General features: G+C 44.5%; 4 protein-coding genes across 8 annotated transcripts; 1 reads left to right on the forward strand and 3 right to left on the reverse strand.

Annotated features, from left to right (window-relative positions):
* Window positions 1-3,455: 3,455 nt before the first annotated feature.
* On the reverse strand, window positions 3,456-12,115 carry stk16 (serine/threonine kinase 16). Of its 2 annotated transcripts, none has more exons than XM_045698463.1 (7): window positions 10,773-10,795; window positions 10,350-10,476; window positions 9,887-10,106; window positions 9,541-9,674; window positions 9,213-9,429; window positions 8,830-8,951; window positions 3,456-4,985 (listed from the first exon to the last, which is right to left on the reverse strand). In XM_045698463.1, the coding sequence occupies exons 1-7, from the start codon at window positions 10,792-10,794 to the stop codon at window positions 4,847-4,849; spliced, it is 981 nt and encodes a 326-aa protein (XP_045554419.1). In that variant the 5' UTR covers window position 10,795; the 3' UTR covers window positions 3,456-4,846.
* Window positions 12,116-12,985: 870 nt separating this feature from the next.
* On the reverse strand, window positions 12,986-20,436 carry LOC106575781 (tubulin alpha chain). The gene is made up of 4 exons (XM_014152463.2): window positions 20,259-20,436; window positions 14,978-15,200; window positions 14,683-14,831; window positions 12,986-14,499 (listed from the first exon to the last, which is right to left on the reverse strand). Exons 1-4 carry the CDS (start codon window positions 20,259-20,261, stop codon window positions 13,525-13,527), a joined length of 1,350 nt encoding a protein of 449 aa, XP_014007938.1. The 5' UTR covers window positions 20,262-20,436; the 3' UTR covers window positions 12,986-13,524.
* An 8,836-nt stretch (window positions 20,437-29,272) lies between these two features.
* LOC106575783 (nuclear receptor subfamily 4 group A member 2) lies at window positions 29,273-33,264 on the reverse strand. Its single transcript, XM_014152466.2, has 8 exons — window positions 33,114-33,264; window positions 32,888-32,972; window positions 31,770-32,662; window positions 31,195-31,324; window positions 30,895-31,046; window positions 30,557-30,759; window positions 30,236-30,414; window positions 29,273-30,137 (listed from the first exon to the last, which is right to left on the reverse strand). The coding sequence occupies exons 3-8, from the start codon at window positions 32,655-32,657 to the stop codon at window positions 29,881-29,883; spliced, it is 1,809 nt and encodes a 602-aa protein (XP_014007941.2). The 5' UTR covers window positions 32,658-32,662; window positions 32,888-32,972; window positions 33,114-33,264; the 3' UTR covers window positions 29,273-29,880.
* A 559-nt stretch (window positions 33,265-33,823) lies between these two features.
* Window positions 33,824-60,266, forward strand: LOC106575774 (glycerol-3-phosphate dehydrogenase, mitochondrial). 4 transcript variants are annotated; one of them, XM_045699252.1, is made up of 18 exons: window positions 33,824-33,912; window positions 35,744-35,856; window positions 39,660-39,668; window positions 40,530-40,701; window positions 41,089-41,213; window positions 41,498-41,595; window positions 46,217-46,380; window positions 48,810-48,974; window positions 49,060-49,204; window positions 50,198-50,391; window positions 51,139-51,273; window positions 51,720-51,895; window positions 52,973-53,104; window positions 53,297-53,455; window positions 55,283-55,395; window positions 57,852-57,930; window positions 58,766-58,864; window positions 59,984-60,266. In XM_045699252.1, exons 2-18 carry the CDS (start codon window positions 35,755-35,757, stop codon window positions 60,107-60,109), a joined length of 2,193 nt encoding a protein of 730 aa, XP_045555208.1. In that variant the 5' UTR covers window positions 33,824-33,912; window positions 35,744-35,754; the 3' UTR covers window positions 60,110-60,266. The 4 variants fall into 4 exon arrangements, with proteins under 4 accessions (XP_045555208.1, XP_045555210.1, XP_045555211.1 ...); XM_045699253.1 differs by lacking the exon at window positions 33,824-33,912 and adding an exon at window positions 34,377-34,635; XM_045699254.1 differs by lacking the exon at window positions 39,660-39,668.
* The last annotated feature ends 682 nt before the right edge of the window (window positions 60,267-60,948 follow it).

Consider the following 60,948-nt stretch of genomic DNA (forward strand, 5'->3'; position numbering starts at 1 on the left):
GGCCGGGAAAGAGAAGAGGGAGAGCATTCGCCCTGGCGCGGCGCCAGTAATTAAGCCGATACCTTTCCTGATTACGCCAATCCCCCTTAATGAACTCATTATGCATTTTAACCTAAACACTTCCCGGAATTAATGAGCATGCAAAAAGCCGGCTCTTAAAAAATCTCCCCTAGCTGCAATAAGTGGAAGTCATAACTCACACACTCAATGGGCTGGACATAATGTCCATATGTTTTCGTTTCCTACTCTCCTCTCTCGGGGCAACAGAGCCAATATAAACGTCTTTGAGAGTAGGACCCTGTCCAATGTCCAGAAACAATCTGGTCCAATCTTTCATAGGGCCATTATGGGATCAGGCTTTTTCTCCAGCCAAAGAAGTAACACACCTGATTCAACTAATAAAGTCTAGATTGAAGACTATGATTAGTTGACTAGTTATATCAGGTGTGTTACTGCTTTGGCTGGAGAAAAAGTCTGCTGCACCCACTTTAAATATAAAATCGGACATCCTGGCCATATTGCCTACACACATAATGTACTGTTGAGGTTAGAGAGACTGTTTATCTGACACACATGGACACACACACCAGAACCTCCCACACACACACACACACAGCTGTGTTGTGCTCTGTGACAAGGTGCCATGCTATGTTGTGTCTGGCTGGTTTGGCTCTGTGAGATCAGAGGTGTATCAGCCAGCTAGATGTACTCAGGGTGTTCTAAAGCTAGCCAGCTTCACATCCCATCTCACACACCAGAGTACCCCCCCACTACACACACACTCACCAGAGTAGCCCCCACACAGTCAACTAGGCTAGGCAGGTAGTGATGAAGTGATGATGATTTAGAGAGACCTGGGAACAGTGCAGGGTGGGAGCAGTTCAGAACTGACCCATAATTCCCAGCTCATTAAATAATTCACTAATTGATTCATCACCAAATCAATAAAGCATCCAGATGGTTTATGGTGTGAGCGCCGCTCTGAGTACTGGGGGGGGGGGACTAATTACGGTATTGGGAATAGACCTTCACAATGAAACACAAAAACACACCTAGACAAGACTTACACACACACACATCCATGGCCTTTATGGACTCACAAAGGAAAAGAAGAGGAAGATGGGTGTTGAAATGGAACCAGCATTGTGTTGACCTTGTTCTGGTATTGCATGACATCATCAGGCAGATGATGGTGAATTAAAGGTAGTGGACCAATGGGGGGGGTCCCTCTCCTCCTCAACCTGCTAGGCCAATGGGGGTCCCTTTCCTCTGCTCCTCAACCCGTAAACACAGTCTGCCTGTAATGAATACTGTCCCAGGGGAGTCTGGACTATGGGTGGGCCGACCTCCTGTATGGGGGTGTATTTGGTTGGGGAAAACGTTAATTAAAGTGTAATGAATTCCTCTAGTGTTAGTGTGTGTTTTCTTGTGTCAGTCGTTTCTGCTGTGGGTTATGTCTGTGAGGTTTATGACCGTCTGAGATTGATTAGGATGAGGAGTGAGGTACGACGTCACTTTGACCCTAGTGATCCACAGGGCTGTAAATCCAGGCGCAGTAAACAGTTTCTGATAATTGTTTCATACCTTCTAGTCCGCACACACAGCCCATCCAAGACTGTGGCTGTGCGTACACACACTTAAAGCAACGTATAGGGCTGTGTACACAGCTACAAGCTAAAGGTTATCTGGCCTGCACTCTGCACATTATCCATGCCTCTGTCATTGAGCTTCCAGCGCCACCTTCTGGTTCTCTCTGGCATCACGCTCATCCTCCTTTCTTCACTGCTAACAATCCCATAAGTAAAGTTAAAACATGTAATTGTAATATAGAACTTTAATTTCCAATGAAAACCGCTGGCCCTGCCCTTTTAATCAACAGCAAGGGTAGGTATTGGCAAATGTAATGTTATCATGGAATGTGGATACATTGGAGCAAAAAGAGAAAGAACCAATCAGAATCAGTACCATTTTATTCCCTGGTGTTTATCAGAGTAGAGGTTTTGCATATGTTCACATACTGAGTGAGACTTTCTCAGATCTACAGGTCTGGCGAAACTAAGACAACATTTTGAGACCCGACTCCGTCTGCTTTGACCAACGTGTAGGACACGGCTCCCTCTGCTTTGACCAACGTGTAGGACACGGCTCCCTCTGCTTTGACCAACGTGTAGGACACGGCTCCCTCTGCTTTGACCAACGTGTAGGACACGGCTCCCTCTGCTTTGACCAACGTGTAGGACACGGCTCCCTCTGCTTTGACCAACGTGTAGGACACGGCTCCCTCTGCTTTGACCAACGTGTAGGACACGGCTCCCTCTGCTTTGACCAACGTGTAGGACACGGCTCCCTCTGCTTTGACCAACGTGTAGGACACGGCTCCCTCTGCTTTGACCAACGTGTAGGACACGGCTCCCTCTGCTTTGACCAACGTGTAGGACACGGCTCCCTCTGCTTTGACCAACGTGTGGGACACGGCTCCCTCTGCTTTGACCAACGTGTAGGACACGGCTCCCTCTGCTTTGACCAACGTGTAGGACACGGCTCCCTCTGCTTTGACCAACGTGTAGGACACGGCTCCCTCTGCTTTGACCAACGTGTGGGACACGGCTCCCTCTGCTTTGACCAACGTGTAGGACACGGCTCCCTCTGCTTTGACCAACGTGTGGGACACGGCTCCCTCTGCTTTGACCAACGTGTAGGACACGGCTCCCTCTGCTTTGACCAACGTGTAGGACACGGCTCCCTCTGCTTTGACCAACGTGTAGGACACGGCTCCCTCTGCTTTGACCAACGTGTAGGACACGGCTCCCTCTGCTTTGACCAACGTGTAGGACACGGCTCCCTCTGCTTTGACCAACGTGTAGGACACGGCTCCCTCTGCTTTGACCAACGTGTAGGACACGGCTCCCTCTGCTTTGACCAACGTGTAGGACACGGCTCCCTCTGCTTTGACCAACGTGTGGGACACGGCTCCCTCTGCTTTGACCAACGTGTAGGACACGGCTCCCTCTGCTTTGACCAACGTGTAGGACACGGCTCCCTCTGCTTTGACCAACGTGTAGGACACGGCTCCCTCTGCTTTGACCAACGTGTAGGACACGGCTCCCTCTGCTTTGACCAACGTGTAGGACACGGCTCCCTCTGCTTTGACCAACGTGTAGGACACGGCTCCCTCTGCTTTGACCAACGTGTAGGACACGGCTCCCTCTGCTTTGACCAACGTGTAGGACACGGCTCCCTCTGCTTTGACCAACGTGTAGGACACGGCTCCCCCTGCTTTGACCAACGTGTAGGACACGGCTCCCTCTGCTTTGACCAACGTGTAGGACACGGCTCCCCCGTGTGGAATAAAAGCCACATGACAACTCTAAAAGTATGTGAAAAGGACCTCGTATGCATAACAAATTAAAATGTACCACAAATGTAAAAAAAATCTGTCTTATGAGAAACAAGCAAAGCCTTCGGTGTTGTATTAACAGTATTATGCAATTCCCTATTATTTTATCACAATATCTCAAATTCCTGGACGGGCTGAATTAGGCTACAAACAGTCCGAAATGGCCAACAACAACCATTTATAGTTCCAGTACATTCTACATTGTTCCATTGAAATCATCAATAATGCCTGCATTCCAACTTCATTGGCTTACTTAAAACATTCATATAGTATATACATAGACAAATAAATCATTGCTCCTTAAATAGATGCACACACAAAAATAATAGTTTAAAAAGAAACCATTAAAAAGTTCCTATCAAGCAACTGTAGTGAGAGTTAACTGAGCAAAACCTGCTGAGAGAGTTAAAACCAGATGAACTTATCTTCCTATTGACACTCAAAACAGAATCAGGTGAGGTATTGCCAAATACATACAGGCCTAAATGAACGTGTCACAAATGCAAAATAGAGAATTGTTACAGTATAGCATTATGTGATGATGACAAATAAATAAAGTTCTGATGGACTTGAGAGAAGTTCAGATGTGATAAGGATGAATCAAGCAGACCTGGGTTCAAAATACTATTTCAGGTATTTCAATTGCTTTTCAATACATTTCAAAACAATCAGATAACCGTTATTTGAAAAAACAAGTAGATGAATATTGGAATGTATTTGGAAATACACTTGGAAAGTATGTGAAAACACTCAAATACACTCCCATGCATTTAACCCAGGTATTTTAAAATAGTATTTGAAAATACTTTCAAATACAATTTGGTCGACTATTTGGTTTTTACAAATAACCATTCAAATACTCAAATAAATAAATAACATTTGGGCTGTGTATTTGAAAATACTCAAATATACAGAAAAAGTATTTAAATAACAAATACTCATGTATTGAACCCAGGTCTGGAATCAAGTTATTATTAAAATCCCTTTGAAGCTGATATAAGATATGGCCGAGTACATTTCCATGGAAACCGTCTGTCTGGAATTTACCATAGGTCCTTTTCCTGGTCCGGTGCCCCCTTCAACCATAGTGTCTGATGATAGTTTAACCCATGGGGTTTCCTATTCACTAGCAGTCATAAAATGGCTCCACGCAAATCTCAATGTCCCCAAGGGGAGCTGGATGTGGAGTTGACCGACACTGTGTAGGAGCATATTGTTGTACATGCATATAGAGGACAGTGAGGACTTGTGACGTAAGTCTATGTGGTTTCAACTGCAGAAATAGCGGGTGTGTGTGTATGGGGTAGGATCCCCTGAGCTTCTAAGACTAGAGGAAAACGACGAGGTCAGGGTCGCCATTACAACAGTCCAGAGGTCATAAAGTTCATCACCTACAGATGTTGTAACCAGAGAGGAACCAGGCTTGCCATGGTTCCCCGATCAGAAGCATCATACCATATTGGTCTGTGTGTTGGGGCTGGAACATGTCATGTCCTGTATCTGGTCCAGGATCCAGTTGACGTCGGGTCTTTCCTGGGGGTTGGACACCATGATGGAGCTCAGCAGGTTCTGCAGGCCTTCAGAGTAACTGGAGGGAAACAACAAAAAACACCCATAAGACACTGAGAAACTACCAGAGTAACTGGAGAACAAATATATACTGAGAAACTACCAGAATAACTGGAGAACAAATATATGCTGAGAAACTACCAGAATAACTGGAGAACAAATATATACTGAGAAACTACCAGAATAACTGGAGAACAAATATATACTGAGAAACTACCAGAATAACTGGAGAACAAATATATACTGAGAAACTACCAGAATAACTGGAGAACAAATATATACTGAGAAACTACCAGAATAACTGGAGAACAAATATATACTGAGAAACTACCAGAATAACTGGAGAACAAATATATACTGAGAAACTACCAGAATAACTAGAGAACAAATATATAACGGGCCAGTCCATAGCATTAATGCCTTCCTCTTGCAGGAACTGCTGACACACTCCAGCCACATGAGGTCTAGCATTGTCTTGCATTAGGAGGAACCCAGGGCCAACCGCACCAGCATATGGTCTCACAAGGGGTCTGAGGATCTCATCTCGGTACCTAATGGCAGTCAGGCTACCTCTGGCGAGCACATGGAGGGCTGTGCGGCCCCCCAAAGAAATGCCACCCCACACCATGACTGACCCACCGCCAAACCGGTCATGCTGGAGGATGTTGCAGGCAGCAGAACGTTCTCCACGGCGTCTCCAGACTCTGTCACATGTGCTCAGTGTGAACCTGCTTTCATCTATGAAGAGCACAGGGCGCCAGTGGCGAATTTGCCAATCTTGGTGTTCTCTGGCAAATGCCAAACGTCCTGCACGGTGTTGGGCTGTAAGCACAACCCCCACCTGTGGACGTCGGGCCCTCATACCACCCTCATGGAGTCTGTTTCTGACAGTTTGAGCAGACACATGCACATTTGTGGCCTGCTGGAGGTCATTTTGCAGGGCTCTGGCAGTGCTCCTCCTGCTCCTCCTTGCACAAAGGCGGAGGTAGCGGTTCTGCTGCTGGGTTGTTGCCCTCCTACGGCCTCCTCCACGTCTCCTGATGTACTGGCCTGTCTCCTGGTAGCGCCTCCATGCTCTGGACTCTACGCTGACAGACACAGCAAACCTTCTTGCCACAGCTCGCATTGATGTGCCATCCTGGATGAGCTGCACTACCTGAGCCACTTGTGTGGGTTGTAGACTCCGTCTCATGCTACCACTAGAGTGAAAGCACCGCCAGCATTCAAAAGTGACCAAAACATCAGCCAGGAAGCATAGGAACTGAGAAGTGGTCTGTGGTCACCACCTGCAGAACCACTCCTTTATTGGGGGTGTCTTGCTAATTGCCTATAATTTCCACCTGTTGTCTATTCCATTTGCACAACAGCATGTGAAATTTATTGTCAATCAGTGTTGCTTCCTAAGTGGACAGTTTGATTACACAGAAGTGTGATTGACTTGGAGTTACATTGTGTTGTTTAAGTGTTCCCTTTATTTTTTTGAGCAGTGTATATTATGAAACAGAATAACTGGAGAACACATATATACTGAGAAACTACCAGAGTAACTGCAGAAGAAATATATACAGTTGAAGTCGGACGTTTACATACACCTTAGCCAAATACATTTAAACTCAGTTTTTCACAATTCCTGACATTTAATCCTAGTAAAAATTCCCTGTCTTAGGCCAGTTAGGATCACCACTTTATTTTAAGAATGTGAAATGTCAGAATAATAGTAGAGAGAATTATTTCTTTCAGCTTTTATTTCTTTCATCACATTCCCAGTGGGTCAGAAGTTTACATACACTCAATTAGTATTTGGTAGCATTGCCTTTAAATTGTTTAACTTGGGCCAAACATTTCGGGTGGCCTTCCCCAAGCTTCCCACAATAAGTTGGGTGAATTTTGGCCCATTCCTCCTGACAGAGCTGCTGTAACTGAGTCAGGTTTGTAGGCCTCCTTGCTCGCACACACCTTTTCAGTTCTGCCCACAAATTTTCTATAGGATTGAGGTCAGGGCTTTGTGATGGCCACTCCAATACCTTGACTTTGTTGTTCTTCAGTCAGGAAGTAAAAGCTTGGTCGCAAATGGGTCTTCCAAATGGACAATGACCCCAAGCATACTTCCAAAGTTGTGGCAAAATAGCTTATGTCTTGAGATGTTGCTTCAATATATCCACATAATTTTCCTTCCTCAGGATGCCATCTATTTTGTGAAGTGTACCAGTCCTTCCTGCAGGAAAGCACCCCCGGCAACATGATGCTGCCACCCCCGTGCTTCAAGGTTGGGATGGTGTTCTTCGGATTGCAAGCCTCCCCCTTTTTCCTCCAAACATAACAATGGTCATTATGGCCAAACAGTTATATTTTTGTTTCATCAGACCAGAGGACATTTCTCCAAAAAGTATGATCTTTGTCCACATGTGCAGTTGCAAACCGTAGTCTGGGTTTTTTATGGGGGTTTTGGAGCAGTAGCTTCTTCCTTGCTGAGCGGCCTTTCAGGTTTTGTCGATATAGGACTTGTTTTACTGTGGATATATATATATATATATATATATATATATATATATATATATACACACTTTTGTACCTGTTTCCTCCAGCATCTTCACAAGGTCCTTTGCTGTTGTTCTGGGATTGATTTGCACTTTTCGCACCAAAGTACGTTAATCTCTAGGAGACAGAATGCGTCTCCTTCCTGAGCGGTATGACAGCTGCGTGGTCCAATGGTGTTTATACTTGTGTACTATTGTTTGTACAGATGAACGTGGTACCTTCAGGCATTTGGAAATTGCTCCCAAGGATGAACCAGACTTGTAGAGGTCAGCAATTTCTTTTCTGAGGTCTTGGCTGATTTCTTTTGATTTTCCTATGATGTCAAGCAAAGAGGCACTGAGTTTGAAGGAAGGCCTTGAAATACATCCAAAGGTACACCTCCAATTGACTCAAATGATGAGCCTATCAGAAGCTTCTAAAGCCATGACATCCTTTTCTGGAATTTTCCAAGCTGTTTAAAGGCACAGTCAACTTAGTGTATGTAAACTTCTGACCCACTGGAATTGCGATACAGTGAATTATAAGTGAAATAATCTGTCTGTAAACAATTTTTTGAAAATTACTTGTGTCATGCATAAAGTAGATGTCCTAACCGACTTGCCAAAACTATAGTTTGTTAATAAGAAATTTGTGGAGTGGTTGAAAAACAAGTTTTAATGACTCCAACCTAAGTGTAAGTAAACTTCCGACTTCAACTGTATACTGAGAAACTACCAGAATAACTGGAGAAAAAATAAACTACCAGAATAACAAATATATATACTAAGAACTCCTGCAGATCTAAAAGGATTGGATAGATTTAAGCATTTTTCATCTTGCCTTTTCAAAGGTTGTATGGAATTTATATAATTTACAGTATGTATTTAATACATACCGGTACTGTAAATTATATAAATTCCATACAACCTTTGAAAAGGCAAGATGAAAAATGCTTAAATCTATCCAATCCTTTTAGATCTGCAGGAGTGCCTAGGTGGTAGGCGCCTATTTGGAATAAAAAAATTCTAGTTTGCTAGCCTTGAAAGGTGAGAGGGTGATAGATTGAAGAGTAACTAGGGGTTGACTAGCCAGGGGACTGACTGACCTGTAGGGCTGAGGGATGGTGACTGGGGGTTAGGGTTAACTAGCCAGGGGACTGACTGACCTGTAGGGCTGAGGGATGGTGACTGGGGGTTAGGGTTAACTAGCCAGGGGGGCTGACTGACCTGTAGGGCTGAGGGATGGTGACTGGGGGTTAGGGTTAACTAGCCAGGGGGGCTGACTGACCTGTAGGGCTGAGGGATGGTAACTGGGTTAGGGTTAGCTTGCCATGGGGACTGACTGACCTGCAGGGCTGAGGGATAGTAACTGGGTTCTGGACAGCAAGGGCCACACTGTCTCCCTTCTGGAACACCATGTCATAGGGCCCCTCCAGGAACATCATGCTGTACAGTACACAGCCCAGAGACTAGAGAGAAAGAGAGAGAGAATACTGTCTCTACAAGGTCAACAAACACGAGGCATGATGGAGACAGAGAGATAGCAATCTAACTGGAGCCCAACATGTTGACTACATGGCTGGAGTCAAAACAGCATCGCACAGTCCAATGGTAAAGACAATCTCTGTTATGACAAATTGGTCTATGTTATATCGCTTGTACAATACTGACAGTTTCCACCGACCAAACTAAAGTGAGAAGGGGGGGGGTAGTACTCTAGTGTGCGTTACCCAGATGTCTGTACGGTCATCGATGACGCAGTGGCTCTCCACATTAAAAAGCTCAGGGGCGCGGTACGATATAGTACACCTCTGAGCTGCCCAGTCCTGTACTGTCATGGCCTCCCTGGTCCCCTTGACCTCCATCCTGGAGCGGTTCATAGAACCCAGGTCCATCAGCAGCGGCCTGTCATCCTCCTCTAGGAGTACATTGGTAGGCTTCAGATCTCTGATTGAGAGGAGAACAGGAGAGATAACGAGAGGGATAGAGATAGAGAGCCTCATTCTAATTTGAACCACTAACCATAATCGTGTGTGTAATAGCAGTAGCAGCCTGTACCTGTGTGCGTAGCCTCTGTCATGCATGGCCTTCAGTCCAGAACAGATGCCCTGTAGGACCTTCAGGATGCGTCTCTCTGGCATGAAGCTGCCCTTGTCCCTCAGCTTCTCTAGCACTGACCACAGACTGCCCTTCTGTAGGAGCACCCACACCCAGGCGTGAATACAAAGACGCATACATACACACTTTTTCATTTCCACGCTGTAAAACAGTATATCGGCAGATGTATCGGTAACTTTTGCCTCTCCCCCCAAAAAAACAGTATCGGACCCCAAAAAAAATGGCCGGGCTCTAATACACACATACAGGCGTGATTACATAGACATGCGCACACACGTACACGTACCTGAACGTAGGGCAGCAGTATCCAGGCCTCACTCTTGCCCCCCCTCTCTATGAAGGTGTGCCCTGCCAGGCCCAGGATGTTGGGGTGGCTGAAGAGACGGTGCATCTCCACCTCCGTCTGAGCCTCTTGGCGACCCTCCCGGTCATGGCACAGGATCCTCTTCAGGGCGTAGAAACGCCCGTCCTGCACCCCCTCCACCAGGTCCACATAGCTGAACCCTCTGGGATGAGGGGAGGAGGGAGGGAAGGTAAAAGAGAGAGAGAGAAAGAGAGAAAATAGGGAACGACAGAGGGGGTAGATAACGAAAGCAGGAGAAAGTGAAGAGGCAGACAAAACCAGAGTCCTGATCAGTAAGATGTAACGTTACAGAAGACTGAAATACAAATACATGTGTGGGAGGGACAGGGATGATCGTCTGCCATGTAGAATAGGTAATAGTGTTCACTGATGCGGACGGTTTTACCCTTCATCTAGTTTCTGGATGAAGTAGTATCTTTTGTTGTCGATGGTGATGGAGCCGCGGGAACAGATACACAGGGTCTGACCCATCCTCTCTGGGGCATAACTCACCACACCAACACCCAGATGGACTGAGAGAGAGACACACAACCCATATTTATTTATTTTCCATTTTGTACTTGAACTATTTCTACATTGCTACAACACTGTATACAGACATATGTCATTCAAAATGCCTTTATTTTGGAACTTGTGCTTTGGCAATGTAAACATGTTTCCCATGCCAATAAAGCCCCTTGAATTGGGAGAGAGAGATGGAGTGCATACGAGGTAAAAGACAAGGTTTAGGGGAATTGAAAGTGAGAGGTCAAGTGGAAAGCCATGGGAGAGAGGGCAGGTATGGGATATATTTCTGTAAAAAACATACTGAAACATGAAATCCAGTCCATTCCACTATGTTCCACGGATTGATGCAGTGCCAATTTCACTTGTCATAAATTATTCACTGTCACCTGTGCAATTGATAATAATTTGGTGGGTGTTTATATTTGTCCTATTTGCGCATGTGTGAATTGAAAATGTGTTTTTTGCATATCACAACTCTTCCTGAGAGAACCTTGGAGAGTGGGGTTATGGCCAGGGTCTGACATTATCAACGGTGACCCTGGCGAAAGTAGGACTAAGTGCCTTGCTCAAGGACACATCGGCAGATTTGTTGACCTTGTCGGCTCGGGGATTCAAACTAACAACCTTTCGGTTACTGGCCTAACTATTCGAACGAGCAACCTTTCGGTTACTTTCCTAGCCGCGCTACAGTGACTCTTGGTTGTGATCTGCCCAAGTAATGCGTTTTGGTTCTTTACAGCAGTAGCAACACCACAAGCAAATGTACTTTCACTAAACCTTTCCAAAAGTGTACGATTTTGTTTGGTAACGTGGCACACCGGTATGAGAATACAAGCTAACGACAAGAGGGCAGCATGCAGATCAATCCTGATCAGCCAATATTATCTGATAGAGATATTGATAAACATGTGATGAAAATACATGGGGATATTTACGTTTGTTAGCGGTGGATATATAAACATTACCTTCTGTTATCTTCCTGTTTTTTGTTTTCTGCTGGCTACTTCCGTGTACATAAAACGCGTAATGATGACGCAGGCCTGTGATCTAATGCTGCGTTCTAAACTGGGAACTACAAGGTCAAACTGGAAAAATACAAGGTGAAATCATGACGTCAGTGATTTTCAGGTTGCGCTCTAGATTTAGAGGTCCGAGTTCCTGAGTTGGAAGACCGTTCAAATCGATTTTTCCCAGTCGGAGCTCGTTTTTTTCCGAGTTCCAAATTGTTTTGAACACACTGAAGTCGGAGATATCCGAGTTACCAGTTGTTTCGAACGCGACACCAATCGAAGTGTCTATTATATCGACAAGATAGTCAAGTGAACACTAACAATGGAAATACATGTCCTCAAAGATGGAAGGCAGGCGGGAGGAGGCGAAATAATATGTAGTACATGGGCATATACGCGTGTGAACAGACCATAGCGATAGAGTAGTTGTCTTTGTATCCGTGCCATTATAGCGTCTGTGACCGCATGGGAAGCGCCATTTTAAAGTACTAAATTATCTTTGATTGTGCCTAACTCAGGAATCTCTACCCAGTTGACTACGTTAAAATGATGGAAGCCCTCAATGGCAATTCCCATGCTCCATCTATGACAGGCACAGGTCCGATAAAAGTATTCTCATGCCCACAAGTAAGCGTTTCCCCTTGGATGTAAGATAAAACGACTCAATATGGCCACCTGCAGGCCTTGTCTAGTGCTACGTGTACTCTACACCTGTTGTTTATGAAGCATGTGAAATATTAAGTATTTTTCCCCCACAAAGTTGCCGAAATGCCACGTGCGTCCACACATCAGTGCATTCGTCACAACCTAACGAAATGTATATTCTATCAAATAAGCCTCACGTAGCAAATTAATTAAATGTGTTGACTTAACTGCACACTCATTGACCTCCATACAGAAAGTCCTCACTTTGTGGGCTTATTTCCGGGGACAGATTTTGGGCCGAGTAACACTTCTCGATTCAGCTCTTCCTCTGGCCAAATCAAGTATTTGATTAAACCAGAGCACTACCCAGTGGACTCAATTTTGCTAAGGTGGGTCTCAAATCGAAATGAATTTACCATCCATGTATCCACTTGTCACCTTTAGGCTATTCTGTAACAATCTAAATGAACTAGTTTGACATTATGGGGAAATTCCTTCCACATTAGTCCAAACACCAGGTTACCCTTGAGATTCTCCTCACCTTCTCAAAACATATTGAGAAAGTCAGAAGGGAAAGACCCCTGCCTTTCTCATCCAATGGGGTTTGAGGAGACAGTCCACATGGGTATGCAATTAAGACACTGCATTACCTCGACCAAATCCTATTTTTCAAGGCACCCTGCGGCTACATTTATATCCCAGGAATTCTCTGCTACTTACCAGGCCATTTGTGGCCGATTGCACAGACTGTTTTATGTTGGCCGTTTAATAGTAATTTAGTCAAAGTATAATGAAACCTCGGGTCAGGACTGGAGGCAGTTGTGATTGATCATAACCATTGAAAGAGGTGAAAACAGGATTAACTGAGATAAAACAACTTTATTTACAAAGGAGGGGATACAGCCACAACAGTATCCTGATGTGATAACTCTTAAAATAACACATGGCAAAGAAAATAGAATCTGTAGGGATAAAACCAATAAATTATTTTGGGGTAACTTAACATGCAATGCAGAATAATCCTCCAAGATAGAGTTACTGAATTACATTCATTAAGACCCAACACCATGGGGTTTAGTTGGCTAGTTTGTTTTCTGATTGGCAGTAACTTTAGTGTTTAGGATAGATCTGAAAGCACAGAAGTACCATGAACTTAAAGGAAACTTTAATGGAGACAGCTTAATCTTCAAGGTTCTGTATGGTTCCATAGTCAACCTTCTAGGAAAAGATTCAGACATGGATGGATGTGGGGTCTTTGGTGAAGAAAACATGATTGATGATATTCGACAAGGGAAGGAGCAGGCCGTTTCCCACTTCATGGTCAAGTAAAGGCAGTTCTATCTCTCAGTGATACATAAGCCGACCGAGGACCCATCCCTCCTTTGAACTCCTCTTCTCCTAATACTCCTCTCCCTCCTCGTCCTCCTCAAATGAGTCGATTCCTACCTCTTCATAGTCCTTCTCCAGGGCAGCCATGTCTTCCCTGGCCTCAGAGAACTCTCCCTCCTCCATGCCCTCACCCACATACCAGTGCACGAATGCCCGCTTGGCATACATCAGGTCAAACTTGTGGTCGAGACGCGCCCAGGCCTCAGCGATGGCTGTGGTGTTGCTCAACATGCACACAGCTCTCTGGACCTTGGCCAGGTCACCCCCTGGCACCACAGTGGGTGGCTGGTAGTTGATGCCCACTTTGAAACCTGTAGGGCACCAGTCCACAAACTGGATGCTTCGCTTTGTCTTGATGTTGCCGATGGCCACGTTGACATCCTTGGGCACCACGTCTCCGCGGTACAGCAGGCAGCACGCCATGTACTTACCGTGGCGAGGGTCGCACTTCACCATCTGGTTGGCGGGCTCGAAGCAGGAGTTGGTGATCTCAGCCACAGAGAGCTGCTCGTGGTAGGCCTTCTCGGCTGAGATGACAGGGGCATAGGTGGCCAGGGGGAAGTGGATGCGGGGGTAAGGCACCAGGTTGGTCTGGAACTCTGTCAGGTCCACATTAAGGGCACCATCGAAGCGGAGAGAGGCGGTGATGGAGGAGACAATCTGGCTGATGAGCCTGTTGAGGTTGGTGTAAGACGGGCGCTCAATGTCCAGGTTTCTACGGCAGATGTCGTAGATGGCCTCATTGTCCACCATGAAGGCACAGTCGGAGTGCTCTAGGGTAGTGTGGGTGGTCAGGATGGAGTTGTAGGGCTCCACCACAGCTGTGGACACCTGGGGAGCAGGGTATATGGCAAACTCCAGCTTGGACTTCTTCCCAAAGTCGACTGAGAGACGTTCCATGAGCAGGGAGGTGAAACCAGAGCCGGTACCACCTCCGAAGCTGTGGAAGACCAGGAACCCTTGGAGCCCCGTGCACTGGTCAGCCTGTCAAGACAGAAAACTCATCAACATGTTTTCTAGAAGGAAAGTCCAAGCTCTGATCAGACCCATTTAGGCTAGATTTATGCAAGTCAAGGCTAAAACCCTTTCTCATAAAACATTCATGAAAAATCCATGAGTTATCCTAATATCACCATTGAATCTATCAAATCTGACAGTTTCTCTCACCAGTTTACGGATCCTGTCCAGTACTTGGTCGATGATCTCCTTGCCGATAGTGTAGTGGCCACGGGCATAGTTATTGGCTGCGTCCTCCTTCCCTGAGATCAGCTGCTCAGGGTGAAACAGCTGGCGGTAGGTACCTGTCCTCACCTCATCTGAGAGAAAGGGGAACAGACTAGGGTTAGTCTGGTATTGATGCTTGTTTTGAACTGTACCACCATATTGATGAAGACCTCTTCCTACACATTCCCAGTGTCAATCAGTCAGTGCATTTTCTCTGCCAGATCCCTCCAATACTCACCAATGACAGTGGGCTCCAGGTCTACAAAGATGGCGCGGGGCACGTATTTCCCGATGCCCGTGGCGCTGAAGAACGTGGTGAAGGAGTCGTCAGTGCTACCGACCGCCTTGTTGTTAGGCATGGTCCCGTCCGGCTGGATCCCGTGCTCCAGGCAGTACAGCTCCCAACAGGTGTTGCCCATCTGGACTCCAGCCTGACCCACATGCACAGAGATGCACTCACGCTGGAGAGACCAGGAAATGTAGGGTTAGTCAAACAATTAATTGATGGTTTCTTTGAACAGGTACAAAACATATTGACTACACAAGGATCTGATGCATTGACAGCAGTCTGCACTGGATGGAGTAACACTTGTTTTTCAATGTCACCAATGATAAATGGAGCACCCCTCCAAACCACTCAGTGCATAGCAGTCTGAGGTCGATTAAGGATTTGGGCATCCATTTTAACACTTATTTTACTGCTGTTTCTCACCACCAAGTGGCAGCACTCTAACACCAGTGGTTCCCAACCAGGGGTACTAGGTTACCTAGGGGCACTTAGCCTATACACAGGGGGTACTTGAGAAGACTCATGAGACCATAGGCTTTTACTGGTAAAACGCACATGAGGGGGTACTTCAGGCAGGGCAAAATTCAGTTTGTACAGTAACAGAAGGTTGGGAACCACTGCTCTACACTAACAGAGGAAACAAACCTAACCTGCCCATGACTGAGTGACAAAGGACAGGTGGGCCTGAAAACAGTGGGCGGCATGATCTAGCTAGTTAAAAACAAGCCACCGGAGTTATGAGCCAAAGTTATGAGTCGTGTATATTTGCATGGTGACCCAATTTGTTTGCAGTGTGTTGAAATGGGACTATGCATGGCTTAGCCAACTCTGCAGTGAGTCGATCATCTGACCTACTTTAATACTGAACTGTATGCAGCTACCGTCTCAGAAGCCTAGCCACGTCTCAGCGTGCGACTACCGGTATTGACATAGCCATTAACCTAGCCTGAACCATGTTAACTGATCTACACTGTGTACAAAACATTAAGAACACCTGCTCTTTCCATGACAGACTGACCAGATGAAAGCTATGATCCCTTATGACACTGGTATGGTAGTAGATGCCAGGCACACCGGGTTGTGTCAAGCACTTCAACGTATGTGTATAAAGAATGATCCACCACCCAAAGGACATCCAGCCAACTTCACAACTATGGGAAGCATTGGAGTCAACATGGACCAGTATCAGTGTGGAATGCTTGATACCTGACAAATTGAGGTGTTCTGAGGGCAGAAGGTGGAACAATTATAAAAGTTGTTCCTAATGTTTTGTACACCCACTACTTTACATTTACACAGAAGTCTGGACAACCCTTCGGATTAGTGGATTCGGCTATTTTTGCCACACCAGTTGCTGACAGGTTTATAAAATCAGCACAGCCATACAATCTCCATAGACAAACATTGGTCTTACTGAAGAGCTCAGCGACTTTAGTCTGGGGCCGTTTTTCACAGTTTGGGTTACGCCCCTTAGTTTCAGTGAAGGGACAACTAACTCTACAGCACACAATGACATTCTAGATGATTCTATGTTTCCAACTTTGTGGCAACAGTTTAGGGAAGGCCCTTTACTGTTTCAGCATGACAATGCCCCCGTGCACAAAGCAAGGTCCATACAGAAATGGTTTGTCAAGATCCGTGTGGAAGAACATGACTGGCCTGCACAGAGCCCTGACCTCAACCCCATCGAACACCTTCGGGATGAATTGGAACTTCGACTGCAAGCCAAGCCTAATCGCCCAACATCAGTGCCCGACCTCACTAATGCTCGTGGCTGAATGGAAGCAAGTCCCCACAGCAATGTGCCAACATCTAGTGGAAAGCCTTAGAGTGGAGGCTGTTGAGTAGCAAAGGGTGGACAAACTCCATATTAATGCCCATGATTTTGGAATGAGATGTTCAAAGAGCAGGTGTCCACATACTTTTGGTCATGTAGTGTACACATTTTATAAAGGCGGCACTTGATATCTACAGTCACTAAGAACCAAACAGAAGGTTGTGTGGGTGTGCGAGAAATGAGTCAATTTTGCAATGCAGTACTGGCAGACGGCAGCATAGTTGAGGCTAGACTGCAGTGACACCATCCAGTCGATTAGACTCTTATAGCATTAACAAAAGAAACATCCATGCTGAATGCGTTAACACAAGGTGCATCCCACTAGTCCATTACAGCCTACTCTCCTTATATTCTTCCTGTCATTTAGGCTCCACAACCCTGAGGAGGATGCCACTAGATTATTGATACACCCCCTCATTGGAATGTCAACTTGGACCGAGGTCATTAGAGATTATACAATTCTGTGAATTTGTTTAACATTACAGCGTTGCAATGAAGCAAAGTCTGATTAGACCTCACTAGACTCAAGGCCCGAACTGGGAGGTTTGGTAAGTGTCTACCCTTAGCACGTCATGGAGCTGGCGAGTAGCGACAATGCGAAAAAGAAGCGTCAAGGCCAAAAGGCCCTCCACACCCTACTGAAGTATTTCCAGCGAACAGGACGAGGGGAAAGCGTCACCAAGGATGAGTGAAGCTGATAATAACAAGCTTATCATTTCTGAATAGCAGTGCACCAGAGGCAGATCTGGCTACGTACACTCACACCACCAGTCTGTCCAAACTGGCTTACTATACAGAGAGATGGGAAATGGGGAGCGAGACAGTCAAGAGAAATGAGAAAGTCAAGGAAGATATGTTTACGAGACAGTGACATGCCAAGAGGACGAGTCTGGGAATGTTGTGCGGGTGTATGTGTTGGCAGTACTTATGAATCAGAGCGATTTGAGAAGGCCCAGCTAGAAACAAGACCACCTGCCACAGTAACAGGAGAACAGACACCAGCCAACTAGGCTTTGCCCTCTGGTAGAATAATATACCCCTTAAGCTAGGTTTAACTTTTAGTAGTATCAGGGGCAATTATTTCAAAATGGAAGAATCCGCATAATGGGAATAGGACTTCCTTTTTTGAACTGTAACTCAGTAAAATATTTGAAATTATTTTTTCCAGTATAGTAAGAGGATGTGAAGGAAACATTAGAAAACCTCACTTCACTCCAGATCTGAATCTACTACAGGGAGGTCCTCGTGACATCAAGGTCTTACACCTGCATGTTGCTACACCCCTCCACACATATTGTACTACTGTTATGACTCCACTCATGTAGAGACTGGGGCCACTACTGTCACAGCCATTTCTCCAGCCTCCTCTTTTGACAGAACAAGCTGGGTAGGGTGGATGGTGGGGGAGGGGCGGTGACACAGGGATGTGAGTGTGTGCCTAGTTTAGGCATGACAGCTAGGTCAGCACTGCAGCCAGCTATTTAAAGGGAGGTGTCAATCATGACCCCCATCCCCCTGCTCTGTGTGTAGCCCCTCCAGACCCCGGTCTACTCCACTGACCCCTTTCTCTGTGGGAACAACCACATGGTGTCCTGAACCTCTAGTTCAGTCAGAGTTGATGTTCAGGCAGTCCCTGGTTCATACCAGATTCAAGAAACTAACCTCCATCATGTTGCATTTGTCAGGGGTTGCCCTGATTTGCTAAGCCACACACACACACTTGAAACCCTGTTGGTAAGCCTAGTGTAGGCCTATGTGTAACTGTGATACCTAGTTGATTCAGTGACCGTTTGCTCATGACGCAATAGGCCATTAATGTTAATGTTACCAAATAGGGCAGTCAGGTACAGTGCTAGGTTATGGTATTCATTTCCTGTATTTTGAAATCATGGTATGGCGATAGACTGTAGAGTACAGTTTAGATTAACAAATTGTTTGTGCAACTGTAAGTCCGCTGAGACACTTGGCACCAACATGGCTGATGGACTAACCGCTTGTGGCTTGTTCAGTAGCTAGGAAGCAACCCCCCTCCAGCTTCCTGTTCTGTCCCTTATGGGGCTTTGTTTCAAAGTGCAAAGAGGGCCTTGTGTTATGCGGGAAGACATATGGCTTGGAATTCACATCCCCCCCCAAAAAACTCCCTCTCCTTTCATAACATTCAAATTAGATGACAGGTGTCAAAAGAAACTCCCCCATGCCATGGTAATCTTTAGTCATGAGCAAAATTAAGAACAGGCGAGTGCACTGTTTGAAGACTCCGCAATATGAGCCGAGTAGTACATGAGCTGGAATGGATCATAGAGGCTCTTTCACCCACATGTAGTAGTATAGACCTTAACCTCATGATCAGACAGTCTGCCATGTGCTAGTCTGAAATGCTGAGCCTTTGGGCTCTGCGTCACTCCTAACCTCAGATTTCCCTTTCAGGTCAGATTACTGAAGGTTCCCCTATCACGAGTAAGCATGTATGCATAGTCAAAAGATTTCTGAGAGGTCTAAGTCTAATTTCTTGACATATTTTATGATTAAATCATATGGGCAGGATGTAAGGTAATAAAATGTGAGCCATGTCCTAAAAACATCCATGTGGCAACTTGTGGTGGGAAAATGTTACTTTGGGACAACTATTACAATTAATCCTTTATTTTTATTTTAAACTCATTGTAGGTGTAATCTGCCATACTCCAGTAGATGGTAGATCTGTGGTTCATTAGTAGTCGTTACCATTTGTTCGGACAGAAACGCACTACATAGACAGAACGTTCCCAGTTTTGCGCAGTAGACTAGAGCAACAGGAACAGTAGCTGACTAGGCTACAGTCACCCATCAGAATACACACGGACCTGTGGGAGCCACATCAGCATTTAAAGCCAGCAGAGCAAATAAACACACCCATAACCACACTGGCCCCACGGCCACTGTATATGGAAACGGGTAACTCCTTTAACCATTCAAAATGGCAGGAAGCTGCTTCAAGCGCCAAATGACAAAACTTGATCATAAATGCAGATACCTGTGAACTGATTGATTATTATGAAATAGGACAATTAAAGCTCAGGTGACTCAACTTAATTAAATGCATTCTAGTAATAGTTTTGTCTACTGCGCCAGTCGTGTTTGAATTGAAAAGCCAAACGGCGCGCTAAATTGAACGCGCAGCAAAATGGATACTCCTATCATGACGCACCATGTTATCAGAACAAAATATTTTATAAAAACAGGTGGGCCGTAGCGTAGGCTGTACCTAGAAGTATTATACACAGTAATGTTATGCTATACAGGATGGACTACAAAAACATTAGAAATGTAGCCTAATTCATACAACGCTCAACCTTTACATTATTACAACCAATGCGTCGAAGGCAATGTTGAAAAAATAAATATAGGTCTTACCATTTTGATTTTGTTTGTCTTCGTTTCCGTAGAAAAATAAAAGTGTTCGTATTATAACCTCTCACAGTGAACCTATAATGGGGTCTCCGTGAGTATGTTTTAACTGCGTGTGTTACTGCAATCTGTTTTATAAACTGCGAAGGGCGGGGGTGGAGTTTTGGACACTCCCTCTTCTCTCATAGGTCAAGTTCGTTTTACATGGCCCGGTGCCCCGGTTAGGCGGATTTGGGTATTTTAGAGCATTCTAAGTAGGCGTAGTTGGATATTTTAGACCATTCCATTGGCCCTTAACTGATATCCCCAGTCACCGGGCCATGCAAAACGAACTCTCCATACACAGATTAGACCTCAGGCTCGGTAGGAAAGTACAGGACAGAAAAGGGTAGCTGTACCAAAGATGATATATTATATTGACAAGATAGCCGAGTGAGTGCTCTAACAATGTAATTACATTTCCCCAATGATTGAAGGCAGACGAGACCATTCTAGCCAATGAGAGAGCGCGTGACCAACAGGCACAACTAAATTGTTGCCGGAATGCCACGCGCATCCACTTAAATCAGTACAATCAGTACAGCCTAAACATTACGAAACTTCTATTCGACCAAATAATCCTCACGTAATTCAACACTCGTTTATAGACCCCCCCCCATACAAAAAGGGCTTATATCACGTGGACAGATTTTCGCCAGAGTAAATCTTCTCGCTTCACCTCTTCCTCTCTGTCTTTGTGCAATGAACTGCCTTCGGGTTTTGTTGCTCCTTGTTCGCCACTAGATGTCAGACTTGTCTAGTGTTCTGCTTGTTGGTCCTTACCATGACGAAGACGCTCTTCTGTCTGCAACAAAATAGGTCAACGTTGTCCCTGGGATCCCACTGATCTGAGGTCAGGTATGTATTTTCCTCCCTAATTTCTCCATTAGGAATTGAGGAGAATAAAATGATCCTAGTTCTGTATCTAAGGGATCATTTTTGGAGCTGTCTTTCCGTGCATGAACAAGGTGGCAGTTGTGATTCCAGTAACATCTGTTTCTGTGGTTAATAAATGAAAGTTGAGAGGATACACTTTTAATACTTTAACTTTGATGCAGTTGAACTCAGTTTTATCTCTCCTATCAAAGTGGTTAGCTGTGCTATAGGCCCTGGCCCCTGAGGCATTAGAGGACCCTTCTCTCTGGCTTTTGGCTATGAATGAAAAAGTTATAATCCTCAAACAAGGCCTGAATTTCTCCAGATAGGCTCTTCATCCTGAATCCCCCCCCCTGTATTTTGAGATAGACGGAACGATAGATCAAAATCTTTTTCATGTGCATCGTTTTTCCCTCCTACGGTGGACACTATGGGGCTAAGGATTTCTTTCCCCTTATCTTATGTACTGGAGTTAGACCGTAACCCACTGGCCATGTGATTAAACTCTAACCCACTGGCCATGGGTTTAAACTCTAACCCACTGGCCATGGGTTTAAACTCTAACCCACTGGCCATGGGTTTAAACTCTAACCCACTGGCCATGGGTTTAAACTCTAACCCACTGGCCATGGGTTTAAACTCTAACCCACTGGCCATGGGTTTAAACTCTAACCCACTGGCCATGGGTTTAAACTCTAACCCACTGGCCTTGTGTTTAAACTCTAACCCACTGGCCTTGTGTTTAAACTCTAACCCACTGGCCATATGTTTAAACTCTAACCCACTGGCCTTGTGATTAAACTCTAACCCACTGGCCATATGTTTAAACTCTAACCACTGGCTTTGTGTTTAAACCCTAACCCACTGGCTATGGGTTGAAACGAGTTTCTATCTATTTTCTTTCTTTAATATAGCATTTGTCTATATAGTATTGTGTATATGCTGGTATGGTGGTTTTGTAGCATCTATAGCAAGAAAACGTTTCTTTACAGCCTAGCCACATAATGAGCATTGATTACTGATCAACATGAATGTGAACGTAAACGGATGTCTACAACATGAATGTGAATGTAAACTGATGTCTAGAACATGAATGTGAACGTAAACTGATGTCTAGAACATGAATGTGAGCCTAACTGGTGTCTACAACATGAATGTGAACGTAAACTGATGTCTACAACATGAATGTGAGCCTAACTGATGTCTTGAATGTGAATGTAAACTGATGTCTACAACATGAATGTGAACGTAAACTGATGTCTACAACATGAATGTGAATGTAAACTGATGTCTAGAACATGAATGTGAACGTAAACTGATGTCTACAACATGAATGTGAACGTAAACTGATGTCTACAACATGAATGTGAATGTAAACTGATGTCTACAACATGAATGTGAACGTAAACTGGTGTCTAGAACATGAATGTGAGCCTAACTGATGTCTAGAACATGAATGTGAACGTAAACTGATGTCTACAACATGAATGTGAACATAAACTGATGTCTACAACATGAATGTGAACGTGAACTGGTGTCTACAACATGAATGTGAACGTAAACTGATGTCTAGACCATGAATGTGAACGTAAACTGATGTCTAGGCCATGAATGTGAGTGTTAACTGATGTCTAGAACATGAATGTGAACGTAAACTGATGTCTAGAACATGAATGTGAACGTAAACTGATGTCTACAATATGAATGTGAGTCTAACTGATGTCTAGAACATGAATGTGAACCTAAACTGATGTCTAGAACATGAATGTGAATGTAAACTGATGTCTAGAACATGAATGTGAACGTAAACTGATGTCTAGAACATGAATGTGAATGTAAACTGATGTCTATCTACAACATGAATGTGAATGTAAACTGATGTCTAGAACATGAATGTGAATGTAAACTGATGTCTACAACATGAATGTGAATGTAAACTGATGTCTAGAACATGAATGTGAACGTAAACTGATGTCTAGAACATGAATGTGAATGTAAACTGATGTCTATCTACAACATGAATGTGAACGTAAACTGATGTCTAGAACATGAATGTGAACATGAACTGATGTCTAGAACATGAATGTGAGTGTTAACTGATGTCTAGAACATGAATGTGAACGTAAACTGATGTCTAGACCATGAATGTGAGTGTTAATTGATGTCTAGAACATGAATGTGAACGTAAACTGGTGTTTAGACCATGAATGTGAGTGTAAACTGATGTCTAGAACATGAATGTGAATGTAAACTGATGTCTACAACATGAATGTGAGCCTAACTGATGTCTAGAACATGAATGTGAACCTAAACTGATGTCTACAACATGAATGTGAACGTAAACTGGTGTCTAGAACATGAATGTGAGTGTAAACTGATATCCCATATGGGGGCTATTGTGTGCCATGTCAATCACTGACAGTGTTCTTTTACTAAAGGGCCTGTCTCCTGTTATTTCACATTGACATCTCAGAGAGGTTTCTTCTGCATCTCAGTGTACTCTTTCTGTATATATTCTCTCAAAGCAGAAATAGCATCCAAATATTTTTAAGCATCAGCAACCACTTTCAAGCCACCACCTCTATCTAACCAGGAAGAGCGGATGAGAAAACAAGATCCCCAGTGTAAGGTTCATATGTCAAAGGTCAATGTATAGGCCCAAAGGCTTCAAGAGAAGAAGAAGATGGGGCATATATTTGTTCTATGATAGAGGGCACCCAGTTCCAAGTTCATCCTTTCATACATGCTGAATCATCTACCTGCAGATACAGAAACAGACCAACCAGGTAAAGCTCTTTGTTTCCCAGTCTCCATCTCATGCTGTGACTACACTCTTAGAAAAACCCTTTGAAGATACCTTTTTGGTTCCAGGTAGAACCCTTTTGGTTCCAACTAGAATCATATTGGGTTCCATGTAGAACCCTTTCCCCAGAGGATTATACATGGAACCCAAAAGAGTTCTGTCTGGAACCAAAAAGAGTTCTACCTGGAAACAAAAAGGGTTCTCCTATTGGGACAGCCGAAGAACCCATTTCAAACTCTTTTTTCTTAGAGTGTACATATTGCTTATGGGCAGATTCCTCCCAAGAAGTGTTGTGTGTTCTTGTAACAGGCAAAGCGTTAGAAGTAGTGCTGTTCTCACTGCAGACATGTTTGTTGTTGTGGATTTCTGAACCAGTCACTCCTGAGTCATGTTGTCAACAATTCTATTTGTCATGGTTTCCGGTTAAATCTGAAGAACAACACCCATAGGTTGAATACCACCTGGGGTCCCCACTTCTCCTACCTTACCAGGGTCTCCCTGTGAGGAGGACAAATTAACCTTTTACTGCAGTGGGCCAAATCAGGGTCAGGACCACACAAAGTGATTCTTGGTAGTCTTAAACAAATCTACTTTGAAGCAAGTATACACCTCACAAACATGGTTATGTGTGACACCCTGATCTGTTTCACCTGTCCTTGTGCTTGTCTCCACCCCCTCCAGGTGTCGCCCATCTTCCCCATTATCCCCTGTGTATTTATACCTGTGTTTTCTGTGTGTCTGTTTGCAGTTCGTCTTGTTTGTACATTAGAAAACAATACTAAAATGACTTAAGGCTCCAATAGCAGCGAAATAAACAATTACAGACCCACCTCAGCCAGTCAGACAACAGTCTTCATACAGGTTCTTGTAATATATTAATATGAAGACAACGTCACTTCCAAGACAACATGGTTTGTCTCAGCTTCTGGTTTTCCCTGGTCTCTCTTTTTCTTGTCCTCCTGATTTTGACCTTTGCCTGTCCTGACCTATGCCTGACTCTGAGTCTGCCTGCTGTCCTGTTCCTTTGCTCTACCTCTGGATTACCAACCTCTGCTTGAGCCTGCCTGCCGTCCTGTACCTTGACCTCTGCTCTGGATTATTGACCCCTGCCTGCCTTGACCTGTCGTTTGCCTGCTCCTGTGGTTACAATAAACATCTGCACTTGGGTCTTACCTTGATTCCTGATAGTTATGGGCTTAAAAAAAAAGAAGTCACCTGTACTATGTCAGATATAGAGTTGAAATATACTACATTGTCAGTTTGCATCCCAATTTTACACTTTTTATCCATCACAGAAGACTGAAATATAACAACCGTTTACATAGAAACACTGGATTTTCTGCAGTAAAAAGAAAGTACTAATTATGAAAATATTTATAACATTCCACCCATGAGGCCACTAGAGGGAAATTTGATTGCAGGAAAGGGCTACAGGAAGTGCTGTTTTCACTGAAGACCTTTTTTTGTGGATTTCTGAACCAGTCATTCCTGAGTCATGTTGGCAACAATGATATTTGTCATTGTTTTTATGGTTAAATCTAATGAACAGCATCCATGGGTTGAATACCATAGTGATCTTACTGCTTCACAGTCATGTCCAGGTCTGCTGGTCTGGACATTGGAGAGATAGAAAACCTATTAGCAGTGATGTCTGTGTGGTTAACTGACCAGAATACATTAGCCAGTTAAACACCCCAGTGCTTGTACCTGCCTCAGGCAATGCCTAGTAGGATCCTACTGCTAAACCACTAACCATAGGGAGACACTGGGGGAGGGGGGATCTGTCCTGCACTGTGCAATAATACACTCTGAGAGAGACAATGTAGGTCACTATCAGAAATCTAAATGTTTTGTTCATAATGAATTAACAGGGTCTAAGTAGATTTGCTGTGCTACTAAAGTATTTCCACTGCAGCACAGGGGCAATGTGATTTCTGATTTCTCTGCAGTGCAGGTTGGAGGAGCTATCAGAGTGAGCTCCCTAATGGAGCCAGGTCAGAATCCTGCCCTGTGCATACAGATTGAGATATGGAAGGTTGTGTCCCCTGCAGTCTGGCCAACCTCTGGTCAAATAGAATCACTCCTCCCTGTGGACCCGCCCTCCTATTAGACAAACCGAGAAACTCTGGGTCTGTGTTTGACCTCACACACACCAGCTCACTCTCTGTAATGGAGTTTTTTTTTGTGTGTGTGTGTGTGTGTGTGTGTGTGCATGCGCATAACTACAAAGATACAAAATGAGAATCAGATTAAACATCGAGGCTATTGGATGGCTGGTTGGCTGCTCCATTTACTGTGTGATGCATATTAATCTAATGTGGAAAAACCTGTCTCTTTGATCAGGTACCCTGCTATATAGAAATGTGGGTAATGATTAATTAGAATTTGTTTAATTGCTACACAGTCCCAGGATATCGGCTGAAGTACGCAAACATGTAATGAATGTTATTATTACAATCTGTATCTCGTAATGAAACGGATCATCAAGGGTTTGAAAACAATAATTATTTTGGGAAAGAAGTGGTGTATTTACACCAGACAGTCAAGCAGGATGGGCTTGTGTATTCATCCTATACTCCCTGGTTCCCCCAAGTGCTGTTGTCCAATCCAGTGATTATATTTCAAGTGTCCTATATAAGTGTCCTGACTTCATATTAGCTCGGGTAACCCAAACGTTCACGTGTATCAAGTATTACAAGGTAGGATTTGACCCATCAAGGGTAATTTTAATCCTTTCCAATTATCTTCAATTGTCTGGATAACCATTAACACTAGAGTAATTATAAACGATGCCTTCTCCTTGCTTACCAATCATAATCAAATCCTTTCATGGCTGTTTGGTTGAAAATTCATCTTCAGAAAAAGTCATATTGTGGTAATAAGAGAGGTAAGGATGTCTGTGTTTGTAAAGTATCTGAAGATGCCTCCTGATTCTCAACTAAAATGATTCAGTGGCAAGGTCGGACTGGATATAGGGCAATTCTGGTCAATTCCAGATGGACTGGTTCATCTTTAGCCCAGTGGGCCTGTATAAATATTTTTTTTGCACAAAATGACCATTATTTGGCGAGTAATGGGGGCCTCAAGTGACAAAATGGGCCGGTGTTAGAAATGTCCAGAATGATTTTTGGTCCCAGTGCATTCACTTGGTTGTCTTCACAGTTCTAGGATTTCTATAATGATTTATACGCATTGAGATTGGGGATTGTCCTCAGGGTGAGGTAATGCTTTTTAATTGTTTGGAAACTCTAGGGATGCACAGTTGCTTGCTAAGCCAATTTAAATCCCAGTGGGCAATTCCACAGAAAATACACTGTAATGCTTGTAGGGGTTTAGTAACCTAAACATTGAGAACATTGAGAAGCAAGACTCATTCTAATGTCTTGACTTACCTTGATCAAGCTCCTCATATTCATCACTCCAAACTTTTGCCTTGTTTCATGTCTCAGAACATCGACTTGGATAGAGGCTTGGGTTGTTTGTGTTCAGCTCCCTATCTGCTATAGATGAAATCCTGGTATTTTCACACATGCAGGGCCACTACGGTGGCCTGGGTGCAGGGGAGTCTGGGCTGGCCGTGATAAGGGCTTAGGGGCTTTGAAAGCAGCTTTACACTGAGATCAAGGTGGGCCACACAGACCACAACAGAAGTGTTCAGACCCCTAGAAATCCCTAGAGAGTTTTACTCCTAAAATAAGCTATCGTCCTTACCAGAATGGCATGGCACTTGAAGGGTCACACAAGCCTAGAAAATAGCTGTCATGAAAAAGTTGTGGTTAATAACTGATTATTGTACAATGGATTACGTCAAATCAATTTGGAATGGAACGGTCTGTTTGGAATCTTCCTCCTTCAACATCAAGACTTTTGCTTTCCCCAAACACCCTCCCCCCCACACACACCTACACACACGCATTTACCATTCATGATGTTGTAGGCCTGGCTGAAAGGTGTTTGATGCTAACAAGTGCCCATCCTTCTGGGATGGCCCCTGCCTGCCACTCTTCATCCACTCCATTATCATAAATGTGACATTTCACAGATAATATTGATTACTTTATCTTAGCATTTCAGCCTGCATGACAGAGAGCAGCGTTTCTATTGATCTCCAGCCTATTAAACCCTCTTGTGAGTATAATAGTTGTTATAAGACCTTTTACTGCCTATAGAATCAATGGTTCACATTTCCAGACAGGACAGAAGAGATGTCATATTTGAAAATCTGCAATTTTCATCTACATGCCCTCCACCAATGTGTAATAGGCATTTTCTATCATTCCCTGGAAGAGAGACTGTACATATAGGGAGCTGAAATCATACCTATATAATGCTATTTAGTTCTTCTGTGAAATGTTTAGTTCAGGACACAATGTGTTTACTTACATGCCAACACTGAAAAACATTGGCTTGCATGTTTCTTTAATGCCAATCCTATCCTGAGGGTTTGGTTTGGAAATGTCATGTAGACTATTATATAGCAGGTCAAATCACACACTCCAGCAATTTGTTCCTACGGTCCATAACGTGAGTCTTATTTCATCTTTCTTAGTTCAGTTGGTAGCGCAGGGTAGTAGGTTCGATTCCGGGGACCACGGTCCATAACGTGAGTCTTATTTCATCTTTCTTAGTTCAGTTGGTAACGCCAGGGTAGTGGGTTCGATTCCCGGGACCACCCATATATGTCAAATGTACGTCGCTTTGGATAAAAGCGTCTGCTAAATGGCATATATTATAAAACCGCTAAACGACAACGGTTTGACAACATTGTTATTTGATTGACATTCTGGTTCATGATAAATCCATGTGTGATAACAGAGCACGTAGTCAATATTCAACTCAACCTCTACTGAGAATGACCTTTCCTCGTCTTGTTGTTGCCGGAGAATCACACTTAGTAGAAAAATAGGCTATAACATTCACTTCACTGGAGAGGAAACTGTGTAGGAGAAAAGTTATTTCTATGAGAACTTACAGTATGATGGGAATAGGTAACATTTTACATTAGGTCTGGTTATACAATATGGTTTCATTTTATTGTCGTTATTTGGAACTTATCGTCTGACCATCTGATGACAAATATTTGATTCACATCTGTTACACTAGTCCTTAATCAATCAATGATTGTCAGACAAATCTGTGGACAATAAAAATAGGACTATATTTAGTAGCCGACTATTTAATATTAACAACATATTTCCCCATTACCATGTTTCATGATTTATGACGATATTTCAGCAACTAAAATAAAGTCAGAAATCCTTATAAATTGCCATCATAAATAATTGTTCATTTAAAAGTGTAATAAACGGCATGAATTTTATTTTGAATGGAAAAACCTGACATTGTAAGCCCCTGACCAATCAAAATGACGAACACATTTACAAACGTTAGATTATTTAGCAGTATACGTTATTAATTCAAATGCAATATAACCACAGTCCAGGTGTGACAAGACAATAAATAGCCTACATAAAACATCTCCCATAAATGATTTGATAAAAAATAAATCTGTATACGTTCCAGGCATATATGTTCCATATACATTATCCAGTGTCTACATACAACAACATAGTTATCGAAAATGGTTAGTTATCAAATTAAAATACTCACAATTCAAAGCAAGACCAAATAGTTCAAGACATCCATGTTCTTCAGAAATCGACGATATTGTAATATTGTCTAACTCTTCATTCTGTTTAAATTAAAAACATCTTAAATGTTGTGTTGTCTCTTTTTTTATCTGGCAATGCAGACATGTAGGCCTATAAACGTGATCAAGCGCTCTTATGAAGAGAGGTACAAAAACAATGGAAATAAATATGAGAGAAAATGCATAATGCGTGATATAAGGAACAAAAAAATTGCCATATTAACCTCGCCTATCTGACATGATGAAAGGATATATGGCACCTAAAAGGGCAACGTATCGAGGAAAAGCTTGTCTATTATTGCAGGTGGAGGGACCAAGTCTTCCAGTTTCAAGTAGAATATCCTCTGCAGACCTTGTGTACATAGCGTGCGAAGTTCAGGCAGCTTTCCCAAGAGTTTTGACAAGTGATTTGGTCGACTGACACTTCCATCGTTAAAAGTCACTTTGTCTTTCAAACAGTTCACCATCTTGTTCTGAAGTTCCTCTACTTTCCTGGGCTCCTTCAGCCCATGTCTCTCTGAAACAATGACAGGGTGCAATTCGTTTCAAAACGTAACCCAATGGCATTATAGGCGCATAGATTCAGGATTTAGGGATAGGGTTTCATTAGCTTACCTGTTACTGTGGCAAGGGCGCATATGCAGGAGAATGTTGCAACGTCTATATTCATACTTTGAAGGTTTGCAGAGAACTCCACTATGGTGTCAATCCAGTCTCCAAAGCCGCGCCTACACTGAAGCCTGTGCAAAACCAATCCGTTGCAGAAGATGAGCTTCCCTTCCTCAGGGTTGGACCTGTAATATGATAGCATCGCATGATTAGGATTCGGATACCGACTTGGCAATAAGATCAAATGGATACTATCGCGCGTCATTGTTGTGAGTAAAATTACTATTTATATATGTGCGCTTTTTGCTATGCTATTGTATAAGATACCTGTAAGCCAAACGCAGAACGAAGAGTTCCAGGAAGGCTGATTCGAAGAGGAGATCTTGGTCCGGTCTCGGCAGATCGGTAAAACCTGGGATCTTTTGCGCCCAGTCGCGGATAATCTCCATGGAGACGGTCAGGACGTCGTAGAACTGCTGCACATGTTGCGTGTCATCTCCGGTGATTTGGCTGTCAGCATTATTCTGGAACTAGAAGGTGATGTTGAGTTGAACTCATAAACCCAATGCTCAACAGTATATTTTTAAAACGTATTTTATGACTTATTTTATTAATGAACTGGTGCGCAAAGTGATGGGGATTGCATGATCGAGGCTCGTACTTACTCGGGAGCAGTCCAGTCGAGACAATGAGGGGTTGGAGTCCACATGGGCCCTCACTAGAGCGCTAAGGATGCTGACAGGTGACAAAGGGTCTTGAATTTTATGTTTGGAGGGTAACCGGCCCCGTCGACCCTTTAAACTGGCAGTCCTGACGACTGAATAATGAAAAATATAATTTAAGTTGTTTAGTATAAATAATTACTATTATGCTTTGAAAAACACATTCTGCTTACAAATAATGTGTAAATACATTTCAAGGAAATGCGTAAAGTTGTGCGTTTTAAGAAGTAGAACAAACCTTACCTTCTTTGACCATTCCCGTGACAAGGCACTTTTGGAAACGGCAGTATTGGCACCTGTTTCTCCGGCGTTTGTCAACTGCACAGTTCTTCCCAGCTAAACACACATATTTGGCATTTTTCTGGACAGTGCGCTGTGAAGAAACACAGAGGAGAACACCTTAGTTGCCATTCGATGCATTTCCACCTGAAGCTTTGATACATTGATCAAAGATAGCAATTAAAAAGCTTTTGCTACGCATATTGACAATGGGAAATGAACAGCCAGGGCGTTGCAGTCTTCCACCTACTCTCCCAGCTGCATAATGCATCACAACAGCGGACGAGGCAGACAGTGGGTAAATATAATTCCGTGGCTACTCATAATATTACGTTTCCTGGGGACCCTCTACCCTCTCCAAGTCCTCTATTGGCATGGCAAGGAGATGAAGGTTCTTGATTTTGAAGGGATTGTATCAGGAGCCAATAAACAACACAATTAATCAGTAGCCTAAATATTAAAATACATTTAAATGGAATGTTAGTTGACCGTTAGTTCTAAATGTAGAACAATCCCCACAGATATTTAATGTAACATACCTTGAAGAATCCCTTACAGCCCTCGCAGGTGCGCACGCCGTAGTGCTGACAGGCGGCATTGTCCCCACACACGGCACATAAAGCATCGGTGTTGGTGGGAGATCCTTTGCTAGGAGGCGACGGTGCTTGGTTATCCATAAAGTGATGTCCGTGACCGAGCTGGAACGAATAGGGGGAACCCACCTTGTGATGTTTCCTTAAGGAGCTGGAACCAAAGATGCCCTGGCTCTCCAAGCCATGATACCTGCCTGAGGTATCCGGGTTCACGGACACCTGGAGGGACCCGTCAAATCTCATCTGGCACGTCGACAAAGGACTACCGGTTTGGGAATGCTTGAGAGAAAACAAGGATAATCTGGATATGGCATTTTTCCGCTGCTCCATCCTGTGCGCCACCGCCAAGTAGTCCTGGTGAAAACTGTACAGAGATCCAGAATCATCCCACGCATGGCTGGGTGGACTCTGGAATGTCTGTGTGTGTGGAGAGGGGGGCTTGTAGTAAACGGACCCGGAGGGAGTGACCATCTCATCGGACTGATGCGGCTGGTGGTGGTGACTCTGCTGGTGGTACATGGGGATGTCCTCAACTTTGATGGATGACTGCTCCCCCGGATGGGGCATTTGGAATAGACAAGGGGGTTTGACGTCATAGTTCGAATTGTTACAGTAGCTGTCCACGAAAACACCCACATTTGGAAGATTGGTGATAGTGGCTGATGTGATTTCTGTGTTGGTCAGGTCCATGCTAAACTTGACAAACTCGGGCGTTAGGAAGTCGCAGTTATGGCTGTGGTGCTCTCCAGCGGCGTGGAAGCTGCTTGCGCTCTGTTGCGAAGCGGGACTAGCTCCTTGAGGTGACGATCCGCACTGAGCCTGGACGCACGGCATAGCTGCTATAATGGGAGAGGGAGACATATACTTATATAAATCGATCTCCTTGTCAAGCCATAATCCCATCCAATGCAGATGCATTGCACGTAAATTAGAATGTTTGCGTAAAAGCGCACGAGACGTATATGATTATCCTATTCTGTCACCACTCTCTAGAACAAGTGCCAACAGTAAAAGCATTGCATCTATAATAGGCGCAACGTCTCCAACATTATTTGTGGTCTTACCTTCAGTTGTATGACTATTTTCAAAGACACAATGTCCGAATCACTTCCTGGAGTTATGATATTATCCACTCGATTTTGCTCCCTGCTAAAGAAATCGAAAAAAATCTGTCACAAAAATTACAAACCTGTAAAGATATGAATTTATAAGCAGGTCATTACTTTCTGATCACATTAATGTTATACTGTTGAAAACAAAATATGAATTTTAAGACAATTAAACCAATACCTTAAACTGTCACCCGGTGCACCAGAATACATCAGTTTAGAGGATTACATCTTCTCTGCTGTATCCATATCCAAGTGCAAATGCAGTATTGTGAAGAGAACGGGGCAGATGGCCATGCACCTCCCCAACTGGCTACTAGACTGGCCGCGGTTGACACTGACAATGTGCCTTTGTTTATGTGGCTCGGAGTCGGAATACCGCTGCCCACGTGCCAAAGACACTGGACGTCATCGAGCATTACGCGCACCAATCCCTTCCAAGGGTGGATGTTTTATATACAACTGTAAACGCACGATAGCGTACAGAATCTAATAGAATAAAATGTTTAAAAAAAATGTTGACATCATCATAAATGAATGATTAAAAAACATCACATAATAATACACATGAACGCATATGGGTTGGCGAAATGCCTGATGAAAACATTGCAAAAAAACAAATAACAATCTCACCTCAATTCACAACTAATTTAATGATATGCATAGTTGCATTTACAGCAGCCTACGCCAAATATAGAGGTATGTACGAAGATACTAAACAACAATCATGTAAAATCATAGTGGCACCATAGTGACCCCGCACTATTGAGGATGGGGATTCCTGAGGAAACGTTGTGCAATTTTGCCCTTCACCTACCTCATTATTATAGCAACGCCCTCGCCAACCTGATTGTATAATTGTGTAATCCCATTGGTCTACCCATATATCAGTCAACTAATCTTTGCTTCCTGGTTCTTCTGGCTGTCAGAGTTGTATCACCGTTCTCCCGGCGTTATCATCAATTGAACATAGAAAATCAGTAAGTGAACGATTTAGAATAAATGTTTGTGCCCTTTCTTTATTGTTATATTTATAATATGAAAAGTTGATCGACTGGCAGCGAGCCAGATAATATAATGGCGAACGTCAATGCGGCATTGTACGCATTGCTAAAACCCTCTCTCCAGTGCACCTTCAACGTTTTCTGTTCTGTTTCTGTTACGATGATGATACGGCATTCAGTTTTATTTTACACCGTTCTATAGAACAGAAACACTGTGAAATAGAGTTATAATTTCTTTCTGTTGCATTTGCATTGGATAACCAGTATCACCGAAATGGGGATGGATTGACTTTTTAAAATTATTTTTATGTAACGTATAAGAATTGGAACAAATGTTAAGTTAGTTTGTCCTCTAAATTCACGTTGTCGTGTTTGTGTAAACAATCGGAACCTTCATATGAGTTGCTGTCACTGCTCTTGTATGTGTATTTGTTGTCATTAACTACAAGTATCAAGCTAAGATGTTGTCTTCGAGTGATTTACTGTATGTAATGTGGATGGTGGCGTCTGTATCTCGCGTGATCATGTCTCTTCTTCATGTGGTTCCCTGCATAATTTCTTCCATTTTCTGTCATTCAGTTGAGTAAACGGCTGCTGCCATGTGGGATTTGGCCCTGGTGTGTTGTTGGAGATGTGTCACCAGGAAGTAATGCCATTCTGAAACCAATCATTTACTTGTCTCTCTGCGTGGGCTGGGCTGTAAGACCCCTCTTCATTCATTTCCCCTATACTGAATCATTTCCCCTATACTGAGTATTAATAATAATAACACAAATAATACAAAAATATGTTTTATTTTCACGAACACTGGATAGGTGCTGTGAAATGTGTTGTTTTACGGGTCAGCCCTAGTAGTATAGAGCGCCTTGCTTAACCTTTCGGTTACTGGGGTAACTCTAACCAGTAATGTAGGCTACCTGCCGCATTCTAACACATTCACTGGATCAACACGATGATGTCATGCTCATGTACTTCTTTTCTTATTATCATATATTTGATTTTATGATCCATCTGATGAACGCATAATACACAGGTAATAAACACAGAACGCAGCTTTGTCTCATCCAAAAGGATTTCCCTACCTACATTCATGACAGATAAGAAAATTACAGACATTTTTTTTTATTCTCCTCATCCTATGAGGGAAATCATTACCTCTGGCCTAGTGAAACAAGAGCTGCTGGTGTGCATGCATAAACCACGATGATGTTTGCTCAGTTGCTGATTAGAATATATTGAAAAATATGTGTCTTTTAAGCAGATTGTCAGAATGAGGGAGAGAAAGTGTCCGTTATGTCACGGCACCTGAGTGGGTGAACCAGGTGTCGTCTTAACTCCCAAGTGGCGCAGTGGTCTAAGGCCCTGCATCTCACTACAGACCCTGGTTTGATTCCAGGCTGTGTCACAACCGGCCGTGATTGGGAGTCCCATAAGGCGGCGCACAATTGGCCCAGCGTCGTCCGGGTTAGGGTTTGGCTGGAGTAGGCTGTCATTGTATTAACTGACTTGCCTAGTTAAATAAAGGTACAAAATAATAATGAACTGTCAGACAAGTAAGAATGTTAAAGAAAAGTCAGCTGTCATCCAGGTGTCTCACACAGACACTCCCAGGGCTCCCACACTCTCCTCCACTACTTCTGCCTGTGAATCCCATGCCCCCCTACCCCCACATTGTCCATCAGCACCTGGCCCTAGCCGATTGGCTCTTTACCCTCCTGTCACGCCCTCTCCACATGATCACTTGTCATGTCATTGCAATATAACCCAGTGTGTCTAACTCAGTCCACTGCTGTGTGTTGTGCTGCAGGAACAGCATCAATGGCGTTCCGGAAGGCCTTGAAAGGGACAGCTATCATCGGGACCGGGGCGGCCGCTGCTCTTCTGGGCCTATCACAACTGTCGGAATACAGAAAGACACAGGTAGGCCTGGGACATTTGAGACATTGAGATGATGTAGTTGGTTGCAGTTCACACAATCTGCTTGTGTTGTTGTTTTGTAAACTTGTTTTTCTGATACTTGTATGGATGTTGAGTTTGTATGCTGCATTGAGGACAATAACATTTTCTAATCTCATCTTTATGTTGCCAAGGTTGTGGTAGTCTGTTTCTAAAGTCAGGACCTGTAAATTACACCTCAGAGTCCCTATGCAGCAGGTTATAGATAGTAATGAGAGTGGGAGAGCGTCTGCCAATGGCAGGGCAGGCTCCTGGGTGGCTACTAGGTAGAGGTCGACCAATTATGATTTTTCAAAGCCGATACCGATTATTGGAGGACCAAAAAAGCCATAACGATTAATCGGCCAATTTTAAAAAATGTATTTATTTGTAATAATGACAATTACAACAATACTGAATGAACACTTATTTTAACTTAATATAATACATCAATAAAATCAATTTAGCCTCAAATAAATAATGAAACATGTTCAATTTGGTTTAAATAATGCAAAAACAAAGTGTTGGAGAAGAAAGTAAAAGTGCAATATGTGCCATGTAAAAAAGCTAACATTTAAATTCCTTGCTCAGAACATGAGAACATATGAAAGCTGGTGGTTCCTTTTAACATGAGTCTTCAATATTCCCAGGTAACAAGTTTTAGGTTGTAGTTATTATAGGAATTATAGGACTATTTCTCTCTATACGATTTGTATTTCATATACCTTTGACTATTGGATGTTCTTATAGGCACTTTAGTATTGCCAGTGTAACAGTATAGCTTCCGTCCCTCTCCTCGCTCCTACCTGGGCTCGAACCAGGAACACATCGACAACAGCCACCCTGGAAGCAGCGTTACCCATGCAGAGCAAGGGGAACAACTACTCCAAGTCTCAGAGCGAGTGACGTTTGAAACGCTATTAGCGCGCACCCCGCTAACTAGCTAGCCATTTCACATCGGTTACACCAGCCTAATCTCGGGAGTTGATAGGCTTGAAGTCATAAACAGCACAATGCTTGAAGCATTGCAAAGAGCTGCTGGCAAACGCACAAAAGTACTGTTTGAATGAATGCTTACGAGCCTGCTGGTGCCTACCATCACTCAGTCAGACTGCTCTATCAAATCATAGACTTAATTATAACATAGTAACACACAGAAATACGAGCCTTAGGTCATTAGTATGGTCGAATCCGGAAACTATCATTTCGAAAACAAAACGTTTATTCTTTCAGTGAAATACAGAACCATTCCGTATTTTATCTAACGGGTGGCATCCCTAAGTCTAAATATTGCTGTTACATTGTACAACCTTCAATGTTATGTCATAATTATGTACAACTCTGGCAAATTAATTACGGCCTTTGTTAGGAGTAAATGGACTTCACACAGTTCGCAATGAGCCAGGCGGCCCAAACTGCTGCATATACCCTGACTGCTTGCACGGAACGCAAGAGAAGTGACACAATTCCCCTAGTTCTAAGAAATTCATGTTAGCAGGCAATATTAACTAAATATGCAGGTTTAAAAATGTGTATTGATTTTAAAGAAAGGCATTGATGTTTATGGTTAGGTACATTGGTGCAACAACAGTGCTTTTTTCGCAAATGCGCTTGTTAAATCATCACCCGCTTGTCGAAGTAGGCTGTGATTCAATGAGAAATTAACAGGCACCGCATCGATTATATGCAACGAAGGACACGCTAGATAAACTAGTAATATCATCAACCATGTGTAGTTAACTAGTGATTATGTTAAGATTGATTGTTTTTTTATAAGATAAGTTTAATGCTAGCTAGCAACTTACCTTGGCTTCTTGCTGCCCTCGCATAACAGGTAGTCAGCCTGCCATGCAGGCTCCTCGTGGAGTGCAATGTAAGGCAGGTGGTTAGAGCGTTGGACTAGTAACCGGAAGGTTGCAAAAGCGAATCCCCGAGCTGACAAGGTAAAAATCTGTCGTTCTGCCCCTGAACAAGGCAGTTAACCCACCATTCCTAGGCCGTCATTGAAAATAAGAATGTGTTCTTAACTGACTTGCCTAGTTAAATATGTCCAAAAATACCGATTACCGATTGTTATGAAAACTTGAAATCGGCCCTAATTAATCCGCCATTCCGATTAATCGGTCGACCTCTACTACTAGGGAATGCTGGGAGAGCATCTGCCAATGGCAGGGCAGGCTCCTGGGAGTCTATAGGGAACGCCCATCTGGGCAGCAGGTTGGCATTTATTGGGATGACTAATGTACTGGAGGCAGCTCTGCAGAGTGGTCACTAGCTGGCACACACCTTAACCATAACCTTAACCACACTGCTAATGCCTAACCCTAGCCACACTGCTAACCCTAATGCCTAAACCTAACCTTAAATTAAGACCAAAAAGCAAAGTTTTATTTTCATGCATTTTTACGATATAGCCAATTTTGACTTTCCAGCAGGCCTATCTAGTGGAAATGGCTCAGTTCTGCTTCCAGGACAGTATTCATGACAATAAACATCAACCTGCATCTGGGCATGTCTTATCTAGACTGAGGAATGTGTTCCACCTTTATTCAAACTATGCTGCTCAGGTGGGACTGCTGTGTAGAGTGAAGTTGACCTGAATGTGAAGACAGTCAATGGGACTGCCGTGTAGAGTGAAGTTGACCTGAATGTGAAGACAGTCAATGGGACTGCTGTGTAGAGTGAAGTTGACCTGAATGTGAAGACAGTCAATGGGACTGCTGTGTAGAGTGAAGTTGACCTGAATGTGAAGACAGTCAATGGGACTGCCGTGTAGAGTGAAGTTGACCTGAATGTGAAGACAGTCAATGGGACTGCCGTGTAGAGTGAAGTTGACCTGAATGTGAAGACAGTCAATGGGACTGCTGTGTAGAGTGAAGTTGACCTGAATGTGAAGACAGTCAATGGGACTGCTGTGTAGAGTGAAGTTGACCTGAATGTGAAGACAGTCAATGGGACTGCTGTGTAGAGTGAAGTTGACCTGAATGTGAAGACAGTCAATGGGACTGCTGTGTAGAGTGAAGTTGACCTGAATATGAAGACAGTCAATGGGACAAACCCTGATCATAAAATAGCTTACTTTCTGTTGCAACTTGCCATAAACTGCCTTATGAAGTGGTAAGATGGACTTTAGCTATGTGACGTGAGTAGTTCTTATGCCTTGTTTCATTTGCGTTAAAAAAAGAAGGGAACATGACTTATAATGTTTGTTTAGTACAGTGAAATAATCAAATCTATTTTGGTGACAAAAAAACGCAGAGGAGCAATGGGAGTCCTGATTTTTATTTCATTATTTTTCATTTATTCAAATCTGATGAAGCTCATGTGGATCATATAACATAGCGTCTGAAACTCCAGGGAGCTGAGAAAATACACCTCCATGATGTTTCCATGGCGACGCATCACTTGATATTATTAATAGGGCAACTGTTGTGTGAAAAAGCATTAGACTGTTCCCAGATCAGTTTGTGCTGAACATGTTTGACATGAAAATGACTATATTGACAGCACAAACTGATCTGAGACCAGGTGACCACTGCATCACTGTAGACCAGGGATTGAAATAGCCAAGGAGTCGTGTGGGTAACGTTAGAAAGAGAGAAACAGGTGCATCTCTGACCTTTGAACCGAGTCAGCGCCACAGATATAAATACGTCTTACAGTACATCTTCTATTTCAATGGTCTGTTATTACTAGTGACATACCAGGTGACCCTTTGTCCTAATGTGAACTTTTATTTCTGTATCCTGGTATAATATCTTGTCCCCCTCACCTTCCTCCCAAACAAGAATAAATGGGTAAGCAAAAGTGAAACACCTCCGAAAAAATGATAATAATTTGCAATCAGGCATGAGGACGACGGTGGCCGTCACTAACTAACCCTGCTAATTGGATAAATATGTCTGTTGGGTCTCCTCTGTGACAAGGGCACAATCTCTTTCTCTCTTTCAGCTTGAACGTTTTTCTGTTTTCTGGCGGTGGGCGATTGGACATTTGCATGACATCCACTGTCTCACTGACTCCATGTACTCAATGTGATTGCAGGGCAGACTGCCACTTAATTGTCTGTGGGTGTTTTAAATATGCACGTCCATGGAAATAGAAAGTAATGATTTGATCTTGTTTGCTGTTACGGCCCTAAATTACAGATGCCCGTGTTTCATTCACAGATTTGCAAGTCAAATGGACCAAGTGGCGTCGCAGCAGCTCGATGTAATCATTTCGAGAATAAAATGCTAAATAGAAAAATGAATAAATGTTTCATTACGACAGCCATCCTTGACTTGCTTGTCCCCATGATCCTTGAGTTCAGAACAGACTTGATTTCACTTTGTTCTTTTTTCCCCTGAGTTCTTTTGTGTTTTTGCAAATCAGACACCAGGAATCATGGTTATTATCTAAGTACAGCAAGCAGGGGTCTTTCTTTATGAATATGATTGTGGGTACAACCCTTACCGATATGGGTACCTGATGTTGTTGTTACCATCGATATCTATGGTCGTGACGATGTAGACACAGCTATCCCAGAGGAGATTATCCAGGCTGTAAAACATTGCTTTATGCTTTCACTAATCTCTGAACCCAGAGCCAAATCTGTCACAAAAGACTGTGCCTTCACAGAAACAGATGTAACTGTCCCTGTACTGCATGTTGTCCAGGCACGGCTGGCGTACGTAGCGGCGGAGGGGGAGTTAAAGCAGCCATTTAAAGATGAGCTCCCAACCAGACAGGCTCAGCTCTCCACCCTGCAAGACACCGAGGAGTTTGACGTCCTTGTCGTAGGGGGAGGGGCCACGGGCTCCGGATGTGCCTTAGACGCTGTCACACGCAGTGAGTCCCCATGAACTGCACCATTTTGGAAAACCTTTTTGGTTGGGGTCAATTACATTTCAGTTCAGTCAATGTGCAGGAGAGTTGAGGCTATTCTTCTCTCAATATTATGAGGCCCTCAATGCAATATGCATGCCTTGCCATTTTCCCTTCATGCATATAACTCGACAGGAGAAGCACATGGAAGTCATAACCTACCAAATGCCTCCTGAATAACTCTGACTCTGAGGGTGCATCTGAAATGACACCCTATTCCCTATATAGTGCACTACTTTTGACCAGAACCCTATGAGCCCTGGTTTAAAGTGGGGCGCCATATAGGGAATAGGGTGATATTTCAGACTGTCTTAATCCTGGTCTTGTCTTGATTTGTCTCTGCTCTCCTAGACCTCAAGACTGCCCTGGTGGAGAGGAATGATTTCTCATCGGGGACCAGCAGCCGGAGCACCAAGCTCATCCACGGGGGAGTACGATACCTCCAAAAGGCCATCATGAAGTTAGATTACGAACAGGTAAACGGCTAGTTTTTCCGATGCTGCCTGACAGTTGGTTCCCTCTGTGATCACATTGCTTTGTTTTCCCCCATTGTGGACATTTTATCATTGAAAAGAGTGAGAGGTTAGAAGATTCAGAGGGTTGTAGGGCACTAAGTGTTTCCCATAATCCTTCCTTGGTCTGCTATTGTGTGAATGCTACAGGCATACTCCTACTCTTCTACCAACAAGTACTGTGTTATGTGTTAGATGTTATCCACCCATTTTACTGACCTCTGAACCCCTCTTTCCCCCGTTCTCAGTACATGATGGTGAAAGAGGCTCTCCACGAGCGCTCCAACCTGCTAGACATTGCCCCTCATCTGTCTGCTCCACTACCCATCATGCTCCCTGTTTACAAGTAAGACACGAGTCCACACAGTTAGTAGAATGAGCGTTATAACCTGTCAACTGAAAATGTTCTGAGTGTGTGGTAGTTGTTTAAAACATGTATACATGTAGCGGGTCTACTATGCACCACAGGAGAACCAAGAAATGAAGAGCGACACCACAGCTGTCTTTTAGGCTTTTATGTTGATCTGCAATAGTATTGTGAAAAGACAGGACAGGAACACATCAGTCTCCAATGCACCACCTGACAAGTTGTTCTTTCTCTCTCAGTGTTTTCTCAGACTCTCACAATCACACTCATACATAAAGCCATAATGTATAGTATAAAATAATAACCAGTCCTTAATACAAAGAATGTATAATCTTAATTCTTAGACAATAGAACCATACCTGCAATAGTATTGTGAAAAGACAGGACAGGAACACATCAGTCTCCAATGCACCACCTGACAAGTTGTTCTACACAGGAGCATGAAGAAAGGTAAAACACATATCCTGTCTCACATCCCCAATACATTGCTAGGTGCTTTCAGTGTTGACCGTACCAAAATACAACAACTCATGTACAAAAACACTGCAACACAAACAAGTTACAACGTGAAATCGCCTTTATCCCATTCAGACCTTAGAGGGCCAAAACTACATCTCCCATAATGCAACACCACCACTAGTCGGTAGCTCAGCTAGCCGTCTGCATCACAGAAAGGCATGCTAGCTAGCAACACTTCTAGCACTCTGTAAACTATATTAATAACAATAAAACTCTGAAAGTTACGTGTTTCAAAAGTCTCACACCCCCTTATAACAATATCTACAGCATTAACCTTGAGACGTTTTATTTATTTCACGTTACGGACTTCTACAAAGGAGTAATCTGCAACCCATACCTTTCTCTCTCAGTGTTTTCTCAGACTGAGGAGAACGGGAGCTATGGGTAGTACCAGGGTGTTAGTAGGTGACGTAAGCACCCAGATAAAATAAAATACATTTAATGAAACAAAACCCGAAGATGTTAACATCATTCAGCTACTGTAGCTGCCTACCTAACATCAACAGGCATCACCAGTAGCGCAACAATTAAAATTAGAAACCAAAAGTTCAGTTCCTGGCGATCCTAGCGATCTGACTCCCCCCTTCTGTCTGAACTTGGAAAATTCCTGTTCGCGGGCTTTGGCCACTGACCCTCAACCTGATTGTTCTGTTCTGCATTGTGTACTATTCTAATAATTTGAAGTTTGCTGGAATAACCATTTTAACTCTACTACATACACATTTTAAAATGTTCAATCGTATACAAGCCAGATGGCCATTCTGTATAACAGACAGCTAGTTATACCAGGTGTATTTACATGTTACCTCTAGTGGTTACTTCTAATGGTTACCCTCGAATGGTCCCCTCGAAGGGTCACTGACTGTAAGTCACTCTGGATAAGAGCATCTGCTAAATGACCAACATAAATGTAATGGCTGACTGTACACTGTCTACTGGGCTGGTATAAAGATGTTGTACTGTACTGTCTGTTTATAGATGGTGGCAGCTGCCGTCCTAAATCAAATCAAACTTTATTTGTCACATGCCCTGAATACAACAAGTGTAGACCTTACTGTGTAATGCTTACTTACAAGCCCTTACTTACAAGCTTACTTACAAAACAACAGTGCAGTTCAAGAAGAGTTAAAAAAAAATATTTACCAAATAAACTAAAGTAAAAAAATAAATAAAAAGTAACACAATAAATTAACAATAACGAGGCTATATACAGGGGGTACCGATACCGAGTCAGTGTGCGCGGGTACAGAAGTAATTTGTACATGTAGGAAGGGGTGAAGTGACTATGCATAGATAATAAACAGCAAGTAGCAGCAGTGTACAAAACAAATGGAGGGGGGCGGGGGGTCAATGTAATAGTCCGGTGGCCATTCGATTAATTGTCCAGCAGTCTTATGGCTTGGGGGTAGAAGCTGTTAAGGAGCCTTCTGGTCCTAGACTTGGCGCTCTAGTACTGCTTGCCTTGCGGTAGCAGAGAAAACAGTCTATGACTTGGGTGACTGGAGTCTCTGACTGTTTTATGGGCTTTCCTCTAACAACCGCCTATTATAGAGGTCCTGGATTGCAGGAAGTTTGGCCCCAGTGATGTACCGGGCCGTACGCACCACCCTCTGCAGCGCCTTACGGTTAGATGTGGAGCAGCTGCCACACCAGGCGGTGATGCAACCGGTCAGGATGCTCTCGATGGTGCAGCTGTAGAACGTTTTGAGGATCTGGTGACCCATGCCAAATCTTTTCAGTCTCCTGAGGGGGAAAAGGTTTTGTCGTGCCCTCATGGACCATGATAGATCGTTGGTGATGTGGACACCAAGGAACTTGAAACTCTCGACCCGCTCCACTACAGCCCCGTTGATGTTAATGGGGGCCTGTTCGGCCCGCCTTTTCCTGTAGTCAGGAAGTCCAGGATCCAGTTGCAGAGGGAGGTGTTTAGCCCAGGGTCCTTAACTTAGTGATGAGCTTCGTGGGCACTATGGTGTTGAACGCTGAGCTGTAGTCAATGAACAGCATTCTCACATATGTGTTCCTTTTGTCCAGGTGGGAAAGGGCAGTGTGGAGTGCAATTGAGATTGCGTCATCTGTGGATCTGTTGGGGTGTTATACAAATTGGAGTGGGTCTAGGGTATCCGGGAGGATGCTGTTGATGTGAACCATGACCAACCTTTCAAAGCACTTCATGGCTACCGATGTGAGTGCTACGGGGCGGTAATTATTTAAGCAGGTTACCTTCACTTCCTTTGGCACAGGGACTATGGTGGTCTGCTTGAAACATGTAGGTATTACAGACTCAGTCAGGGAGAGGTTGAAAATGTCAGTGAAGACACATGCCAGTTGGTCTGCGCATGCTTTGAGTACAAGTCCTGGTAATCCATCTGGCCCCGGGGCTTTGTGAATGTTGACCTGTTTAAAGGTCTTCCTCACATTGGCTACCGAGAGCGCTATCACACAGTCATCCATATCAGCTGGTGCTCTCGTGCATGCTTCAGTGTTGCTTGCCTCGAAGCGAGCATAAACGGCTTTTAGCTCATCTGGTAGGCTTGCGTCACTGGGCAGCTTGTGTCTGGGTTTCCCTTTGTAGTCAGTAATAGTTTTCAAGCCCTGCCACATTCGACGAGCGTCAGAGCCGGTGTAGTAGGATTCAATCTTAATCCAGTATTGACGCTTTGCTTGTTTGATGGTTCGTCTGAGGGCATAGCGGGATTTCTTATAGGCATCCGGATTAGTGTCCCGCTCCTTGAAAGCGGCAGCTCTAGCCTTTAGCTCGATGCGATGTTGCCTGTAATCCATGGCTTCTGGTTGGGATATGTACGTACGGTCACTGTGGGGACGTCGTCGTCGATGCACTTATTGATGAAGCTGATGACTGAGGTGGTACACTCCTCATTGCCATTGGATGAATCCTGGAACATATTCCAGTCTGTGCTAGCAAAACAGTCCTGTAGCGTAGCATCCGCATCATCTGACCACGTCCGTATTGAGCGAGTCACTGGTACTTCCTTCTTTAGTTTTTGCTTGTAAGTAGGAATCAGGAGGATAGAATTATGGTCAGATTTGCCAACTGGAGGGTGGGGAAGAGCTTTGTATGTATCTCTGTGTGTGGAGTAAAGGTGGTCTAGAGTTTTTTTTTTACCCCCCTCTGGTTGCACATGTGGCATGCTGGTAAAAATTTGGTAAAACTGATTTAAGTTTGCCTGCATTAAAGTCCCCGGCCAGTAGGAGCGCCGCTTCTGGGTGAGCATTTTCTTGTTTGCTTATAGCCTTATAGAGTTGGTTGAGTGCGGTCTTAGTGCCAGCATCGATCTGTGGTGGTAAATAGACGGCTACGAATAATATAGATGAGAACTCTCTTGATAGATAGTGTGGTCTACAGCTTATCATAAGGTACTCTACCTCAGGCGAGCAATACCTCGAGACTTCTTTAATATTAGACATTGCGCACCAGCTGTTATTGACAAAAAGACAAACACCCCACCCCTCGTCTTACCAGACGTAGCTTCTCTGTTCTGCCAGTGCATTGAAAATCCCTCCAGCTCTATATTATCCGTGTCGTCGTTCAGCTACGACTCGGTGAAACATAAGATATTACAGTTCTTAATGTCCCGTTGATAGGATAATTGTAATCGTAGGTCATCAATTTTATTTTCCAATTATTATTGCATAATTAGCAAGTAGAATTGATGGCAGTGGGAGTTTACTCGCTCGCCTACGGATTCTCAAAAGGCAGCCCGATCTGCGCCATCTTTTCCTCTGTCTTTTCTTCATGCAAATGACAAGGATCTGGGCCTGTTCCCAGGAGAGCAGTAAATCTTTCTCGTCAGACTCGTTAAAGGAAAAAAACTTCTTCCAGTTCATGGTGAGTAATCCCAGTTCTGATGCCCAGAAGATATTTTCGGTCATTAGAGACAGTAGCAGCAACATTATGTACAAAATAAGTTAAATAATAAGGTACAAACAACGCAAAAAAAAATAAAAAAATAGCACAATTGGTTACGGGCATGTAAAACGTCAGCCATCTTCTTCGGCGCCATCTTAGATGAACTACTGGACTGGTATAAAGATGTTGTACTGTACTATCTTTTTATAGATGGTGGCAGCTGCCGTACTACTGGGCTGGTATAAAGATGTACGACCTGGTAGCTGGAGGCCAGTGTCTGAAGAGCAGTTATGTCCTCAGTAAGAACAAGGCTCTGGAACTCTTCCCCATGCTGAAGAAAGACAAGCTGGTGGGAGCCATCGTCTACTATGATGGTGAGTATTTCTCATTATTATATTCATTGAAAGGGCTTTTTAGTCCAGGAGTAGGTTTAATCTGGGTCCGGGGAACTGGTCCAAAATGTATTACACTCACTGTAAGTCTCTCTGGATAACAGTGTCTGCTAAATGACTAAAATGTATGAGTGTTGCTGGACATACCAACACTTCAGTCAGTAATGCTCCGATAGGATGTGGCTCAGTTGGTAGAGCATGGTGTGTGCAACACCAGGGTTGTGGGTTTGATTCCCATGGGGGGCCAGTACAAAAAAAAAAAATGCATGAAATGAAATGTATGCATTCACTACTGTAAGTCGCTCTGGATAAGAGCGTCTGCTAAATGACTAAAATGTAAAAAATGTAAATAACCTTCTCATTTATCAAGATGCTTCTCTTCTGTTTGCTAAGTGGGCTATGTCTAGGGCCGGTTTGCCATACATTAAGAATTCATATTAACCTACACTGCTATTAAACAAAACTCATGTTCAAAAAATACTGCCTTTTTCCCAACAGTAACAAAATCATTTTTCCTTAGTGTGGGTGTGATTGAATGTGACCCAAGTCAACAACAAGACAAGACACAAGGCAGCCGGTGGCCATCAGATCTCACATGTCCATTGATGCCTGAACCAATGCATCCTCGAGCAGCTTGTGCTCTCTATGTGCCTTGGGCCAAGGCTGTGTAGTGTGTGCGTGGCCTGGATTGGCACGGAGACGACCAATCAGATGTTCCGGCTCTATCTGGGTGTACTCTGTGCAGAGAATGTCCCATTAGTTGACTGGAGGCCTCTCTTTTTCAAACCAACAACAGCCAACTCTGTGTCTGAAGGCTATCTGAATCAGTCAGTCTACATTTAGATTCGACTAGGTGTCTCCTAGAGTGGAAAGACGACCTCTTCTCTGAGGGGATAATATACCAGGCCAGGTACCTGAGCAACAGTTCATCACATTTACTAACTTGACTTTCTAAGGAAGAGTGAGGCGTGTTGAGATTTGTTTTTAGCATTTTGTTTATTTTAATGCGTTTTGTTTATTGCTCATTTGAAATGTGCACAACATATTTGTAGCTTAACATTTCTTCCAGGCAGAATGTATGTGTATGTATTGTCTCTGGGAGTGCTGACTGTCCTACAGCAAACAGAGAGAATATTCGGAGGGGTTTTGTGTTGGGTTGAAGCAGCATTGTTGGGTTGGTTTGTACCCCTCCCCCCAGGAGGTTGAGGGGGTCTTTTCTCTCCAATTATTCCGTCTGGAACAATCACGGCCGTGACATTTCAAAAGCTGACCTTCTCTGCTACCGCGTCTCAGAGAAGAGGAGAGCAGTACCGTGGTCTGACTGCCAGACTGCTCTGTCTCCTCCTGTTCTTCACCCTGCCGGGTGGGATCTTAAACATCACCAGCGTTACTCATTTCCCAGGAGACCAGTGTGGTCACACACACACACACAGGAGTCCTCATTCTTACTAATTCATTCTGCACAAGTGTGTAATTTCATTTTTTCAGCAAGCAACCATGAACTGGTTTGTTAGACGTATCATATTTTCAGATAACGACAGGGTCTCCAGTCATACCTTCTGCTGCCCAATGTGAGGCATCAGCCCAGCCAAGCACACCCCAGCCCCACTCCAGGCCATGTCAGCCCACCCCAGCCCCACTCCAGGCCATGTCAGCCCACCCCAGCCCCACTCCAGGCCATGTCAGCCCACCCCAGCCCCACTCCAGGCCATGTCAGCCCACCCCAGCCCCACTCCAGGCCATGTCAGCCCACCCCAGCCCCACTCCAGGCCATGTCAGCCCACCCCAGCCCAGCCCTGGCTGTCTGTCCCATCCCACAAGCTCTCTCAGTCTAGTGGTTTGAGTAGCACCAGGAGGCATGGCTTAGGACCGGGCCTTGAGGGCAGCAAGAACCAAATGCCCCTGCAAGGGATTCCCACACGTTAGATACACCACAGCCACACTGCACTTCAAGGCTCCGTTCCAAATTCTTAAAGATGCAATATTTAACTTTTTGGGCAACCTGACCAAATGCACATAGAAATGTGAGTTATAGATCTGTCATTTTCATTGAAAGAAAGTCTAAGAAGCGGTAGATCTGTTTTGTGTGTGCTATTTCTATGCTTTTATTCTTAAGTTTAGTTTTTGCGTCTTTCTACTTTCAGTTGTGTACACCAGCTTCAAGCAGCTGAAAATAAATAAAAATAATTTAATGGAAAATATATTTCACAGCTGTTTAGATGGTACAATGATTCTCTACACTATAATTGCATGTTTTGGCATATAAACTGGAATTAGGCTAACTTTTCAAATTTTTCACTACCAGGAAATGGTGGAACAATTCTGCATAGAGCACCTTTAAAGAAATCTTCCTTCTTTGTTTCTATTTCTCTTCGACCCTCTCCTATCGTCTCTCACCCCCCCGGCTACAGGACAGCATAACGATGCTCGTATGAACCTGGCGATCGCCCTGACAGCAGCCAGACATGGTGCTGCCATCGCTAACTACACAGAGGTGGTCCACCTGCTGAAGAAAACAGACGCAGGGACGGGCAAGGAGAAGGTCTGTGGGGCGCGCTGCAGGGACGTTATCACAGGTACACACACTTGTATGCACGCACACACACACAAAGATACAGTATGACAGTGGTTTTTGACTGAAACTGTTATGATCTCTCACAGGAAATGAATTTGACGTCAGAGCCAAATGTGTCATTAACGCCACGGGACCGTTTACTGACTCTCTGAGGAAGATGGACGATGGGAAAAACACTAACATCTGCCAGCCCAGTGCTGGGGTTCACATAGTTATCCCTGGTTATTACAGGTACAGTACAGGGACAGCACCACACTGTCACACCTTCACACCAGGGACAGCACCACACTGTCACACCTTCACACCAGGGACAGCACCACACTGTCACACCTTCACACCAGGGACAGCACCACACTGTCACACCTTCACACCAGGGACAGCACCACACTGTCACACCTTCACACCAGGGACAGCACCACACTGTCACACCTTCACACTAGGGACAGCACCACACTGTCACACCTTCACACTGGGGACAGCACCACACTGTCACACCTTCACACTGGGGACAGCAGCACACTGTCACACCTTCACACCATGGACAGCAGCACACTGTCACACCTTCACACCATGGACAGCAGCACACTGTCACACCTTCACACCATGGACAGCAGCACACTGTCACACCTTCACACCATGGACAGCAGCACACTGTCACTACTTCACACCATGGACAGCAGCACACTGTCACTACTTCACCCCAGGGACAGCGCCACACTGTCACTACTTCACCCCAGGGACAGCGCCACACTGTCACTACTTCACCCCAGGGACAGCGCCACACTGTCACTACTTCACCCCAGGGACAGCGCCACACTGTCACTACTTCACACCAGGGACAGCGCCACACTGTCACTACTTCACACCAGGGACAGCGCCACACTGTCACTACTTCACACCAGGGACAGCGCCACACTGTCACTACTTCACACCAGGGACAGCGCCACACTGTCACTACTTCACACCAGGGACAGCACCACACTGTCACTACTTCACACCAGGGACAGCACCCCACTGTCACTACTTCACACCAGGGACAGCACCACACTGTCACTACTTCACACCAGGTAAATTTAGGTCATGAATTTCAATTCAACTCATGAATAGAAAATTGTAATTTATTTTTAATGAGGGAATTTCAATTCAGCAGCACTGACCAACCAGGTCTTCCTAAATGTAGTTGTCATTTCCATAGCCCCTCCTCCCTCTGCCCTGTTCTTGTAGTCCTGACAACATGGGTCTCCTGGACCCGGCAACCAGCGATGGCCGTGTCATCTTCTTCCTGCCCTGGGAGAAGATGACCATAGCCGGGACGACGGACACGCCCACTGACATCACCGCCCACCCCATCCCCAGGGAGGAAGACATCAACTTCATCCTGAACGAAGTCCGCAACTACCTCAGCCCTGATGTAGAGGGTATGTAACCCCCAAACTACCTCTGCCGTAGAGGGTACGTAACCCCCAAACTACCTCTGCCGTAGAGGGTACGTAACCCCCAAACTACCTCTACCGTAGAGGGTACGTAACCCCCAAACTACCTCTGCCGTAGAGGGTACGTAACCCCCAAACTACCTCAGCCCTGATGTAGAGGGTATGTAACCCCCAAACTACCTCAGCCCTGATGTAGAGGGTATGTAACCCCCAAACTACCTCAGCCCTGATGTAGAGGGTATGTAACCCCCAAACTACCTCAGCCCTGATGTAGAGGGTATGTAACCCCCAAACTACCTCAGCCCTGATGTAGAGGGTACGTAACCCCCAAACTACCTCTGCCGTAGAGGGTACGTAACCCCCAAACTACCTCTGCCTTAGAGGGTACGTAACCCCCAAACTACCTCTGCCGTAGAGGGTACGTAACCCCCAAACTACCTCTGCCGTAGAGGGTACGTAACGTTGATTTTGGAACAGCACAGTAGCTAGTAATTGTTTTAAGTGCTGGAGACACTACAGGCTTGATTTTCTGATTGTTTAGCTTGATATGGGTTTGCCATTAGATGTAACACCTGTCCGATGCCTCTGTGCCTCAGGTAATGATCTGTCATCACATGCAGATGAGATTCCCTGTGTTCTCTGACTGGTTCTAGGACCTCTGATAAGATGTGGTCATCTGATTTAATAGAACCTTGTGTGTAATACTGACTGTCCTCACCCTGTGATCCTCAGTGAGGAGAGGAGACGTCCTGGCAGCGTGGAGTGGTATCCGTCCTCTGGTCACTGACCCCAACTCTAAAGACACCCAGTCCATCTGCAGGAACCACATAGTCAACGTCAGCGACAGCGGCCTGGTCACCATTGCAGGTCAGTACCTACTCTGAAACAAGTGGTATCCTGATGAAGTGCTATATAGCTGTAGTAGTTTCTAGGTCGTTCGTAGCCGTCAATGGCTCTTAGCATATAGACCTTTTCCTGCTCAAATTGGATAGGTCATGTCCTGTATTCTGTCTGGCCCTGTATCTAATAATAATGATTATCTGGTGGGTGTTTGTATTTGTGTGTATTATACACATGTGTGAATTGGAAATGTGTTTTTTGCATATCCCAACTCCTCCTGAGTCACCCTCTGCAATTAGGGTTAAGTGCCCTGCTCAAGAGCACGTCGACAGATGTTTCACCTTGTCGGCTCAGGGGTTTGAACTAGCGACCTTTCGGTTACTGGCCCAACGCACTAACCGCTAAGCTACTTGCCCCCCTATCGTATCTGGTGTGTATGTGTGTGTAACATGTGGATGATCCCATCACCCCAGGTGGGAAGTGGACAACGTACCGCTCCATGGCAGAAGAGACCCTGGACGCCGCGGTTGCAGCCCACAGGCTGGGGGGCGGGCCCAGTAAGACAGTGGGCCTGGTGCTGGAGGGGGGCCAAGACTGGAGCCCCACCTTGTACATCCGACTGGTGCAGGACTACGGCCTGGAGAATGAGGTGGGGACAGACCCTTCCCATAGACATTCCGTCTTTAGCCGCCATTTTGGATCTATAATTGTCAGTTGCACTATGGTTACACAGGCACTGTATATCATATATCAGAACATTTAACATTGGTTAACGGTTGGATGAGGGTTGAAAATGTTGAGATGTCGCATTACAAGACAGCAGTACACAGGGAGATTGATCCAAGGCTCTAGACCAGGGCTAATCAACTCTTACCCTACGAGGTCCGGAGCCTGCTGGTTTTCTGTTCTACCTGATAATTAATTGCACACACCTGGTGTCCCAGGTCTAAATCAGTCCCTGATTGGAGGGGAACAATGCAGTGGAACTGGCTTTGCGGTCCAGAGTTGAGTTTGAGAGCTCTAGTCCAGACCAGACCAGTGTACTTCCCTTTCAAGGTTTTAGAAGTCATCTGTACCAGATAGGAAAGCGCTCCGCTTCCTATCTATGTTAACTTCTCATTAGAGAAAGCCTTCCACACCATTAGGGTGTTTTCTAGAATATTCCAAAAGGTCAGTGCTCATATTTTGACAGCATTTGACCTTTTGGTGAGAGAGCTAAGCCAACCATCTGAATAGAAATAACCCCTTGTTTGGTCCAAATGCAAGATAAATCATAGACATAACTGTATCTACCCATCACCCACCTCAGCATATCCAAAACATTGGAGCTGTCTGCTGAAAGATCGTATCGATCCATAAGGAGTTGCCTTTGGACAGCTGCCTGCTGAGTTTCACAATACTCTCTCAATACTGTCTTTGGAAAAACGCTGTGAGTCATATTCAAACTCATGGAAAACAGGAAGGAAAACGCCTCACACTGCTCATGTCCCCAGGTGATTTATTTCTAACAACGTTTCTGCCCTTAGGTCTTCATGGGGCATATTCAAACAAAACCATTAACTTAGCTTCAATCAGGAAGTGTCACCCTAAACCTTGTTTCGTTGATTATATGGCACCACACAATGCCCTCTCACGACACAAGAGCAATGTCATTTTGTCTTGGTAAAACCTTAAACAAGGATTGCTGTTTTGATTGAATAGTGGCCTGTTTCCCATCATTCCACAGGTTGCCCAGCACCTGGCGGCGACGTACGGGGGGAAAGCATTCGACGTGGCCAAGATGGCGCGGGTCACTGGGAAGAGGTGGCCCATCGTAGGGAATAGACTGGTCTCTGAATTCCCTTACATTGAGAGTGAGGTACAATATGTGTTCTGTTGAGACTACTACAGGATACTGCAACAGATCTGTAAAAGACTGCATGTTTATGTTCTCCTGATACACACACACACACACACACACACACACACACACACACACACACACACATCATGACCATAGACTATTACGTTCTATTATCTATCCAATTGAAACACCCCCACCACCTTCCAGGTGAGGTATGCCGTTAAGGAATATGCCTGTACGGCCATCGATGTGATCGCCAGGCGCACACGGCTGGGTTTCCTCAACGTGCAGGCTGCTGATGAGGCTCTGCCACGCATCGTAGACATCATGGGCAAGATGCTGGACTGGAGCGACAAAAAGAGGACGGTACGTCACAAACTGTTGTTCCTGTCTACTAGACTGTAGTTCTAATGACTGTCAGGCAGTGTTACAGAAACTATTTTAGAACACCTTGTAAATAACATATACAAACAACACAATACTTTTTACCTTTAAAAATAACTTGCCTTAATATCCATTTTTAACTCAAAGATGAATTATTGCCTCTGTATTTCCTGTCCAGTAAAGACTTAGGACCTGTTTTAATCTAACCATTGTTTTAATGATTCAGTGACTCCAGTACATTCTCACTCACAGGACTAATAATAATGTTTTGATTGAATAGGACCAACCCTAAATCCATGTGCTGCTAGTCAGTTTGTAGGAGGGCTGGAACTGTTGTTAGGTCAGAGTATAATAGTAGGATCTACGCCCTTCCTGGATTTCCATCTCCAGGGGGGTGTGTGTGTGTGTGTGTGTGTGTGTGTGTGTGAGTGAACCTTCCCCCAGTTCTGCTATTCCTGTTGTCCTGCTCTTTACAGGTTTATTACAAGATGAATGAGTTCCTTTTAATGAAGTTGTTGTTACATTTAGCTATGATCCCTTTTCATTAATTATTACTTAAATTAGTTAGGATTAAAGTTATGAATAATGTACACTATATATATATATATATATATATATATATATATATATATATATATATATATATATATATATATATATATATATATATATATATATATATATATATATATATATATATACACACACACACACACACACAAAAGTATGTGGACACCCCTTCAAATTAGTGGATTCGGCTATTTCAGCCACACCCGTTGCTGACAGCTGTATTCAATTTAGCACACAGCCAAGCTATCTCCATAGACAAACATTGGCAGTTGAATGGCCTTACTGAAGAGTTCAGTGACTTTCAACGTGGCACCGTCATAGGCTGCCACCTTTTTAACAAGGCAGTTCGTCAAATTTCTGCCCTGCTAGAGCTGCTGTGGTCAACTGTAAGTGCTGTTATTGTGAAGAGGAAACATCTAGGAGCAACAACGGGTCAGCTGCGAAGTGGTAGACCACAGAAGCTCACAGAACGGGACTGGTGCGTAAAAATCGTCTGTCCTCGGTTGCAACACTCTGTACCAAGTTCCAAACTGCCTCCGGAAGCAACGTCAGCACAAGAACTGTTTGTCGGGAGCTTCATGAAATGGGTTTCCATGGCCGAGCAGCCACACACACCCTGCGCAATGCCAAGCGTCGGCTGGAGTGGTGTAAAGCTCACTGCCATTGGACTCTGGAACAGTGGAAACGCATTCTCTGGAGTGATGAATCACGCTTCACCATCTGGCAGTCTGATGGATGAATCTGAGTTTGGCAGATGCCAGGAGAATGCTACATGCCCCAATGCATAGTGCCAACTGTAACATTTGGTGGAGGAGGAATAATGGTCTGGGATTGTTTTCCATGGTTCGGGCTATGCCCCTTAGTTCCAGTGAAGGGAAATCTTAACGCTACAGCATACAATGACATTCTAGACGATTCTGTGCTTCCAACTTTCTGGCAACAGTTTGGGGAAGGGCATTTCCTGTTCAGCATGACAATGCCCCTGTGCACAAAGCAAGGCTCATACAGAAATGGTTTGTTGAGATCGATGTGGAAGAACTTGACTGGCCTGCACAGAGCCCTGACCTCAACTCCATCGAACACCTTAGGGATGAATTGGAACGCCGACTGCGAGCCAGGCCTAATCGCCCAACATCAGTACCGACCACCATGATTTTGGAATGAGATGTTCGACGAGCAGGTGTCCACATACTATTGGTCACGTAGTGTAACTTATCTTCACTACCATGGTTTGTTTAGGAGGAGCTGGAAGCTGCTAAGAAGTTCCTGTACCTTGAGATGGGCTACAGGTCCCGCTCTGAGCAGCTGACCGGGACCACAGAGATCACACTGGACACACAGGAAGTGGCAAAGTACTCTACTTCCTGTCTACTTTACTCTCTACTTCCTGTCTACTTTACTCTCTACTTCCTGTCTACTTTACTCTCTACTTCCTGTCTACTTTACTCTCTACTTCCTGTCTACTTTAATCTCTAAGGCAGGGGTGTAAAACTCTATCAGCACAGGGCCATATTGAAAAAACACAATGAATTCGCGGGCCATACATAGCCAGTTATGTGGGTTTTTTTCCAAAGAATGTGTGCATACAACTGATCAAAACTAGCCATTGTTTTATTAGAAAACATATGACCCTTTACAATGCCCGCTGATGTATGTAGGATGCTGTATATAGCATTTTTAACATATTAAAACAAAAGTAGAGCTCAGTAATATTTGTCCAGCCTTTGCTGCTATGCTTGCGAATGTGCATAATATGCTGCGTCCCTAATCAAAACATTTTTAATAACAACAATTACATAAATGTAGCTAGGTTTTTGTATCATTTAAACTTAAAAACATGTGTTACATTTTTTTGCACGGCATGGATCACTGGTGCGGTTGAATGCAGCATTGCTGTATGGTGCACTCAAAATGTCTTGTAGATGAGTAGTCAGCCTAGGCTCAATCCAAAGATTAAGACAGAGACTATTTAATTGTATAAAATAAAAATCTTTAATGCATACGAGCAGCTGCAAGGTAGATCTGTCTCTGATCGCAGTCAGGGAAGAACTTAAAGAATAAATGGTTACACGTCCCTTATATAGTGGGAGGTGATCATACAATCATACTGTTTACACAACAGTTCTTTATACAAGCAACAGTTCCAGAACACAATGGCCTTGTGTTACGGTGCAGACATACCAGGAGTCTACTGTATGAAAGGCATAACATCACAGTCCAACAGGGAACATATCTATTGAGAAGTTACAACAGCTCACCCCAAATTGTGCCGCCACGCTGTAATAGGTCTCCATGTTCCTCCTTTGCATGTAGTTTTGTCGCAGGTTTACTTTTTTGGTCATTCATTGTCAAGCTTAAAAAAAACGAAGCCAGACTGCAAAATGTTTGGAGCCTAGCTAGGACTGTGTTATGTGTCTGTACACCTCTGCTGCGCGCTGTAAACGGCACGAAAGCGATGCAATTGATGTTAAATTGACAGATGTCAGCGCATCAGGCTGTGATTTCATAAAGTAGATGACTCAACTGTTTATTCATTTATACTCGCTTGTGTGTCCTATTGTCCTTTAGTAGTAACGTTCAGTATACCCACTTCTGAATCCTTTAGTAGTAACGTTCATTATACCCACTTCTGAATCCTTTAGTAGTAACGTTCAGTATACCCACTTCTGAATCCTTTAGTAGTAACGTTCAGTATACCCACTTCTGAATCCTTTAGTAGTAACGTTCAGTATACCCACTTCTGAATCCTTTAGTAGTAATGTTCAGTAAACCCACTTCTGAATCCTTTAGTAGTAACGTTCAGTATACCCACTTCTGAATCCTTTAGTAGTAACGTTCAGTATACCCACTTCTGAATCCTTTAGTAGTAATGTTCAGTAAACCCACTTCTGAATCCTTTAGTAGTAATGTTCAGTAAACCCACTTCTGAATCCTTTAGTAGTAACGTTCAGTAAACCCACTTCTGAATTCTTTAGTAGTAACGTTCAGTAAACCCACTTCTGAATCCTTTAGTAGTAACGTTCAGTAAACCCACTTCTGAATCCTTTAGTAGTAACGTTCAGTATACCCACTTCTGAATCCTTTAGCAGTAACGTTCAGTAAACCCACTTCTGAATCCTTTAGTAGTAACGTTCAGTAAACCCACTTCTGAATCCTTTAGCAGTAACGTTCAGTAAACCCACTTCTGAATCCTTTAGTAGTAATGTTCAGTAAACCCACTTCTGAATCCTTTAGTAGTAACGTTCAGTAAACCCACTTCTGAATTCTTTATGTTATAACTTTTTGACGATCAAGATGTTCTGTAGGCTACAGCAATGACTTGTTGGAACCCAAACTTGGCATGGACATTTAGCCTACAACACGTTTAAACTTTCGGTCCGGTAGAAGATTTGGTCAGTGCCATTAGTGATGACATGTTACAGCGCACTGGCTGGCTCGTGTGTGGGTCCGGAACAAGCGGTGTGTGGCAATGCACTGCTGTTTGGCGTGTAGCACGTTCAGTGCTTGCTGTGACTTATAGTGCAGCGCATTGCAGCTGTATGGAAACGGAACAAAATGAATTGACAACACAAATCATTGCGCAGGCCGGATAGAAATGTGTCACAGGCCGGATTCAGCCCGCGGGCCTTGTTTGACACGTGTTCTAAGGAAGAAACTGACTGGATTGAGTTTGAACCCTTGGTATATCAGGGGTCCATCTCAATCCAGTCAGTTGCTCCCTCCCATCTGAACTTCTTAAATCACTCCCCTTGAGATGTTGCCACGATATGAGATGCAGATTGCGTTAATAGCTCTGTTTGATTGACAGGTACACAAACCGGTTCCACAAGTTTGACAAAGACAGTAAAGGCTTCATCACCACAGTGGACGTTCAGAGGGTCTTACAGGTCAGAACCTTTCACGACTCTCTTTGGAATCTTTTTCCATGAGTGCTGACTGGGCTCATGTAAACTGTGTGCAAAGGCCATTGAGCTGTGGCGTCATTTCCTGATATTTTGTCTCCCTGGTCTCTCTCCCCCCTCCCAGAACATAATTTCCTGATATTTTGCCTTGCTGGTCTCTCTTGCCCCTCCCAGAACATAATTTCCTGATATTTTGCCTTGCTGGTCTCTCTCCCCCCTCACAGAACACAATTTCCTGATATTTTGCCTTGCTGGTCTCTCTCCCCCCTCACAGAACACAATTTCCTGATATTTTGTCTCCCTGGTCTCTCTCCCCACTCCCAGAACATAATTTCCTGATATTTTGCCTTGCTGGTCTCTCTTGCCCCTCCCAGAACATCATTTCCTGATATTCTGCCTTGCTGGTCTCTCTCCCCCCCATAGAACATAATTTCCTGATATTTTGCCTTGCTGGTCTCTCTCCCCCCTCCCAGAACATAATTTCCTGATATTCTGCCTTGCTGGTCTCTCTCCCCCCTCACAGAACATAATTTCCTGATATTTTGCCTTGCTGGTCTCTCTCCCCCCTCACAGAACATAATTTCCTGATATTTTGCCTTGCTGGTCTCTCTCCCCCCTCACAGAACAAAATGTCCTGATATTTTGCCTTGCTGGTCTCTCTCCCCCTCACAGAACACAATTTACTGATATTCTGCCTTGCTGGTCTCTCTCGCCCCTCCCAGAACATAATTTCCTGATATTTTGCCTTGCTGGCCTCTCTCCCCTCCCAGAACATAATTTCCTGATATTTTGCCTTGCTGGTCTCTCTCCCCCCTCCCAGAACATCAGTGTCCAGATTGATGAGAATGCTCTCCATGAAATCCTCAACGAAGTGGACCTCAACAAGAATGGACAGGTGGAGCTGAATGAGTTTTTACAGGTAGGTGGTGTGTGTGGGTGTGGGTGTGGGTGTGGGTGTGGGTGTGGGTGTGTGTGTGTGTGTGTGTGTGTGTGTGTGTGTGTGTGTGTGTGTGTGTGTGTGTGTGTGTGTGTGTGTGTGTGTGTGTGTGTGTGTGTGTGTGTGTGTGTGTGTGTGTGTCTTCACATATGGTCTCTCCTCCCCTGTCCTCCCTCCACTGATAAGAGGACTCATTAATTCTCAGGCCCATGGTCAATATCTGCCCCCTCTCCCATCTCTGCTCTCTTTCTCGCTCTCTCTCTTTCTCTCTCTCTCTCTCTCTCTCTCTCTCTCTCTCTCTCTTTACCATGAGAAGCTGAACAAACAGACCAGGCTGGAGAACATGATAATAGACTCCTTAGGGAGAAGGATCAATTACCCCTCAGACACAGACACACACACACTAACACTCGGCTACAGAACAGGCAGATGCTCACATTAGTTTTACATGATTCCAACATTGTAATTAATGGAGAATAGGGGATTTTCATGTTCTGTTCGCTGGGTGTTTTTTCTCTTCTGCAAGTGGCAAGGCATGACAGACCCTCCTATGAAGGGAGCTGTAGGTGTGAAAGCCTAACTGGGAGTATGTTCTCTCCTGACCAGATCCAGATCATTACAGTCTGAAACGTATGACAATGACTCCAGGTAATGAGGGTGAGAGAGAGCTACAGTACTTCCAGGTCGTTAGTAGTCATCATGTGATCAATTAGGAAGTATAATGCTGAGGACCATAGAATACCTTTTATTACAAGAACTGTTGACAGGAGAGTAAGAAACCCAGAATAGTTTGGGGTACTGTAAAACCAGTGTACTACTACTACAACTACTACTACCACCAGTGTCAGTAGTATTAGTGCTCTGTCCAGACACAGCCTGACTACCCCTGGAGCTTAGATCAGAACACTTTCCAGCATTATAATGCATCTCTATCCCTGTCTCTCACACACACACACACACACACACACACACACACACACACACACACACACACACACACACACAGCGTATCTCGTTGCGTTAGTTTGATACCTTGCATTACATCCACAACTCTGCCACAGTTTCCTCATCCTCTATATTCCCTCTGTTCCCTGCTCCCAGCTGATGAGTGCTGTGAAGAAGGGCCAGGTGTCTGACAGCAGGTTAGCCATCCTGATGAAGACCGCTGAGGAGAGCCTGGACCTGAGGGGACCTGTGACTGTGGACCGCAGTGGAGGAGGGGTGTGAGGGGAACCCGTCCACACCGCACCACCGCACCGCACCACCGCACCGCACCACCACACCGTACCTCCGTACCACCACACCGCACCACCACACCGTACCACCGTACCACCACACCGTACCACCACACCGCACCACCACACCGTACCACCGTACCACCACACCGCACCACCACACCGTACCACCGCACCACACCGCACCACCGCACCGCACCACCGCACCGCACCACCACACCGCACCACCACACCGCACCACCACACCGTACCACCACACCGCACCACCACACCGTACCACCGTACCACCACACCGCACCACCACACCATACCACCACACCGTAGTACCTCACCGCACCACCACCACACCGCACCACCACCACACCGCACCACCACCACACCGCACCACCACCACACCACACCGCACCACCACCACACCGTACCACCACACTGCACCACCACACTGCACCGCCACACCGTACCACCACACCGTACCACCACACCGCACCACCACACCGCACCACCACACCGTACCACCGTAGTACCTCACCGCACCACCACCACACACCCCACCACCACACCGCACCACCACTACACACCCCACCACCACAATGCACCACCACACCACCACACTGCACCACCACCACACACCCCACCACCACACCGCACCACCACACCACCACACTGCACCACCACCACACACCCCACCACCACACCGCACCACCACACCACCACACTGCACCACCACCACACTGCACCACCACCACACACCCCACCACCACACCGCACCACCACACCACCACACTGCACCACCACCACACACCCCACCACCACACCGCACCACCACACTGC

This window comes from Salmo salar, chromosome ssa17 (assembly GCF_905237065.1).
Source record: "Salmo salar chromosome ssa17, Ssal_v3.1, whole genome shotgun sequence".
Classification (NCBI taxonomy): Eukaryota; Metazoa; Chordata; class Actinopteri; order Salmoniformes; family Salmonidae; genus Salmo; species Salmo salar.

Coding starts and splice junctions, on each gene's coding strand:
- stk16 (XM_045698463.1), bottom strand. CDS start 10,794: ATGGACTGGATTTCATGTTTCA. Junction 9,430..9,540: donor GACAGAGGCTACGCACACAG/GTACAGGCTGCT, acceptor CCTCTCAATCAG/AGATCTGAAGCCTACCAATG. Junction 4,986..8,829: donor ACTATCCCTCAGCCCTGCAG/GTCAGTCAGTCC, acceptor GTTTCCCTCCAG/TTACTCTGAAGGCCTGCAGA.
- LOC106575781 (XM_014152463.2), bottom strand. Junction 14,832..14,977: donor CCTGGAGCCCACTGTCATTG/GTGAGTATTGGA, acceptor CCTTTCTCTCAG/ATGAGGTGAGGACAGGTACC. Junction 14,500..14,682: donor TGGACAGGATCCGTAAACTG/GTGAGAGAAACT, acceptor CTGTCTTGACAG/GCTGACCAGTGCACGGGGCT.
- LOC106575783 (XM_014152466.2), bottom strand. CDS start 32,657: ATGCCGTGCGTCCAGGCTCAGTGCGGATCGTCACCTCAAGGAGCTAGT. Junction 30,760..30,894: donor CTCGACTGGACTGCTCCCGA/GTAAGTACGAGC, acceptor ATCACCTTCTAG/TTCCAGAATAATGCTGACAG. Junction 30,138..30,235: donor CGCCCTTGCCACAGTAACAG/GTAAGCTAATGA, acceptor TCATTGTTTCAG/AGAGACATGGGCTGAAGGAG.
- LOC106575774 (XM_045699252.1), top strand. CDS start 35,755: ATGGCGTTCCGGAAGGCCTTGAAAGGGACAGCTATCATCGGGACCGGG. Junction 41,596..46,216: donor ATCATGCTCCCTGTTTACAA/GTAAGACACGAG, acceptor ATCTTTTTATAG/ATGGTGGCAGCTGCCGTACT. Junction 57,931..58,765: donor ACGTTCAGAGGGTCTTACAG/GTCAGAACCTTT, acceptor CCCCCCTCCCAG/AACATCAGTGTCCAGATTGA.